Source organism: Lactuca serriola, chromosome 1, assembly GCF_051521515.1.
Source record: "Lactuca serriola cultivar US96UC23 chromosome 1, Lser_US96UC23_V15, whole genome shotgun sequence".
In the NCBI taxonomy this organism is placed as follows: Eukaryota; Viridiplantae; Streptophyta; class Magnoliopsida; order Asterales; family Asteraceae; genus Lactuca; species Lactuca serriola.
This window is the reverse complement of record NC_136408.1, coordinates 150,421,613-150,493,701: the sequence shown is the minus strand read 5'-3', so window position 1 is coordinate 150,493,701 and position 72,089 is coordinate 150,421,613. Positions and strand designations below refer to the sequence as shown.

General features: G+C 36.6%; 1 protein-coding gene across 1 annotated transcript; it reads left to right on the top strand.

The window, feature by feature from the left end:
• The first annotated feature begins 37,946 nt into the window (after positions 1 to 37,946).
• On the top strand, positions 37,947 to 40,595 carry EMB3131 (Pentatricopeptide repeat (PPR-like) superfamily protein). Its single transcript, XM_079037386.1, has one exon. It carries the CDS (start codon positions 38,041 to 38,043, stop codon positions 40,201 to 40,203), a length of 2,163 nt encoding a protein of 720 aa, XP_078893512.1. The 5' UTR covers positions 37,947 to 38,040; the 3' UTR covers positions 40,204 to 40,595.
• Positions 40,596 to 72,089: the final 31,494 nt, after the last annotated feature.

The window sequence follows — 72,089 nt, the reverse complement described above, 5'->3', positions numbered from 1 at the left end:
AGGGGTCGAAAACGACTTTTCGACAAAAAGATTATTTAGAGTAAATAGTCTTAACCAAGTTGTATAATATGTCACAAGGTTTCCGTACATATAAAGAACGCCGGAATCCGAGTTATAACGAAGAAGTTATGACCCGTCGAAGTTTCGCGTCGGAACCGGCACGGCACCGGGAAGCGTAAATAGTAAATTTATGATAGAGCGAGATTTAGCCTTAGCGCTCTAAAGGAAAGTCGTAGAATATGTTAAACTAAGAACATCGATAAAAAGAACGCCCAAATCTGACTTCGTATGAAGAAGTTATGATTTTTTGAAGTTTCGGATTAGCGGTGTACAGCCCGAAATTCGAATTTTAGATCGATTGATTTTTAACCCACACAACCTAAACGAGAATCGAAGATCTCGTTATTAGTAGCGTAACGATAAAAAGACAGACGAAAATGGACATCGGATAAAGAAGTTATGAGATTTTAACGGACCAATCTTGTCCCGGCCTGTTAAAAATATAACTTTAAAAATAAAGTCAAAATTAGCCGACGGAGTCTAAACGAAAGTTGTAGAGTACGTCTGCACTTACGCGTGGATATAAATAACGTCAAAAACGGAGTTCGTATGAACGAGTTACAAATTATAATAGCATATTTACATATTAAAATAAAGTATAAATCATATATACATACACAAATATATATACATATGTATATATCATTAGAAAGGTATCGACGAGGCGGTCATTATAAGACTAATGTTGAGTTCTTTCGATATTAGTTTAGTGCAAATATCGTTAAATCTATTTAAAATAGTATTATAAAGGGGTGTTTAGTTGTTTATATAACTATAAAGTCATTAAGTAATTATGGAGGGTAGTTTTTGTAAATTCAATTACTATAAATAAGAGGCTTGGGCTCTCATATTTCTTGCACCATTCTCTTGATTCAAGAGTCTTTCTCTCCTTATCCCCCGAGCATTTCGGTCCCTCGTGATTCGACTTATCTTTTTGTATTTTTAGTATAGTAAGGTGAGCGCTGAAGCGCTGCACGAATCTTTCTTAGAAAGATTCAGCGAAGAAGTTCTGCCCCTGCAGAGCCCGACTCCTAGCTAAAATCCCCTTGAAAGTAAGTTATGTTTACCCTATTTTAAATATAGTTTATATTTAAAATTAGTATTGTTATTATAAATTTATAATAAATATTTGAGCTATTATTATGACTTATATAAGTGGCGTTATAATATCTTTTTAACTACTCGCGGTACGGGAAATCTGGTTTAAAGGGCCGCATAGGGTTGCTGGATTTCAGAAGTGCTATACGCCAAAATGGACCTGCCCTCCGGTGTTTTATGTCTGGCCCCTGTCTGTACATAGTAGTTGGAAAGTATTGTTTAAATGCTTATATAATAATAATAATAATAATAATAATAATAATAATAATAATAATAATAATAATAATAAGACTAATAATTAGTTACGGTAATATTAGACTAAAATCTAGTGGTGATAATACTAGGTTTCGTCAAAGGAAATTATTTTAAAATAAACGAAGCGTTGTCCGAGTACTGAGTCACCACCTTCTCAGGTGAGTGCATAGTTACTTTCAGCTTACACATAGATATGAGGTATTTTATATAAATTACGTGTTATGTGTGCATATTATCTAAATACTTGCTATCTATGCTGGATGAACGTTTTATACATGTTTTCAATGATTTAAACTGTATATGTATTTTATATCTACAAAATGTGTTGGGTAAAACATGGGTAGATGTAATAGTTGCTGTGTGACAAAATAAAATAATGAGAGGCCTCGTTATAGTTGTTCTTGATGATCTAGTCATCTAGCGGAGTATAGATGACGACCACGGACTATTCTAGACAGTCCAGTGGAACACTAGCAGGCTCGCAACCTGTAGGTGTTTATTCGAACTGTGTGTTCATTCGAACTGTGTGAACTGTGTGCTCACCAGTTACACTCCATCCCAATGATAGTCCTTTGACTAAGTCCCTTGTGTTAGATGTTTTAGGGACGTAATGTGAGGATAACGGGAATGGCTAATTGGGTTGATTGTTGATGTTTAAAAATAATAACTATATTATTGTGGGTTGAAAACCCTATGTGCTCACCAGGTTTCCCAACCTGACCCACTCAGTTTATTTATATCATAGGTGTTGATATGAAATGACATTACAATGAGAGATTTAAAGAGATGTAGATCACTAGTGTAAATAATTGTAAGTTCTGTTTATGCTTATGTTTCTGTATTAACGATGACATCCCAAACGTTTTAAAATGAAATAAATACGTTTCTTCGAAAATGTTTTAATAACGTATTTACCATGTTTTTCTGGGAACAAATTCCGCAACATTTTTATAAAATGAAGTACTCTGATTTTTATAAAGCATAAACAAAATAGGTCTTTTCTGGCCGTGAAAATGGGGATGTCACAACCTTCATAACAGATTTTCATAAGCAAGACAACGACACTTAATTTCTTATGAATTCACCAGCTTAAAAGCTGATACTCGCTTTCAAAATAACTTGTATTCTCAGGTCAGCAGTAGACAGGTACGATGGCCAGGTTTTGAGAAGACGTAGCAGACAAGTCTCGTCTTTTATTTTGATTGTATATTTTTGGTGTCTTATTACAATGAAAGAACACACATGTATTAAAACTTTACTTATAATGCAATGGATGATGTTGTTGCTTGTTTATTATATTACACTGTTGTGATACTGTACATGACGTCCTCCACCCCTGAACGTTTCCGCCGTTCGTGGTTTTGGGGTGTGACATTAAGTCTAGAAATAAATCCATATTCTTAGTTCGCTTAAACTAATGCTCTGATACCAACTGTGACATCCCCATTTTCACGGCCAGGAAAGACCGATTTTTGTTTATGCTTTATAAAAATAAGAGTTCTTCTTTTAATAAAAATGTTGCGGAATTTGTTCCCAGAAAAACACGATAAATACGTTATTAAAACATTTTCGAAGAAAACGAATTTTATTCATTTTAAAACGTTTGGGATGTAATCGTTAATACAGAAACATAAGCATAAGCAGAACTTACATTTATTTACACTAGTGATCTACATCTCTTTAAATCTCTCACTGTAATGTGACTTCATATCAACACCTGTGATATAAATAAACTGAGTGGGTCAGGTTGGGAAACCTGGTGAGTACATAGGGTTTTCAACCCACAATAATATAATTATTATGTTAAACAATCAAACAATCAACCCAATTACCCATCCCCATTATCTTCTTTACTCTTAAGGATTTATCCTAAGAGTCATCTATCCTGCATTCGTTTATTCCGAAGTCCCTTACTTCCAGGGTTATAGGACTGGCACTAAATCCATAGCTGCCAATGTTCGTTCATAAAGCACTAATTCCATAGTTGCTATAGTCTATACATCGGGTACTAAATCCATAGCTACCAGTGTTTATCTACTAGGTACTAAGTCCATAGCTACCAATTCCTAATAGGTACTAAGTCTATAGCTACCAGTTCCTAACAGGTACTAAGTCCATAGCTACCAGTGTTTGTCCAATAGGCACTAAGTCATTAGCTGCCGATGTTTATTAGGCACTAAGTCTATAGCTGCCAATGTTTACTCACATCATCTTTTATCTCTCGTCATTCATCTACCCATGTCATACCCAACATATTCGTATATATAAAATACGTATACAGTTTAAATCATTTAAAACATGTATAAAACGTTCATCCAGTATAGACAGCAAGTACTCAGATAATATATACACATAGCACGTAATTTATATAAAATACTTCATATCTATGTGTAAGATGAAAGTAACTATGCACTCACCTGAAAGGTGGTGACTTAGCACTCGGACAGCGCTTCGATACTCTCAAAACAATTTCCTTTGATAAAACCTAGTATCAACACCACTAGGGTTTAGTCTAACGATAACCGCGACTAATTAATAGTCTAGCTATTATTATTATTATTATATAAGCGTTAAATAACACTCAATATAACTCATAATAATAGTCCAAATAATTATCTTAAAGACCTAATAACATTACTATATCGGTTTGCTGAGCTTTGGCTCTTTCAAAAAAAAAAACATTACTATATCGAAACATATGCTACGCTAAAGATAGGGTAGGCGTAGCTTCCTTACATCGAGTTTTCTCGAAAACCGAGCTTCACTGGAGCAGCGTTTCTGAACCAAAAGACCCTTTTTCTCGGGACTCCGGGAGCCTCGGGATTTCCTTCGGGTGCTAGGGGGTTTACCTAGAGTTTAGGGGGGGGGGGATTTGGGAGGCTAGAGAAAAAACTAGAGAGAGAAAGAAGGTTTGGGAGGTGTGAAGAGAAGTGAATGCCCGGCACCTCTATTTATAGGGGTGCTGACTGACCTAATCGCCGAGTAGGAGGACCTACTCGCCGAGTTGGTGCATGTGGCAACCTTCTGGTGGTGCCACGTGTCCAATTCTGGAGGTGCCACGTCACCCCCTATCGCGTATCAGCCTTCAAACTTAGAAAAATTATAACTCTCGCATACGAGCTCCATTTTCGATGTTCTTTATATCTATGCGTAGGTAAAATCAAGATCTACAACTTTCGTTTAGACTCCGTTGGGTAATTTTCGACCGATCTCAACTTTAACAGTAGGAGGCGTTTAGACTGTTAAATGACCGCGAAGAATTCGTAACTCCTTCATACGGACTCCGTTTTCGTCCATCTTTTTACCGTTGAGTTCCTATTATTGAGATCTTCAACTCTCATTTAGGTCGTGTAAGCCAGAAACCGCTCGAACTAAGATTCGAGTTTCGGGCTGTACACTGCTAAGCCGAATCTTAGAAAAATCATAACTTCTTCATACGAAGTCATATTTGGGCTTTCTTTTATGGATTTTCTCGGTTTAACATATTTTACGACTTTCGTTTAGATCACTAAGGCTAAATCTCCCTCTATCGTACATTCACTTTTTACGCTTCCCGGTGCCGTGCCGGTTCCGTCGCGAAACTTCGACGGGTCATAACTTCTTCGTTATAACTCGGATTCGGCGTTCTTTATATGTATGGAAACCTTGTGACATATACTAAAACTTGGTTCAAATTATTTATTCTAAATGATCTTTTGTTAAAAATTCGTTTTTGACCCCTATTATCTCTAAATTGACTAGCTCGGATCAACGGGCATTACAATTATCTCCCCCCTTAGGATGATTACGTCCCGGAATCATCAACGAAACAGGGCAGTATAATGACTCCATACATTATCTCTTCATCCTAGGCAATAACTGTAACTTTTATGTTGCTTCGAACGGGTATCTAACTCTTGGAGTCCTTGATTGCAGACGGTGCTTGGTCTTGCACCTGCTCGTTAGACTTTCAATCATGACCTTCGTGTCACAAGCTCGTTCTTTATCAGAGACACCTTCTTCTTCTTAGGATAAGTTAATTTGATTGCTACAATTGACCGATGTGTCATATTCTAATGACCTATTATCGTATGTAACAATGCTAATACTCAGGACTCTTATAGTCAAATTCCGGAATGGAATATGCCTTCCTTCATGGTCTAATGTGATATAATCACATTTTAACATGTAGCATTTCTAGCTACCAACTTCTTTAACAACGATCGTGATACTTCTATTGATCGATTTGATTTCAATCGTTTGGTTTAAGTCGGACGCTACATCAAACTTGGTTCTCTGAACCACGTAACCTACTCATCATAGTCGGACTCAATGTGATATAACCACTAGGGTCGGGATAACAACAATTTTCTTACTCATTACTGAAACCATGGTAACGACATACTTGAATAAAACGAAATCAATTATTAGCTTCTTGGTAACCTTGTGACTTCCCTGATCCAAGCGTGAGTCCTGTACTTCCAGTAGTATATGCATCTACTACCTTTCACACCTACTCATACTCGTCCCAAGTATTGTGTCGTAGTTTTCCAAGTCACCATTCAAGAAAATCACATAACAGTTTAACACACCAGATAACAAAACGAAGATTTTATTATTTCTTGAAACTATTACATAGGTGTTCAAGTTCACCCTAGACTATGCCTCTAAGAGGCTACATCATGTGGTTTTATCTATTAGGCTACCTCGTAACTCGATCTTCGGGTATAGATTCCATATCCTTGGTTTCTCGTGTTGTTTTCCGCTTCGTCGAGGATCATGTGGAATGCCCTGGGCCTTGGTGGCGTTTCTGGTCTTGCTGCTTTATTTTTCCTCGGGCAGTCTCTGGAAATGTGCCCCTTGCCTCCACATCCGTAGCATACTTTATCATTATGTGTGCAATCCTTGGAATAGTGACCAGTCCTTCCACACTTGTAACAAGTCACTTCGTCGTTGCACTTCCTACAATGCTTCTTCTTGCATTTATCACACCATCTTGCTTCACCTCCATCTCCTCCTCCAAGCTTTGAGAATTTTCTTTCCTTGTTGGACCTTGAATATCCTTCAAACTTCCGCTTCTCTCCTGCCTTATCTTTTTCTAGACCCTTTTCTCTTATCTGGGCCTCTACGTTCTTAGCTGCCCTAACAGTTGTTTTCAAGGTAGTTGCCATTTTGACCATTGGGCCAAAGTCAGTGGATAATCCGTTAGAAAACCTATCAATCTTGGAGAGTTCAGTAGGCACAAAGTAGGGGAATAGCTTCACCCTCTCGGTGAATGCGGTGGCATACTCATCAACACTCATCTTCCCTTTCTTTAGGTTCTGAAACTCGTTGTTTAGGTCTATCAGATCTATCTTCGAGCAGTACTGCATTTTCAACTGTTCCAAGAACTCTTCCCATGACATCCTTAAGGCTTCTCCTCGTGGGATCGTATCTGCCAATTGTTTCCACCAGCTCAAAACTCCAGTTTTCAGTTGTCTTACAGCAAAGACGGTCTTCTGTTTCTCGCTACAGTCGCAGCTCTCAAACACCATTTCCATCTCGGAGATCCAATCCATAATCTCAACAGGCTTTGGGCTTCCTGAGAGGCTTGGTGTTTTCGCACCCAAGAAATTCTTGTACATTCGCCCATCCTTGTCGTTTCTCCTCTCCGGGCCATCCCTTTGATCACCTTGAGTCCCCACTTGACTCACTTGGCGGCTGTAGTTCCCTTCCTCCGATTTCTGGGGAATCAGCTCGGGTTGCTCAGTGGGTATAGTAGGTTCGTCCCTATTTGACATCCGCCTCATTTCTTCCCTTTGTTCAGCTAGCATAGCCCGAATCATGGCTTGAACTCCAGCCATGGTGACTGGCTCAGGTGCAACTTCTTCTACAACAGGTATTTGCTGAACCACGAGGGGTTGGTTCCTATTCTCATTTGCATTCACGTTTCCACTACAGGTCCTTGCCATCTTGGTCTATACACCGAATAAGGTGAATCTAGACCTTTACTTAGGATTGACGTTTAAATCATCCTTGTCACTCCGAAATGTTTACATGTTAGTTCTAATATCGTAGTCGTACGTTTAGAATCCTAAACATGTAAGGTTTCCAGATCCGGTCGGCAACAGACCATAGATCCGAATAAATAACAACATATAAGGCATAAAGCATTTAGCACATAAAAGCATTTTAGGCATAATTCCTAAAATAAGCTGGTGCTCACACCTCACAATCATCGCTTAGCATTCTAAGTTTAAGTCTAGATATAAATCCATATTCTTAGTTCGCTTAATCTAATGCTCTGATACCAACTATGACATCCCCATTTTCACGGCCAGAAAAGAACGATTTTTGTTTATGCTTTATAAAAGTCAGAGTTCTTCTTTTAATAAAAATGTTGCGGAATTTGTTCCCAGAAAAACACGATAAATACGTTATTAAAACATTTTCGAAGAAACGTATTTTATTCATTTTAAAACGTTTGGGATGTCATCGTTAATACATAAACATAAGCATAAACAGAACTTACATTTATTTACACTAGTGATCTACATCTCTTTCAATCTCTCAGTGTAATGTGACTTCATATCAACACCTGTGATATAAATAAACTGAGTGGGTCAGGTTGGGAAACCTGGTGAGTACATAGGGTTTTCAACCCATAATAATATAATTATTATGTTTAAACAATCAAACAATCAACCCAATTGCCCATCCCCATTATCTTCTTTACTCTTAAGGATTGATCCTAAGAGTCATCTATCCTGCATTCGTTTATTCTGAAGTCCCTTACTTCCAGGGTTATAGGACTGGCACTAAATCCATAGCTGCCAATGTTCATTCATAAAGCACTAATTCCATAGCTGCTATCGTCTATCCATCGGCTACTAAATCCATAGCTACCAGTGTTTATCTACTAGGTACTAACTCCATAGCTACCAACTCCTAATAGGTACTAAGTCCATAGCTACCAGTTCCTAACAGGTACTAAGTCCATAGCTACCAGTGTTTGTCCAATAGGCACTAAGTCCATAGCTGCCGATGTTTATTAGGCACTAAGTCTATAGCTGCCAATGGTTACTCACATCATCTTTTATCTCTCGTCATTCATCTACCCATGTCATACCCAACATATTCGTATATATAAAATACGTATACAGTTTAAATCATTTAAAACATGTATAAAACGTTCATCCAGCATAGACAACAAGTACTCAGATAATATATACACATAGCACGTAATTTATATAAAATACTTCATATCTATGTGTAAGATGAAAGTAACTATGCACTCACCTGAAAGGTGGTGACTTAGCACTCGGACAGCGCTTCGATACTCTCAAAACAATTTCCTTCGATAAAACCTAGTATCAACACCACTAGGGTTTAGTCTAACGAAAACCGCGATTAATTAACAGTCTAGCTATTATTATTATTATTATTATATAAGTGTTAAATAACACTCAATATAACTCATAATAATAGTCCAAATAATTATTATTTTAAAGACCTAATAACATTACTATATCGGTTTGCATAGCTTTGGCTCTTTCAAAAAAAAACATTACTATATAGAAACATAAGCTACGCTAAAGATAGGGTAGGCGTAGCTTACTTACAGCGACTTTTTTCGAAAACCGGGCTTCGCTGGAGCAGCGTTTCCGAGCCGAAAGACCCTTTTTCTCGGGACTCTAGGAGCCTCGGGGCTTCCTTCGGGTGCTAGGGGGTTTACCTAGGCTTTAGGGAGGGTTTGGGAGGCTAGAGAGAGAAACTAGAGAGAGAAAGAAGGTTTGGGAGGTGTGAAGAGAAGTGAATGCCCGACACCTCTATTTATAGGGGTGTGACTGACCTACTCGCCGAGTAGGAGGACCTACTCGCCGAGTTGGTGCATGTGGCAACCTTCTGGTGGTGCCACGTGTCCAATTCTGGTGGTGCCACGTCACCCCTATCGCGTATCAGCCTTCAAACTTAGAAAAATCATAACTCTCGTATACGAGCTCCGTTTTCGACATTCTTTATATCCACGCGTAGGTAAAATCAAGATCTACAACTTTTGTTTAGACTCCGTCCGCTAATTCTCGACCGATCTCAAATTTAACAGTAGGAGGCGTTTAGACTGTTAAATGACCGCGAAGAATTCGTTACTCCTTCATACGGACTCCGTTTTCGTCCACCTTTTTACTGTTGAGTTCCTATTATTGAGATCTTCAACTCTCATTTAGGTCGTGTAAGCCAAAAACCGCTCGAACTAAAATTCGAGTTTCGGGCTGTACACTGCTAAGCCGAATCTTAGAAAAATGATAACTTCTTCATACGAAGTCAGATTTGGGCTTTCTTTTATGGATTTTCACGGTTTAACATATTCTACGAATTTCATTTAGATCACTAAGGCTAAATCTCGCTCTATCGTAAATTCACTTTTTACGCTTCCCGATGCCGTGCCGGTTCCGTCGCGAAACTTCGACGGGTCATAACTTCTTCGTTATAACTCGGATTTCGGCGTTCTTTATATGTATGGAAACCTTGTGACATATACTACAACTTGGTTCAAATTATTCATTCTAAATAATATTTTGTCAAAAAGTCGTTTTCGACCCCTATTATCTCTAAATTGACTAGCCTGGATCTATGGGCATTACAATTATCACCCCCTTAGGATGATTACGTCCCGAAATCATCAACTAAACGGGGCAGTATAATGACTCCATACGTTATCACTTCATCCTAGGTAATAATTGTAACTTTTATGTTGTTTCGAACGGGTATCTAACTCTTAGACTCCTTGATTGCAGACGGTGCTTGGTCTTGCACCTGCTCGTTAGACTTTCAATCATGACCTTCGTGTCACAAGCTCATACTTTATCAGAGACACCTTTTTCTTCTTAGGATAAGTTAATTTGGTTGCTACAATTGACCGATGTGTCATATTCTAATGACCTATTATCGTATGTAACAACGCTTAGACTCAGGTCTCTTAGAGTCAAATTCCGGAATGGAATATGCCTTCCTTCATGGTCTAATGTGATATAATCACATTTTAACATGTAGCATTTCTAGCTACCAACTTCTTTAACAACGAGCGCGATACTTCTATTGATCGCTTTGATTTCAATCGTTTGGTTTACGTCGGACGCTACATCAAACTTGGTTCTCTGAACCACGTAACCTACTCATCGTAGTCGGACTCAATGTGATATGACCACTAGGGTCGGGATAACAACAATTTTATTAGTCATTACCGAAACAATGGTAACGACATACTTGAATAAAACGAAATCAATTATTAGCTTCTTGGTAACCTTGTGACTTTCCCTGATCCAAGCGTGAGTCATGTATTTCCGGTAGTATATGCATCTACTACCTTTCACACCTACTCATACTCGTCCCAAGTATTGTGTCACAGTTTTCCAAGTCACCATTCAAGAAAATCACATAACAGTTTAACACACCAGATAACAAAACGAAGATTTTATTATTTCTTGAAACTATTACATAGGTGTTCAAGTTCACCCTAGACTATGCCTCTAAGAGGCTACATCATGTGGTTTTATCTATTAGGCTACCTCGTAACTCGATCTTCGGGTATAAATTCCTTATCCTTGGTTTCTCGCGTTGTTTTCCGCTTCGTCGAGGATCATGTGGAATGCCCTGGGCCTTGGTGGCGTTTCTGGTCTTGCTGCTTTATTTTTCCTCGGGCAGTCTCTGGAAATGTGCCCCTTGCCTCCACATCCGTAGCATACTTTATCATTATGTGTGAAATCCTTGGAATAGTGACCAGTCCTTTCACACTTGTAACAAGTCACTTCTTCGTTGCACTTCCCACAATGCTTCTTCTTGCATTTATCACACCATCTCGCTTCACCTCCATCTCCTCTTCCAAGCTTTGAGAATTTTCTTTCCTTGTTGGACCTTGAATATCCTTCAAACTTCCGCTTCTCTCCTGCCTTATCTTTTTCTAGACCCTTTGCTCTTATCTGGGCCTCTACGTTATTAGCTGCCCTAACAGCTATTTTCAAGGTAGTTGCCATTTTGACCATTGGGCCAAAGTCAGTGGATAATCCATTAGCAAACCTATCAATCTTGGAGAGTTCAGTAGGCACCAAGTAGGGGAATAGCTTCATCCTCTCGGTGCATGCGGTGGCATACTCATCAACACTCATCTTCCCTTTCTTCAGGTTCTGAAACTCGTTGTTTCGGTCTGTCAGATCTATCTCCGAGCAGTACTGCATTTTCAACTGTTCCAAGAACTCTTCCCATGACATCCTTAAGGCTTCTCCTCGTGGGATCGTATCTGCCAATAGCTTCCACCAGCTCAAAACTCCAGTTTTCAGTTGTCTTACAGCAAAGACGGTCTTCTGTTTCTCGCTACAGTCACAGCTCTCAAACACCATTTCCATCTCGGAGATCCAATCCATAATCTCAACAGGCTTTGGGCTTCCTGAGAGGCTTGGTGGTTTCGCACCCAAGAAATTCTTGTACATTCGCCCATCCTTTTCGTTTCTCCTCTCCGGGCCATCCCTTTGATCACCTTGAGTCCCCACTTGACTCACTTGGCGGCTGTAGTTCCCTTCCTCCGATTTCTGGGGAAGCAGCTTGGGTTGCTCAGTAGGTATAGTAGGTTCGTCCCTATTCGACATCCGCCTCATTTCTTCCCTTTGTTCAGCTAGCATAGCCCGAATCATGGCTTGAACTCCAGCCATGGTGACTGGCTCAGGTGCAACTTCTTCTACAACAGGTATTTGCTGAACCACGAGGGGTTGGTTCCTATTCTCATTTGCATTCACGTTTCCACTACAGGTCCTTGCCATCTTGGTCTATACACCGAATAAGGTGAATCTAGACCTTTACTTAGGATTGACGTTTAAATCATCCTTGTCACTCCAAAACGTTTACATGCTAGTTCTAATATCGTAGTCGTACGCTGTCACACCCCAAAACCAAGAACGGCGGAAACGTTCTGGGGCGGAGGACGTCATGTACAGTATCACAACAATGAAAAGTAGTAAACAAGCAACAACATCATCCATTGCATTAATAATATAATTATTATACATGTGTTCTGTCAAATTTTGATAAACACTAAAGCATAAATCAAAAGGAAAGATGAGTCTTGAAAAGCTCCATCTTCCTTTCTCCTTGCATCTATACCTGTCTATGATGACCTGAGGATACAAGTAATTTTGAAAGTGAGTATCAGCTTTGAAGCTGGTGAGATCATAAGTATTTTAGTGTCTTAATTTGTATGTAAGAATTTGTATATGAACTGTAAGTATGAAGATGTTTGTAAAACAACTGTAACGTTTGAAAAACCCTAGAAATCCCTATGATTCCTACTATTGTATTAAGTGCGTCTTCTACCAAGACCTAACTGTTCTCAATGTTCGTTTCTTGTAAAAGTGTGTAATTTTCCCAAGTGTAACTATTATTAACAAAATATAGTTTTTACATTTTTAGTTTAAGTGAAAAGATCACTAAATATATGTACAGGGAAAATTAATGTAGTACTAAAACGTAGCTCTATAAGAACTACTGTTGTACTAACTACCTTAAACCGGATTTATATTAAGGCATCATGTGATTAATTGCACCATACTATCGACTGGTAACAACGACATACGAATGGTCGTAATAACGGAATGACGTTTGGCACCCGCAGACCTGCAGGTCCGGCTGTAGCTAGCAGCAAGGTGTAGGATAGTCAATCCAGTATAGATCTATACGCAAACTCACGGTCTCCCTCCAAGAGAATTCTGGCTACAACTCGGGCCATGACATTTAAGGCATGCTCCGATACAGTGGATCACAATTGTTATCGTATTCTTGTATATGTAATGTAATGTTACTTGTTCTAGTTGTAATGTACGTGCTCTCTACCTAGCAAGTATAGTAATGTAATCGTTCTAGTATCGTTGTATATGTTCTCTTTCTAGTATAGTTGTATATGTTCTTCTAGTAGTAAGTATTGACTCATGAATGAACTGACTCATAGTATGATATCGCGTTCTAGTAATAGTTCTAGTATCTTCCTAAACTACCCATATGGTAGTTTACTAGTAGTCTAACTGGTACGTATGGACATGGATGTATACCCTTGCTACCCAAGGGCATGGGATGAACTGGAAGGACCTTTTATGACTATATATGTACACATGATATATAACTAATATTTAAACGACTTTCGGACGAGTACCCGATATCCCACCAGACCACATCTCAAGTGCGAAAAGGAAATAGGGTGGATAGCCTTCCTAGGTCTTTTAAACATTTCTTATATAACTATACATATAGAGGCATGCAATTTATAATATAAAAGCATAAATAAGTTTTGTAAAACATTTGAACATAATTACTATCTTAAGAAAAGATCGACTTGATGTCAATCTATAAAACAGTTTGAAGGCATGGGTTTGATAAAACAGTTTAGTATAAAGAAACATTTGTTTGAAACACAATTGTAAATAAGTTTGAAATGTAATATACAGAGCAAAATGTACAGTGTAATAAGGAGTTTAAAACATATAAAATGTTTATAAAAATCATTTGATGAAAACTGTTTGGTAAAATGGCTAATGAGTAGCCAAATCATTTGAATGCTGTATATTAATCACATGTGATTGATGTAATAACTAGCATAATTCTACTTATTAATCACATGTGATTGATATAATAACTAGCATGATTCTACTTGTATCCCCCCCCCATAAAACATTTAAAAATAGTTTAAAACATTAGTTAAGGGGTATGAACTCACCTGTAGTAGGTGACTGGAATTGAACGGACTGTTATCGTAAGGAAGGATCGGACAAGTGCTTGGTGTCAAGTGAAGACTTTAGACACACACAATGATCCTAATTACATATGAAGACATATGTATATAAATAATTAGTGATTAAAACACTAATTATACAAGTATAAACATTTAAACGCGAGGAAAACACTTTTGGTCAAGTGCTAGGAGGCTAATGGGTTGCAACAAAGGAGTGCAATGCCCCTAATGGGAGTTTGTGGTCTAATGGCCATATGCTTTGGATTTTACGGCCCAGGGGAGTAAACTCCTGGCCGTAAACTCTCAACCAAGTCCCTAAATGAAGTCTAACAATTATACAACTCATGTGGTGAATGGCTTCAAGGCTTAAACAAGTGTTTGGGCTTCCTAATAACTCCTTTGATGAGTTTACGGCCTTGGGACCATATTCCCTTGGAGTTTACGGCCGTAAACTCCCTTGGGAGGGTGGTTATGGTGTTTTCAAGTCTCAAACATTTCAAGGTGATGATCTATGTTGGGTTCTAGGCATAAGGAAGGAGTTAGGGTGTCATTAGACCCCTTTATAGGTGTTTACGGCCCAAGAGCTCGTCTTGGCCGTAAACTCCTTAACACATGTGATTCCTTATGTTTTCTAGGCTTTAAACACTTTAGGGTACTTGTCCTAATTTAAGCCTAATCCTTAGGAAGTGTTTGTGGCATCAAAACACCCCTATTTAGAGTTTTCGGCCCATGAACCAATTGGCCATGTGTTTGTGGCCGTGAACACCCCTAGGTGTTGGTATTTTGATTGTTTCGGGTATTAGACACATCAATGTAATGTGCTAGGCTAGTCTCTTGGCTAAATGAAGGCATTTAGGGCATTTTGGGCACTTAAACATGGAGTTCACGGCCCAAGAACACCCTTGGCCGTGAACTCACTTTTCATCATTGTTTCTAATTGATTTTGGTGTCCTAAATATGAAATGAAGGCTTCTAGTTCAAGTTCTAAAGCTTTGAGGGTCATTGGAACCCTTTAGGACCTTAAAATGGAGTTTACTCCCCAAGTGTTCTTGGGCGGTAAACTCCCAAATCTTGGGTTATTAATCCGATTTTGATGTTTTCTAGTCATATACACACTAGCATACAGGTCTAAGGTAGTTACAAATCACGGGGAAAGGACTAGGTAGCATTTAAGCCACTTATTGGAGTTTACTCCCCAAGAACGTTCGTGGGCGGTAAACTCCCGAATCTCACAGATTTGATATGCAATTGGTGTTTCTAAACACAATCTAAGCTATATAACATAACTAGATCGAAGTACTCACAATTTGGGATAAAAACCCGAAGATCCGTGAGAGAATTTTGACTTTTCTCTAAATGGAATTCAACAAAAACCAATTTGGTTCAGAATTCTATTTATAGTCATGAGATATTTTTGGCAGCAAATATTTTTATTCCTGGAACGAACTCTAATGTCCTAGAGTATTGGATTAACAGTGTTGCACAAAATCCTAGTGCATCCACTCTCCTAATATCTCCTTAAGTGTAAAATCCTGAAAACTGCCAAACTTATACTCGAAATCTGAGTTTTCACTGTAACTGTTCTACTTCTATTGGCTTCAAATGGTTTGTTCAGAATGGAAATTTCGGGTTGTCACATACGCTTAGAATTCTAAACACGTAATGTTTCCAGATCCGGTCGGCAACATACCATAGATCCGAATAAATAACAGCATATAAGGCATAAAGCATTTAGCGCATAAAAGCATTTTAGGCATAATTCCTAAAATAAGCTAGTGCTCACACCTCACAATCATCGCTTAACATTCTAAGTTTAAGTCTAGATATAAATCCATAATCTTAGTTCGCGTAAACTAATGCTCTGATACCAACTGTGACATCCCCATTTTCACGGCCAAAAAAGACCGATTTTTGTTTATGCTTTATAAAAATCAGAGTTCTTCTTTTAATAAAAATGTTGCGGAATTTGTTCCCAGAAAAACACGATAAATACGTTATTAAAACATTTTCGAAGAAACGTATTTTATTCATTTTAAAACGTTTGGGATGTCATCGTTAATACATAAACATAAGCATAAACAGAACTTACATTTATTTACACTAGTGATCTACATCTCTTTAAATCTCTCAGTGTAATGTGACTTCATATCAACACCTGTGATATAAATAAACTGAGTGGGTCAGGTTGGGAAACCTGGTGAGTACATAGGGTTTTCAACCCACAATAATATAATTATTATGTTTAAACAATCAAACAATCAACCCAATTACCCATCCCCATTATCTTCTTTACTCTTAAGGATTTATCCTAAGAGTCATCTATCCTGCGTTCATTTATTCCGAAGTCCCTTACTTCCAGGGTTATAGGACTGACACTAAATCCATAGCTGCCAATGTTCGTTCATAAAGCACTAATTCCATAGCTGCTATAGTCTATACATCGGCTACTAAATCCATAGCTACCAATGTTTATCTACTAGGTACTAAGTCCATAGCTAGCAACTCCTAACAGGTACTAAGTCCATAGCTACCAGTTCCTAACAGGTACTAAGTCCATAGCTACCAGTGTTTGTCCAATAGGCACTAAGTCCATAGCTGCCGATGTTTATTAGGCACTAAGTCTATAGCTGCCAATGGTTACTCACATCATCTTTTATCTCTCGTCATTCATCTACCCATGTCATACCCAACATATTCGTATATATAAAATACGTATACAGTTTAAATCATTTAAAACATGTATAAAACGTTCATCCAGCATAGACAACAAGTACTCAGATAATATATACACATAGCACGTAATTTATATAAAATACTTCACATCTATGTGTAAGATGAAAGTAACTATGCACTCACCTGAAAGGTGGTGACTTAGCACTCGGACAGCGCTTCGATACTCTCAAAACAATTTCCTTTGATAAAACCTAGTATCAACACCACTAGGGTTTAGTCTAACGATAACCGCGACTAATTAACAGTCTAGCTATTATTATTATTATATAAGCGTTAAATAACACTCAATATAACTCATAATAATAGTCCAAATAATTATTATTTTAAAGACCTAATAACATTACTATATCGGTTTGCTGAGCTTTGGCTCTTTAAAAAAAACTTTACTATATCGAAACATAAGCTACGCTAAAGATAGGGTAGGCGTAGCTTACTTACAGCGAGTTTTCTCGAAAACCGGGCTTCGCTGGAGCAGCGTTTCCAAGCCGAAAGACCCTTTTTCTCGGGACTCCGGGAGCCTCGGGGCTTCCATCGGGTGCTAGGGGGTTTACCTAGGCTTTAGGGAGGGTTTGGGAGGCTAGAGAGAGAAACTAGAGAGAGAAAGAAGGTTTGGGAGGTGTGAAAAGAAGTTAATGCCCGACACCTCTATTTATAGGGGTGCTGACTGACCTACTCGCCGAGTAGGAGGACCTACTCGCCGATTTGGTGCATGTGGCAACCTTCTGGTGGTGCCACGTGTCCAATTATGGTGGTGCCACGTCACCCCCTATCGCGTATCAGCCTTCAAACTTAGAAAAATCATAACGCTTGCATACAAGCTCCGTTTTCGACGTTCTTTATATCCACGCATAGGTAAAATCAAGATCTACAACTTTTGTTTAGACTCTGTCGGCTAATTCTGGACCGATCTCAAATTTAACAGTAGGAGGCGTTTAGATTGTTAAATGACCGCGAAGAATTCGTAACTCCTTCATACGGACTCCATTTTCATCCATCTTTTTACATTTGAGTTCCTATTATTGAGATCTTCAACTCTCATTTAGGTCGTATAAGCCAAAAACTGCTCGAACTAAAATTCGAGTTTCAGGTTGTACACAGTTAAGCCGAATCTTAGAAAAATCATAACTTCTTCATACGAAGTCAGATTTGGGCTTTCTTTTATGGATTTTCTCAGTTTAACATATTCTACGACTTTCGTTTAGATCACTAAGGCTAAATCTCGCTCTAACATAAATTCACTTTTTACGTTTCCCGGTGCCGTGCCGGTTCCATCGCGAAACTTCGACGGGTCATAACTTCTTCGTTATAACTCGGATTTCGGCGTTCTTTATATGTATGGAAACCTTGTGACATATACTAAAACTTGGTTCAAATTATTCATTCTAAACAATATTTTGTTGAAAAGTCGTTTTCGACCCCTATTATCTCTAAATTGACTAGCCTGGATCTACGGGCATTACAATTATCTCCCCCTTAGGATGATTACGTCCCAGAATCATCAACGAAACAAGGCAGTATAATGACTCCATACGTTATCACTTCATCCTAGGTAATAACTGTAACTTTTATGTTGCTTCGAACGGGTATCTAACTCTTGGACTCCTTGATTGCAGACGGTGCTTGGTCTTGCATCTGCTTGTTAGACTTTCAATCATGACCTTCGTGTCACAAGCTCATACTTTATCAGAGACACCTTTTTCTTCTTAGGATAAGTTAATTTGGTTGCTACAATTGACCGATGTGTCATATTCTAATGACCTATTATCGTATGTAACAACGCTTAGACTCAGGTCTCTTAGAGTCAAATTCCGGAATGGAATATGCCTTCCTTCATGGTCTAATGTGATATAATCACATTTTAACATGTAGCATTTCTAGCTACCAACTTCTTTAACAACGAGCGCGATACTTCTATTGATCGCTTTGATTTCAATCGTTTGGTTTAAGTCGGACGCTACATCAAACTTGGTTCTCTGAACCACGTAACCTATTCATCGTAGTCGGACTCAATGTGATATGACCACTAGGGTCGGGATAACAACAATTTTATTAGTCATTACCGAAACAATGGTAACGACATACTTGAATAAAAGGAAATCAATTATTAGCTTCTTGGTAACCTTGTGACTTTCCCTGATCCAAGCGTGAGTCATGTATTTATGGTAGTATATGCATCTACTACCTTTCACACCTACTCATACTCGTCCCAAGTATTGTGTCACAGTTTTCCAAGTCACCATTCAAGAAAATCACATAACAGTTTAACACACCAGATAACAAAACGAAGATTTTATTATTTCTTGAAACTATTACATAGGTGTTCAAGTTCACCCTAGACTATGCCTCTAAGAGGCTACATCATGTGGTTTTATCTATTAGGCTACCTCGTAACTCGATCTTCGGGTATAAATTCCTTATCCTTGGTTTCTCGCGTTGTTTTCCGCTTCGTCGAGGATCATGTGGAATGCCCTGGGCCTTGGTGGCGTTTCTGGTCTTGCTGCTTTATTTTTCCTCGGGCAGTCTCTGGAAATGTGCCCCTTGCCTCCACATCCGTAGCATACTTTATCATTATGTGTGAAATCCTTGGAATAGTGACCAGTCCTTTCACACTTGTAACAAGTCACTTCTTCGTTGCACTTCCCACAATGCTTCTTCTTGCATTTATCACACCATCTCGCTTCACCTCCATCTCCTCCTCCAAGCTTTGAGAATTTTCTTTCCTTGTTGGACCTTGAATATCCTTCAAACTTCCGCTTCACTCCTGTCTTATCTTTTTCTAGACCCTTTTCTCTTATCTGGGCCTCTACGTTCTTAGCTGCCCTAACAGCTGTTTTCAAGGTAGTTGCCATTTTGACCATTGGGCCAAAGTCAGTGGATAATCCATTAGCAAACCTATCAATCTTGGAGAGTTCAGTAGGCACCTAGTAGGGGAATAGCTTCATCCTCTCGGTGAATGCGGTGGCATACTCATCAACACTCATCTTCCCTTTCTTCAGGTTCTGAAACTCGTTGTTTAGGTCTATCAGATCTATCTCCGAGCAGTACTGCATTTTCAACTGTTCCAAGAACTCTTCCCATGACATCCTTAAGGCTTCTCGTCGTGGGATCGTATCTGCCAATAGCTTCCACCAGCTCAAAACTCCAGTTTTCAGTTGTCTTACAGCAAAGACGGTCTTCTGTTTCTCTCTACAGTCGCAGCTTTCAAACACCATTTCCATCTCGGAGATCTAATCCATAATCTCAACAGGCTTTGGGCTTCCTGAGAGGCTTGGTGGTTTCGCACCCAATAAATTTTTGTACATTCGCCCATCCTTGTCATTTCTCCTCTCCGGGCCATCCCTTTGATCACCTTGAGTCCCCACTTGACTCACTTGGCGGCTGTAGTTCCCTTCCTTCGATTTCTGGGGAATCAGCTCGGGTTGCTCAGTGGGTATAGTAGGTTCGTCCCTATTCGACATCCGCCTTATTTCTTCCCTTTGTTCAGCTAGCATAGCCCGAATCATGGCTTGAACTCCAGCGATGGTGACTGGCTCAGGTGCAACTTCTTCTACAACAGGTATTTGCTGAACCACTAGGGGTTGGTTCCAATTCTCATTTGCATTCATGTTTCCGCTACGGGTCCTTGCCATCTTGATCTATACACCGAATAAGGTGAATCTAGACCTTTACTTAGGATTGACGTTTAAATCATCCTTGTCACTCCGAAACGTTTACATGCTAGTTCTAATATCGTAGTCGTACGTTTAGAATCCTAAACACATAAGGTTTCCAGATCCGGTCGGTAACAGACCATAGATCCCAATAAATAACAACATATAAGGCATAAAGCATTTAGCACATAAAAGCATTTTAGGCATAATTCCTAAAATAAGCTAGTGCTCACACCTCACAATCATCGCTTAGCATTCTAAGTTTAAGTCTAGATATAAATCCATTTTCTTAGTTCGCTTAAACTAATGCTCTGATACCAACTGTGACATCCCCATTTTCACGGCCAGAAAAGACCGATTTTTGTTTATGCTTTATAAAAATCAGAGTTCTTCTTTTAATAAAAATGTTGCGGAATTTGTTCCCAGAAAAACACGATAAATACGTTATTAAAACATTTTCGAAGAAACGTATTTTATTCATTTTAAAACGTTTGGGAGGTCATCGTTAATACAGAAACATAAGCATAAACAGAACTTACATTTATTTACACTAGTGATCTACATCTCTTTAAATCTCTTAGTGTAATGTGACTTGATATCAACACATGTGATATAAATAAACTGAGTGGGTCAGGTTGAGAAACCTGGTGAGTACATAGGGTCATCAACCCACAATAATATAATTATTATGTTTAAACAATCAAACAATCAACCCAATTACCCATCCCCATTATCTTCTTTACTCTTAAGGATTTATCCTAAGAGTCATCTATCCTGCGTTCATTTATTCCGAAGTCCCTTACTTCCAGGGTTATAGGACTGGCACTTAATCCATAGCTGCCAATGTTCGTTCATAAAGCACTAATTCCATAGTTGCTATAGTCTATACATCGGGTACAAAATCCATAGCTACCAGTGTTTATCTATTAGGTACTAAGTCCATAGCTACCAATTCCTAACAGGTACTAAGTCCATAGCTACCAGTTCTTAACGGGTACTAAGTCCATAGCTACCAGTGTTTGTCCAATAGGCACTAAGTCCATAGCTGCCGATGTTTATTAGGCACTAAGTCTATAGCTGCCAATGGTTACTCACATCATCTTTTATCTCTCGTCATTCATCTACCCATGTCATACCCAACATATTCGTATATATAAAATACGTATACAGTTTAAATCATTTAAAACATGTATAAAACGTTCATCCAGCATAGACAACAAGTACTCAGATAATATATACACATAGCACATAATTTATATAAAATACTTCATATCTATGTGTAAGATGAAAGTAACTATACACTCACCTGAAAGGTGGTGACTTAGCACTCGGACAGCGCTTCGATACTCTCAAAACAATTTCCTTCGATAAAACCTAGTATCAACACCACTAGGGTTTAGTCTAACGATAACCGCGACTAATTAACAGTCTAGCTATTATTATTATTATTATTATTATTATTATTATTATTATTATTATTATTATATAAGCGTTAAATAACACTCAATATAACTCATAATAATAGTCCAAATAATTAGTTTAAAGACCTAATAACATTACTATATCGGTTTGCTGAGCTTTGGCTCTTTCAAAAAAAAACATTACTATATCGAAACATAAGCTACGCTAAAGATAGGGTAGGCGTAGCTTCCTTACAGCGAGTTTTCTCGAAAACCGGGCTTCGCTAGAGCAGAGTTTCCGAGCCGAAAGACCCTTTTTCTCGGGACCCTTTTTCGCTGGAGCAGAGTTCGCATACGAGCTCTGTTTTCGACATTCTTTATATCCAAATGTAGGTAAAATCAAGATCTACAACTTTCGTTTAGACTTCGTCGGCTAATTCTCGACCTATCTCAAATTTAACAGTAGGAGGCGTTTAGACTGTTAAATGACTGCGAAGAATTCGTAACTCCTTCATACGGACTTCGTTTTCGTCCATCTTTTTGCCGTTGAGTTCCTATTAATGAGATCTTCAACTCTCATTTAGGTTGCGTAAGCCAAAAACCACTCGAACTAAAATTCGAGTTTCGGGCTGTACACTGCTAAGCCGAATCTTAGAAAAATCATAACTTGTTCATACGAAGTCAGATTTGGGCTTTCTTTTTATGGATTTTCTCGGTTTAACATATTCTACGACTTTCGTTCAGATCACTAAGGCTAAATCTCGCTCTATCGTAAATTCACTTTTTACGCTTCCTGGTGTCGTGCCGGTTCCATCGCGAAACTTCGACGGGTCATAACTTCTTTGTTATAACTTGGATTTTGGCGTTCTTTATATGTATGGAAACCTTGTGACATATACTACAACTTGGTTCAAATTATTTATTCTAAATAATCTTTTGTCGAAAAGTCGTTTTCGACCCCTATTATCGTTAGGCTGCATGTTTTTCGATTCAATAATAACCTGTAAGAATCAGATGTGTAAACTGAAATCGAGTTTAGGTTAGAGTATAGATCAAGATTAAGCGTCTACAATAGATAACAATGATGAAGACGACTTAGAACATATCTAATAAAAGCGGAAACCTTAATGAAACTCGACAGAAGATTTGCATAGATTTACACAAGCTCCTGCTCTGATACCAATTGTTAAGAATAAATTTATATGATCGATTAGATTCAAACAGGTAAAAGAATCAAAACACAAAAAGAAGATCAAAGTTATGGTAAATGATTAATAAGCACATCCTTAGAAGATCTCGATGAAGAACTGCTATTATAAAGGCTATGTAGGGTTTACCACTCGGACGACTACAAGATACGGTGCATGCATGCACTTTAAATAGTAAAACCCTAATAATAAATAAATAGGTGGACAGGCCCAACCCTCTATAAAAATGGACTAAACATTAAATACACAATAACACAACCCATATAACCCAACACTCCGCTAGCACGATCTGTCTAACCCCACCCGACATCAGGATCCATACCCGATTGTAACGGGTCTACAACCCACGACTGTCCTGGACAAATCTGGTGATATTGCCCCTGATCCTCTCGATCTTCCAATTTTCCACTCGCACTCCCTTGGCCTGATCCTCTCTAATCAATTACACAAGTGGAGAGTCCACGGAAATCCTCATACATGATGTTAGAATAGAAGATCCAGCCGACTTGCGGCTCAAAGTATCCGCCACCATGTTTGCTTTACCCGGATGGTAAAGGATCTCGCAGTCATAATCCTTGACTACGTCCATCCACCTGTTTTGCCTCATGTTAAGGTTCGGCTAATACATGATATGTCTCAAGCTCTTGTGATCCGTGTAGATGGTACAGCAGACCCCGTAGAGGTAATGCCTCCAGATCTTGAGAGTGAACACCACCGCTCCTAACTCAAGATCATGCATGGGATATCTTGTCTCATGCGGCTTTAACTTCCGTGACACATAGGCTATAACCCGCCCTCTCTGCATGAGGATTGCTCCCTATCCAGTAATGAATGCATCACAAAAAACCATAGAGTCCTCCACTCCCTCCGGAAGGGTCAAGACTGGAGCCTTGCATAGTCGCTGCCATAGGGTCTCAAATGATCTTTGCTGCTCATGGCCCCACCAGAAATCTACCCCTTCCTCATTAGACGAGTGAGGGGTATTGAAATTTTGTAGAAATCCTGAATAAATCTCTGTTAGTACCCTGCAAAACCTAGAAAACTCCGGATATCTAAGGGAGATTTCGGAACCTCCCACCGCATCACCGCCTTGATTTTGGCCGGGTCGACCAAAATGCCCTCATGGTTAACAAGATATCCAAGGAACTGAACCTATCACAACCAAAACTCACATTTTAAGAACTTGGCGTAAAGTTGTTCTCGCTTCAAAACTCCCAGAAGCTCACAGAGATGCTCCTCATGTTGCTCTATGGTCTTGGAATACACCAACATATCATCAATGAATATAATAATTAAGCGATCGAGCATCAACTTGCATACTCGATTTATGAGGTTTATGAATATTGTCAGCGTGTAGGTGAGCCCAAACGACATCACCAAGAACTCATAATATCTGTAACGAGTCCAGAACGTGGTCTTCTCCACGTCCTCATCCTCACCTTGACCTGATGGTACCCGGACCTCATATCTATCTTGGAGAACCAAGATTCTCTCTGTAACTGATCGATGAGGTCATCTATCCATGGGAGGGGATAACAGTTCTTCACTGTCAACTTGTTCAGCTCTCAGCAATCAACGCACATCCGGTGTTAACCATCCTTCTTTTTGAAGAAAAGGATCGATGCTCCCCACGAAGAACTGCTCGGACGGATGAACTGATTGCCTAGTAACTCCTGTAGCTGAGATGACAGCTCATGCATCTTAGGCAGTTCCACTCGGTAAGGTGCCTTGGTGATAGGGGTCGCACCTGGCACAAAGTCGATCCTGAAATCGACACACCTCTCAGGAGGAACTCCAGGTAACTCTTCCGGAAATAAATCGTTGAACTCTCTAACAACTGGAACATATAAAACCGAGTCCTGATCCCTGACCTGCATATCCACCACATATTCCAAATAACCCGCACATTTGTTCTGAATATAATGTCAAGCCCTAGCTGCTGAGCAAAATCCTAAACCCATCCTAGTGCCCTCTCCATAGATAACCAGTTCGCCTCACTTGGGGTTCGAACCACCACACACTGACCTTCGTAGTCGATCATGGCACCGAAACGATTCAGCCAGTCCATTCCCATTATCATGCAATCATCTCCCATGGGAACCAAAATCAATCCAATCGGAAAAGACACCCCAAATATCTCTAGAACGTAACCCTGATAGACTGAGGAAGCTGAAACCCCGCGTTTGTTGGCGATGAAAACTCACAACAGACACTCTATCTCTCCTAGGGGCAACCCAAACTCCCTACTAAAAGATCAAGAGAAAAAAGACCGACTTGCTCCCAAGTCAAACAATACCAGAGTAGGCAAAGAGTTCACTAAGAACGTACCTAATAGAGGTTCAAACATATGAGCATAAATAAAAGCATAATCAATGAGATAAGGGGCAGAAACATACCAGCCACCACATCTGGTGCTCTCCTGGCCTCCTCGGTAGTGAGCTAGAAAGCACGACCTCGAGCCCTCGGCGGCTCCGCCCTGCCCTGACCCACATTAGTGATCCTCAATGCAACTGGCGTGGGGGCCTGCATTGGCTTAGCAACGAGCAATAGATAATTGGTCTTCACATGAACAATCTTATCACAATGGTAACAAATCATCATATCCTGAACCGAGGATAACTAGCGGCAATCCCTCACAAAGTTCCCCCCCCCCCTGCCACACTTGTGGCACACACCACTGGATCGACAAGCTCCGACATGAACCTTCCTGCACTTTCCACAAGTGTGGCCACGCTGACCTCCAAACCTAGAATCACTGGCCTTTAACCACTTCAACACAGGTTGTGCCTATGTCGGGGCCTACCGTTGCTCCCTCAATTAAAGCTTTATCTCAAGCTCACGTCGCCAGGCGGCTTCCTACAGCTCCAAAAAGGTATCATACCTCTGAGTAGAAATAAATTGTCTGATATCTGTCTTGAGCATGCTCAGATAATGAGTCATCTGAGCCTGCTCAGAAGGAAACTCAGGGCAAAACATCGCCCGCTCGATAAACATCTGGGTGATCTGGTGATCTCATTCACCGACTCTAATCCATGTCTCAAATCCAAAAACTCCTGAGCCAACCTCTCACACTCAACCCGAGGAATGTAGCGACTGCGGAACATCTCTCTGAACTGATCCCATGATACTGTAACTCTCTGCTCATCAGAATACTGTAACTCTCTGAACTGATCCCATGATACTGTAAATTCAGAGCGCACATGACCCTCTAGTCAGCAGGTCATGAACATGTGCAAAAGCATCCCTCAACGTTAGATAGCTACCTCATGGCTATGATTGGGTCTTGTACTCCATCAAAAGTCAGGGGCTTTGTGTTATCGAAGTCCCGATACTGAAAAGCCCGACCAGCCCTACCACCTGTAGCTAATACGGGTGCAGCGACAGCCGTCTCAGCAATGGCCGCATAAATCTCATCAAAGAAATCCACCATAGCGGTCTTAATAGACCCAAAAATCTCCGGTAACTGAGCCTGGAATAATGCAGCAACCTCATCGTGCAGGATCTCTCGAATCCTGGCATCAAACTCATCCGGTCTCATCTGACCAATGGTCCCCGACAATACTGGCCCACCCTAACCGCTAGCTCCTGATCTCGACCCGGATCCGGTATCAAATCACCTCGTAACCACCATATTAAAAATACACCAAGGAGATATCAAATAATTCACGTAAATAACGGGGAACTAACTCCCAACGAGACCCTAGGGGTTTTGACTTCCTTGTTACGCGTACGAGTCCTGTGATTTCAGTAGTACGGACCCATACTACCTTCCACACCTACCCGTATTTGTCTCAAGGATTATCACAACGCCCTAAAAATACTCATAAACATAGGCGAGTGCTTAATCCTCACTCCTAGAGGAAGGCTAAATATTTCATAACTGGCCGACTGACCTCACATAATTCATCCTACCACCAACTGCCACACGACCCTCTATTGGTTCCGGATAGCTATTGCATGAACACCATCACATACCGCATGACTTAAACAACCCTAGAGTAAAAGATTCAATCCCACAACGGTTGGATTCAAACGAGAGCTGCGCAGCAAGACCAAATCCCCTAACCTAAGACCGTTTAACCCATGCAGTTTGTGACTTAACGCATTCATTCAATAACTAATTCACACACGAAAGAGTCACACAACAGTCAATGAGGTACTCTACACAAGATAAGGCATCAAAGATTAGACAATTCTATCATATGATTCATGAGGATCCCTATCTTATCACTAGCATACTGCTCTAACATATCACAATATAAAATAATAACATGATATTTTGGGGTCTACTTAATGGCTCTGGTTGATCGTACATTTCGCATCCTCCTTTAGTATTTTGAAAATCATTTTGAAAATCTTTTCCTTAGTTTGAAACTGGATTCACACGAGTGTTCCTCCAATTCACTCAAATCAAGGTTTAGATACCAACTTGTAACATCCGTAAAATTCATGAAAAATTTAAACTTTTTAAATATCCCAAAACATTCATTGTTTACAAATTGTTTTCAAAATAGTATAACATCAGGGAATCCCATAAATCATGATATAAAATGTGAGGAGGTGCACGATTAAGTCTTCGCCTTCCCGCGGTCATCCGAAGTACCTGAAAACAAAATCCACTACTGTAAGCCCGAAGCTTAGTGAGTTCCCCCAAAATACCAACGGCATACAACAGAACAATATCATAAACAAATAGTATTCATATAGAGTCTTCAGCATGACTGGACCGCCTCACCGGGCCTTCAGTCTATCTGGCCCACTCTCAGAACCTTCAGCATATATAAACCGCCTCACCGGGCCTTCAGCCTGTCTGGACCGTTGGGCCTTCAGTCTATCCAGGCCGCCCTAGGTCTAATTGCCTAGAGCACAAAGCAGGACCACCTCAACCCACCCACAATCACACAATCATCACATAGATATCATACGTTAGCTAGCACATACAATAATCATACAGGCCTAACATATACTCAGTCATAGCATTATCCTATACACTAGGAGACAGATCTAACATATCACTACACATAACATCATACGATAACCACGATAACAATCCAAAGGTCCGACCTTGGTACCTCTGACCATGTTAGTATAATGAGGAAAACTCACCTCACAAGTAGCACTGACTGACAAGATTCAAATCTGGAATCACGACTCCGAACTCAACCGCCTACAACCACCATGTGACTAACTCCATCAAAATCCTGAATTCCTAAAAATACCCTTAAAGTCAAACATGGTCAACCATGGTCAAGGTCAAAGTCAACAGTCAAGGTCAACAGTCCATATAGACCTAACTCGTCGAGTGCATCTACTAACTCGTCGAGTTCCTTTAGAACTTAGAAAACCGTGAAAACTCGAGTCAACTCACCGAGTCATCAAGACAACGCATCGAGTTCGTATAGTGTCTTGAAGATTGAGGAAACCCCGGGCCAACTCGCCAAGCAAAGAAACTCGTCGATTTTTCCTTGTCTTAACTCATTCAGCCATCTCCCAAGCGATTACAATGCTCCAAACTATAGATCTAGTCCCTTAGGATTGAGATACCACATAAAGTTGCTAACTTTACATCCATGCATGGCATCAAAGGGGCTAAAACACTCAAACATAGCTTAATAAGAGGTTTAAGGCATGGAGGAGGGCCAAGACTTGATAAAGATGGCAACTTTATGTCAAAAAAGGCCATCGAATGTCTAGATCTAAAGTCATAGCTACATGACATGCTCAATTCCAAGAATGACTCCAATATAAGCTAATAATAACCATAAACTCTCAAATGAAGAGATCAAGTAAATAAATGACCAAGGTATCAACTTTATACCTCAAAATGTTTGCCACAACAGAGTAAACACCGGATCCATAGCCTCTCCCATCAGCCAATTTCTTCAAGCTTCTTGTTCCTTCCAAAAGAGCACCAAAAATCACTCTCCAAGCTCACACACACACACACACACACAATGAGGGCAAAAGCACGAACTAGGGTTTTCTCTGGACAAGGAGGCAATGAGGGAGGCCAACAATGAGAGTTAAGGCCTTTAAATAGGGTGCAAACCCTATAAAATTAGGGTTTTCATATTTAGCCTTCAACTCGTCGAGTTGGGGACTTCCATCTCATCGAGTAGACATTGAATATACGCGGGTATTAGATACCTTACACGACGAGTTGGAGCCTTCCAACTCGTTGAGTTGCCCTGCAAATATAATTATTTAAAGCTTTAAATTCATACCTGTAGATTTGGATGCTACAACTTTTCATTTTAAAACAAAAATCCATAAGCCTAAAAGTTACCTAAACATTGTTTACAAGTTATATTAAGTCAAAACATCGATTCAAAGTATCAATCAACATAAATTGCGGGATGATGTGTACAACCACGCCTTCACCTTTCCCTTCTCATTAAAAGTACCTAAAAGATTGAGATCCAAATTGTAAGCCAAAGCTTAGTAAGCTTCCCAAAAGACCCCATATTACAACAGGTACATATATAATACAAGCATACGTACAAGGTTTGTTGGTCCTTGACCTCATCTCAACCATACAAGGTTTGTTGGTTTCTAGCATAGAGCAGTAACACCTCAACCCAACCATCCAGGTTTGTTGGCATGTGGCCTCATCCCAACCATATCGGGTATGTTGACTTCCCGTCTCAAGCCAACCATATCGGGTTTGTTGGTGTGTAGGCTCAAAACAACCACCTATATGTCAACATATACACAACAATTACACATATAACTATCATAACAATCCTACATCCTAGGATATATAAATAAAATAAATGGGTCGGCGTTGGTGCCTTGGACCTATTGGCATAGTGAAAGAACTCACCTCTTAGTCTAAACAAAATCCAAAATAAGTCTCGACTTTGAATATCGACTCTACCCATCACCTATTATGAAAAACATTACCTAACCTTAATTAATACCAAATTACCAAAAATACCATTGGGCCAGTATTGGTCAAACTCAATAAATCAGTCGACTCAACCCAGCCGAGTCAACCCAGCCGAGTTGACCCATCCTCATACGGGAGGCGTACTCGGACGTACACGAGGCATACTCAGTCGCGAACAAAAACGGGGGACTAACCATGTATGGATGGCGTACCATCTATTACGCCCAGCGTACACAGCTGAATGCTTCTCAACCCATGAAGTGAATAGTACTTAAGCTTTTTCATCCAAAATACAAATCTAAGTCCCAAATGTTATCCTTGGCCATAAAGTATCCAACTTTATCGTCTTTCATGGCCCTAATGAGCTTAACACTAAATACCTTAACATCATAAGCTATTAACACAACCAAACTCATGCATGGGGAAGAACTAAGGGTCAAGAACACATTTTTATCACTCTAAGCCTAGAAAAACGTCCAAAAGGATAACCCATTTTCCCTATAGCATGCCATGCACACGAAGGCCATATTTGGGGACAAAAATTCATAATATCACCATATACACAAGATCTAAGAAGCTAATCACCAAGGTATGAACTTTATACCTTCTGGAGGTTTTGGATGATGCAAGACTATAATATCCAAGCTTGCTTCTAGCTTCCAAGCTTCACCACCAACTTCTTTTTCCTTTGAAACACACAAAAACACACTCTCAAGCCTCAAAATGTAAAAATGGGGCTAGGGTTTTCAAGGGGCAATGTTTCAATTGATGGAGGCTCGAAATGGAACGAGGAAAGGAGACTTAAGGTTCAACATATAAGGTCCAAACCCTAAATATTAGGGTATATGTCCAGGCAGAGTATGCCCAATGTACTTCCCAAAATGATGTCATTCGGCTAAAACCCACTTACACCTAATGTACCATCTGTTGGATTAATGTCTAAGTCCATAACTATAATTGGTAAGACTTGACCCGACCCGGCATGGTCCATTTGGGTTGCATGGCATCATGCACTTGGATAGACTATAATGAGAGATATAAGACACTTATGGTTATTAATATATTATAAGTTCTAGTATATTAATAATAAGAATAATAAGATTATTTAATTAGTATTGATCAAGAATTAATCTAGGATTAATTAAGTGATCAAAAGAAGACTAATTAAATATATGGGTTGATTGTGTAAATCATCCATACTTGTATAGTGGGCTAATGCTCCATGGATAATCAAGTTGGGCTAAAACCCATAGGATGGTCCATGGATGCTCCATGGTGTATTTGTACCCATGGATCATGGAAATGAAAGGCCATGTCAATTAGGGTTTACATGGTGTAACCCTAACTATATAAGCATCTTATTCTTGACCAAAATCGGCCACTAGTGAGAGTAAGAAAGGGCTAGCCAATTTTCATAGAGTGTAGATTTCTCTCAAGTTATTCCAAGTGTATTTGGTGTTGTGTGAACCATTTGAGGTGTCACACTTGGGGCACTAGGCACTCAAGCTTCATGAAGACATTCTACATCAAAGAGGTATGTATTCTATCTTGTTATATTGATAGTTTTGTATGCTAGATTAGGATAATACCTTGGATGTTCATATTTGCATGTATAATAGAGAAAACATAGATCCAAGGTATTTAGGGTTGCATATACACTTAGGAGTGTTAGAATGCTCAAAACCCAACACCATCCAGGTATGCCCCACGTAAGGGCCAAGGTTTCCAAAATCCCAAATTAAAGGATTAGAAGGGAAACTTACCAGGGTTCGAGTGTAACAACTAAGTTGCTTCCTTTGATGCTTCACTTGCCGCTATGTACTCTGATTCACATGTAGAATCAGCCGACGTCCATTTCGAATCCAATTATTCCTCCTTATATATCCCTTATTCTCCACCCTTCTATGCTATCTTCAAAACCATCAACTTACACCGTCCCTTATATGGCAGCGCTTGCCCTATCCCAAAATATGTTCAACTGATTTCTTATTTGGGTTTTTTATTTAGGATTAGGATTTGAATTATGCTTTAATTATACTTCATGTTTTATGTTGTTTTTATTCTACTTTGGTGTTAGGGTTAGTATCACATCTAGATTTTGGTTTAGACTAAGGTTAACATGTTATATGGATTTATAAAAAGAACGAAAATATTGTTAACATGGGATATGGATATTTTAAAATGAACTAAAATAATATATTAACATCATATCTTGATTTTGATTTCAGAGATTGATTTTTGTTTTGATTTTTAAGCTATAAAATTCTATTTGGTTTTTTATTTTAAGTTAGATATTTGAATGTGATGGTGGTGTACGAACCCTTTTGAATAGTGTTTGTGTGAGAAATAATAAAAACAACTAAAAAAGCAAAAAAGACAAAGACAAAGACAAAGTGAGTGTAAAATGGTCGACTTATCTATATTTTCTAACCAAGTTGATGTTAAGGACTAAAGCTGCTGATGTTAAGGACAAAAGTTGACGGAAACGGAAACCATGAGAGTTGCATTTGCTAAAGTTTTGAAAGTTGGATTGAAACTGTAACAATATACTAACCATACGACCAAATCTATAATTTACTCTGTATTTTAGACTTTTATCTTAGGCTCAGTTACTAATCTAGCCTGATTAAGAAAGTAATTAATTATTTTTAGCCAAAAATTAAGAATTATTCCAAAATAGCCCATGAAACCATAGGTAATTATAGTAGAGTATTGTTTCGTAATAAGTATTAAAAAATATATTCATTTTGAACTTCTAAAATCATAAGTTTTTTGGAAACTTATGGTTTCCTCTCAAGAACCTATGGTTTCGTAATTTTTTTTTAAAAGTTTTTTGGAAAAAAAATCATGAAATCATAACTTACATATGATTGCTTATGAGGTTATAACAATTTAAAAAAAACAAAAAAAAAATCTTAGGCTTCATATGAAACTATCACAACTAGTATTTTCAGCTAGGAAATTTTGTTCTCATGTGAACACCAACTTTTGTAAGACTTGTACTAACACGTTAAGGATTACACTATGTTTCTTAATGAACCATGTATTGTTATAATACAAAACATTTATATCTCTCTATCTCTCCCAAATCTCTCCATGTATCTCAAATCTCTCTCAAATCTCTCTATGTATCTCAAATCTCTCTATGTATCTCAAACCTCTCTCAAATCTCTCTATGTATGTCAAATCTCTCCCAAATCTCTCCATGTATCTCAAATCTCTGTCAAATCTCTCCATGTATCTCCCTTAGCCGAAAACAACTCAAAATGAAAGGAGAAACTTTAAGGAGCAAGCCCAGTTTGGACCCTCTTAAGTGACTTCAAATCTTCTAAAAGAAACAGACATTTTTGCACCTAGGAGCCCCCTAACTCTGGAATACCCTCTCATTCGGACAAATTTGCATCCGGAAATTTTGAATTGCTCCGGACTATCTCGCTTTGGAAGTCCTCGCAGCCTTGGAATGTCTTGCATGCTTCAGAAGATTTCACCCCGGAAGATCTCGCATGCTACGGATCGAACCCTCTCGGAAGACCAGTCACTTCGGAAGCTGTTGTGCGACTCCGAGATTTGTGAATTGACTCTGGAACCTGAGAAGGACTTCGGAACTCATAGTGTGACTCTAGAACTCACCATTTGACTCCGAATTTTCGTCTATTTCGGACCTTTTCTTCATTTTAAGGTATTTTGACGTTGGGAATTCCACAAAACTCGTATTTTTCATAACTTAGACCCCTTAAACCCCTATTTGATGCCAAATTTGATTATTTTAAACATATTTACATAAAATAATATCCAAGATTTATAAAGGAATCCTAAAGTAGATAAGAGGGTTTGACTTTATGATGTGATGTAAATTCCCATTTTCCATGCAATTCACAGTAACCCATGAATTACCCACCAGATATCAATGTTTTAACTTCTAGATTACCAAGCACACACCAACTCATTTCACCTTCCCATCTTAAACACGTCCACCTTAAAACACCCCACCATCTTTTCATTTTCTACATATAACTTTTCTTTCTCTCTCTCTCAAAAACTCTCTCTCCTAACTTTCAAAGAAGGTTAAGCCCAAGTTCATCCTTAGAATTTTTGGTAAGTATTTTCATAATCCCCTAGTATTTATATATGATTATATGATAGTTCCCCCATTTTTACACACATATTTATGTGTTGATATTGTTAGGATAATAATCATCCTTAGAAGTTCCTCAACTCATCTAAAAGTTTAGACTTGAGATCTTCACTCCATCACTCCATCACTCCAATCATCCCAGAAACCAACCCAAGGTGAGCTTCATACCCCCTACTTTTTCGACTTTTTATTGTTTTTTGGGGGAGAATACAAGTCAAAACCTTGATTTATTTGCTTGTATTGCTTGTATGCTAAGTTATATGTGCTAAAGTTATGAAAACTCCAAGAACTCGAAATCTTGGGTAAGTCTCAAGAGTTTGAATCATATTTCACAAATTATGTAAAGAAACAAGAACTAGTATGTTACAAAATATGAGTTACAAATTGTTATGACAAAAATCATAAGTAATTACGTCAAAAATTGCTTAAACAAGTATTTTGGAGGAAATAGACCACTTTCAACAATCCACATAGCTTTGAGCCACCTTTTGACAAATATGAGTCATATTTGATAAATTATAAAATGAAGGACCATTTTGCCAACATCAAGTTTATTGGGTCATTTTGACAAGCCTGATTTAAAAAGGAATATTTTCTATAAACGAAAACAAAATATCTACTCAACGAGTACACCATCGTTATTTTTGAAATAAATAATGGATTACAAAGATTTTTGCACAAACACCTGTTAGTATTCTAGTCAGACGAATCTTCACAGTACTTATATATATGCATAATAGTGTACGCTTAAAATCCTGTAAGAGTTATAACCAGAGTCTCTTGAAGGGGGTGCGAGAATTTGTGTATAGATCTATAAGGGGATGACACCCCGCACCTTCGCTGTTCACTACAGCTAGACCGGCCAGTCTAGGGTGACGAATGTCTTAAACAAAACTGATGCCTGAAGAACGTCAGGACAAACACTCCGTCATATTAGTATGGTTATAACGACTCACTAAGAATATAACAGTTATTATTTAGAACTTTACACAAGTTACACCTTTTGAGTTTAAACAACTAATGTTTGGATACATTGAACGAAGCTCTTACCATACAAGTCTTAGGGTTTTAGTTCTACCATTTTATACACCAGAAAATATAAGATTTTATGGGAAACAATTTTATACGATTTCGAAAAACGATAAACTAAAACACACATGCAATTATATTCGATGGGAAACAAGACTTACAACCATTTCATAAGAAAATATGGGATTTTCTGGTTTTCCAACTATCACAGATTCTTTATACAAAATGCTTATGAACTCAGCAACACATTTTATGTTGACGCTTTTCAAACGACTTGTATTCTCAGGAAATCAATAAGCATGTTAATGGAATGCAAATTCACGATTATTTTGATGTAGTTTGGAATTTACTCAATATTATCTCTTTTGTGTATTTCAAGAATATGAACAAGATGTACAACAATGTAAGTTTGATATATTGATGTATGATGTTTGGATTCGCTATGTTTCATTTATATGCAATTGTTATGATACTGTATAATGACGTCACCCGCCTCCGGACGTTTCCGCCATTCTGGTCCAGGGGTGTGACAGAAACCTACGGTGTACAAGTTTACACTGCACAATCTGTTCATTATGCACTTGTATATCGTAGATTTCGTATGAAACCTACGATTTTAGTATTTTTTTTTCATGTTTTTTTAAAAAATAGTTATCTCCATATACAAAAACTACTCATAATTAACAATACAGTAAATTTTTGATAAAAAATAGACGTACTTCGTTGTTCTTCGGGTGCTCTATTGGACTATACAAAAATCGAAAATTGAGCACCTGAAGAACGTCTTCGTCGCTGCTGCCTGCATCCATTGGACTATACAAAAATCGAAAATTGAAAATCAAAAGGTACAATAAAAGGTTAAATGAAAATGTATGGAAATGAGCTAATCTACCCTAAAAACACTTATTATCTATCTAAAAATAGCAAATAGCCCATGAAATAATAGATCTGTCAGGGTTGACTACAGTCAACAGTAGAAGACTACTCTTTCGTGGTAATGGGCTACTATTTTTTGGTCGTCTACTCTTTCGCGGTCCATCGACTAATAGCATATAGTATATAATTTTTCAGATTAAGTTATTTTGATTATTATTTGAGTAAATTACTGAAATCGTCCCTATGGTTTGGCGAAAATTGCATGTTTGGTCCCTAATTTTTTTTTGCATTCGGATTGTCCTGTGGTTTGATTTTGTTGCGTTTTTCGTCTCTTACATACATAAAGTTAGGGACCAAATGTGCAATTTTGACCAAACCATAGGGACGAAATTTGCAACAAAATTAAACCATAGGGACGATCCGAGTACAAAAAAGAAAGTTAGAGACCAAACGTGCAATTTTGACCAAACTATAGGAACGATTTCAGTAATTTACTCAAATAATAATCAAAATAATTTAATCTGAAAAATTATATATCATTATCATTATATACTTATAAAAGAAGCATTTTTCCTTTCATCACATTCATTTGAAACTCCCATGACTTTTCAATTTCTTTCTAATAATGATTATAAGTTGGTTAGTAAGGTTAAATAAATATAAAACCTAAAAATATAATCTTTTATAAACTAAATTTCAATATTAAAAGAATATATTTTCTTCTACTTATAAAGTTATGTTTTTAACTTTTAACATATTATACTTAGTTTATTAGGTCTAACATGATGTTGTATGTAAACCATTATCATTTTAAAGTTACAACTTTTGAACAATTTTTATAAAATACTTAAATTGTTAATTTAAATATAACTTTACAGGATCAACTTAAATATAAATTGTAGTTCAACTTAAACAACCTAAAGAATTTTTGTAAATAGCTAAAAGTGATAAATTATAGTGTATTTTCAATAATGATTATAAATTGGTTAATAAGGTTAAATAAGTATGAAACCTAAAGTGTAATCATAAATAAACTAAATTTCAATATTAAAATAATATTTTTACTTCTACTTATAAAGTTATGTCTTTAATTTTTAACATATTAAACTTAATTTATTAGATTTAATATGTTGTTGTATGTAAACCATTATCAGTTTAAAGCTACAACTTTTGAATACTTAGGACAAAATACTTAAATTGTTGATTTAAATATAACATTATAATCGTTAAAAGTTTTCAAATAAGTAGTTTAAAATAACTTACAATAACAATAGTTAAAAATAACTCTATATAAATTATTATATTGTTACCTTTAAAATAAAAAAAATATTTGATATTTTAAATAATTACAATGATAGAAATTAAAACATGAAACAAATAAATTTAAAAAAATTAATTAACAATAACAAAAATTATAAATAACATTAAACCATATATTATATTTAATTTTATTCATGAGTAACTCGCGGGTAGAGGTCATTCAAAAGATTAAGATTATGCCGTTTTAATAGATTTATATATTATCATATAATTCAAAATAATCAATATAGTATATCAACTTAGTATACAAATTAGTATATCAAATTTAATAACAACATTATTGTTATATTAAAAAAAAACATATATTTGTAAAGGTTTCAGCTATATAGATGGTTCTGCGCAACGCGCGGGCATTCGTCTGGTTATATATACTATGAGCTAATGAGCTGCGAAAGAGTAGACGATCGAAAAACAATAGCCCATTACCACGAAAGAGTAGACGATCGAAAAACAATAGCCCATTACCACGAAAGAGTAATTTTCTACTGTGCTTTATAGGCTGTTTTTGGCTATTTTTAGATAGATAATAGCTGATTTCCATACATTTATCATTTAACCTTTTATTGTACCATTTGATTTTCAATTTTCGATTTTTGTATAGTCCAATGGATGCAGGCAGCAGCGACGAAGACGTTCATTTAGCAATATCAGTACACAACAATGCCTCCCCAACCTCCGCCGCCAACCACCATTCCCAAAAACTTCAACATCTTCTACGGCCACCGCAAGACCACCCAAAATCGCCCAACTGTCCGCAGCGGCTCTTTCTCCAATCGCCAAACCCTCTACCCCAATCAAAATCACCAACGCGCCACCACCAATTTTGATCTCGAAAAATGGAACCCAGAACAATCTGTCTCCACTCCATCACCACGACCCTCTCCATCGGAACATTACTTCTCCGTCGCCCAAACGCTCTCTCCCATCGCCCGTTACATCGTCGACTCCTTCCGAAAACACAAGCGCTGGGGCCCGCCGGTCGTCGCCGATCTCAATAAGCTCCGCCGCGTAACCCCGAAGCTCGTTGCAGAGGTACTTAAAGTTCAGTCAGATCCAGTTATCTCCTCCAAGTTCTTCCATTGGGCTGGAAAGCAAAAAGGGTATAAACATGATTTCGCTAGCTATAACGCCTTTTCTTATTGCTTAAACAGAAACAACCAATTCCGGGCAGCTGACCAGGTCCCGGAGCTGATGAACATGCAAGGTAAGCCTCCAACCGAGAAGCAATTCGAAATCTTAATTAGAATGCACTCTGATGCTAACAGGGGTCTTAGGGTATTCTACGTATATGAAAAAATGAAGAAATTCGGAGTAAAACCTAGGGTTTTCTTGTACAATAGAATCATGGACACTCTTGTGAAAACCAACCACTTCGATTTATCCATGTCTGTATATAACGATTTTAAAAACGATGGATTAATGGAAGAGGGAATTACTTTCATGATCTTGATAAAAGGATTATGTAAAGAAGGTCGAATTGAAGAGGCCCTCAAGCTTCTGAACCAAATGAGGAAATTATGTAAACCTGATGTGTTTGCTTATACTGCGATGATCAGAATCTTGATTTCAGAACAAAATCTTGACGGGTGTTTGAGGATTTGGGGAGAAATGGAGAGTGATAATGTCCAGCCTGATGCTATGGCTTACACAACCTTAATTATGGGATTGTGTAAAGGAAATCGAGTCCAAAAGGGTTATGGATTCTTTAAAGATATGAAACAAAAACAGTATTTGATCGATAGAGCTATTTACAGATCTTTGATAGAAGGATTTGTGAATGAAGGGAAAGTTGGAATGGCTTGTGATTTGTTAAAAGATTTAATTGATTCGGGTTATAGAGCCGATTTGATGATATATAATCATCTTATAAAAGGATTATGCAACATGAAACATGTTAATAAAGCTCTTAAACTTTTCCGTGTTACAATCGAAGAAGATCTACAACCCAATTTCGATACTATTAATCCAATATTACTTTCATATGTTGAATTGAACAAATTCGATGAATTTTGCAAGTTTCTTGAACAGATTCAGGGTTTAGGGTTTAGGGTTATGGATGATCTTGTGAAATTCTTCTCATTATTGGTAGAAAAGAAAGATAAAGTCTTAATGGCTTTAGAAGTTTTTGATAACTTAAAACAAAAAGGTTATTTCAATGTTCCAATTTACAATATTCTCATTCATGCACTTTATGAGATTAAAGAGGTTAAAAAGGCGTTAACTTTATTTCAAGAATTAATGGAATCGAATATGGAGCCGGATTCTTTCACTTATAGCAATGTAGTTTCGTGCTTTATTGAAATCGGTGATATTCATCAAGCGTGTACGTGTTACAATAAAATAAAGGAAATGTCTTTATTACCCTCGGTTGATGCCTACGTGTCATTGGTTAAAGGGCTTTGTAAAATTGGTGAAATCGACGCAGCGTTTGTACTTATTCGTGAATGTTTAGGTAATGTCGAAAATGCCCCTCGAAAGTTTATGTATACTTTAAGAATTATTGATATGTGTAGATCAAATGATGCTAAAAAGGTGATGGATGTTATTAGTGAGATGGTGGAAGATGGTTGTAGGGTTGATGATGTGATATGTTGTGCGGTGATTTCGGGTATGTGTAGATATGGAACAATTGAGGAGGGTAGAAAAGTCTTTTTGCTTATGAGAGAGAGTAAGATGGTTACCGAGTCGGATTTGGTTGTGTATGATGACTTGCTTGTTGACCATACGAAAAAGAAGACAGCTGATTTAGTGCTTTCTGGTTTGAAGTTTTTTGGGCTTGAATCAAAGTTGAAAGCCAAGGGGTCTAAACTTTTGCCAAGTTAACGAAATTAGTATGTGCAAAAGACATAAATGCCCTTCTCATATTGTAATTTAACAACTCTTCTAGCTAAATGAGCAAAAGTCTATGGATCTTATGCATCCATCGGTTTCAAAAGTAGACTAAGATAATAAATGTTTTTATGTTTTAATCTTTAATAGGGTCACTTCAGCTTTGTAAGTTCCTTCATATGTGACACATAGATTACAAAGGAAATGACCATTTTGTTTGTGGACAAGTTATGAGTAGATAGACAACAGCTAGGTATCTTTTATTTTGTTTGTATAAAATAAAGGGCTAATCACTTGTCTATAGAATAAGGTTACGCCTTTTTACAATGTAAGGAAGTGTCGTTTTAACCATTAATGTAAGCCATGCTTTGATTTTTTATCATCAATTTTGACCAATTTATAGGAACTTGTTGCACTAGTGTATAGATTATTAAGAGATCCATTTGGTTGTATAAGTTGATTAAAATTTGTCCTAAAATAAAACAATTGTGAAATCGTTTTTAAGCATCAAGGAGACTTTAATGAAATTGAATAGGGAGAATCCATTATAGGACTCGTTGATCCCTTCCTTTGTCAAGTCCTAGGTTTTAGTTTTTTACTAGGACTTAACTATGCGTGAGCATAGAGACCTAGGAACCAGTTTCGGGGAGCTAGTTTGAAACTCGTAATTCGGGTCTTGTTCGTGGCTATGGAATCAATATGACTGTAGGTTTATAAAGTTTAGAACGTTTGGAATAAGACTAACCTTTTGGAACTGGTACCTACTAGGTATCTGTTGAGACCGGTCTCATCCGATATCTGAACCAATTTGATACATACCAATAACTTTTTCCAATAGAAACTCCGTAATATTTTTTTATGAAATAAAATTATTTTTTAAAAAATTATTTTAACTAATAGTCTATGAAGGTAATACTATATATATATATATATATATATATATATATATATATATATATATATATATATATATATATATATATATATATATGTTTTTTTAGCTACAACCCAAACCAAATCTAAAATTTGGGTTTTAGAGAAAAAACTGTTGAAGTTATATATTTTAGGTTTTTTTCTTGTGATTTTTCCTTTTTATTTGTAGTTCTATTTTTAATTTTAGCACTCCCGTACAAGTTGAAAAAGCTAATAATATATTTTCAAGTTAATTATTTTTACACCGACGAAAGGGCTTCTATATATATATATATATATATATATATATATATATATATATATATATATATATATATATATATATATATATATATATATATATATATATATATATATATATATATGTTTTTTTAGCTACAACCCAAACCAAATCTAAAATTTGGGTTTTAGAGAAAAAACTGTTGAAGTTATATATTTTAGGTTTTTTTCTTGTGATTTTTCCTTTTTATTTGTAGTTCTATTTTTAATTTTAGCACTCCCGTACAAGTTGAAAAAGCTAATAATATATTTTCAAGTTAATTATTTTTACACCGACGAAAGGGCTTCTATTCTAACCGTATTAGTTTTAAAGTATTCTTAAATTTTACCTATGTCTATATAGTATTTGGACTCTCAATTTTAAGGAGGAAGAGCATTTTATCATACCACTAAATAACCACTAAGATCCAATTTATTTAGCGTTGTTCAACTAGAAGAAATATTAATAAAATGAAAAAAAGTGTTACAAACAATTCCTCGAAATAGAACTATGAAATATTACGCAGATTATGAAAGCCAAAAACACTTCTAAAGTAGAACCCATTTCCTTAAGATGCTGTTTTGATACTTTGTTAATCAATCACATATTTTCGTTTTTAGAACTAGAAATACCAAACCGAAACTAATATAGTTGTAGCTATACTACCTTGTTTTAAAGGAATTTCATAGACTATGCGGCGTATTCCTTGGTTGCCCACGAGGTAATGAGGTAAGCTATGTGACACCAACAGTAGCTATGCCTCATAGTCAGCCCACGATTACCATGTGACAACCCTGCAACGTTGTCCCCTCTTTCTCTTCGTTTCTTTCTCTTTTTCTTTGTATATTGTGCATTAGGAATTATGCGTTGTTTTTGAAAGATGGAAGATGAGTATAACATGGTTTGAAAGATGAAAGGAATATAAAGAGATTAATGTGATGCTAACATAACACAAAATGATGTAGTGTTGATGTTATAGAGTGATAGAAAATTAAAGATAACTACACATAATAACCTTATCCATGGCCATAAGGGTCACAAGTTATATATATATATATATATATATATATATATATATATATATATATATATATATATATATATATATATATATATATATATATATATATATATATATACACTAGCAATTGGCCCGCGCAAAGCGGCGGCAAAAGATTAGTTTGTTCTTAGAAAACATATTCCAAAAAAACAGTTACCACATTGGTCAATCGAATATGGAAAATTTTGAACTTTCGCGTTTTATTGGACGTGTGTTCTAAGTCTATTGATTGTCTTTGTGTTTGTTCGGTATGTATTTTCTTACATTGGATTCGTTATACCAAAAACAGATAATATACAACTACATTTTCATCTGGTATGATACCAGGAAAAGTGTCATCGGTGAATAGTTTTTTTTTCCGGAGACATTTCACATTTCCAAAAAACATGTGGTGAATATTTTTAATAAAATATGTTGAATATTAATTGGGTAGGTTGGTTTTAACATGCTATTCTATCTCTTTGTTGATTTTGTAGCTTTTGAGTAAATTCTTTCTACAATTGTTCTAACAATAATCTCTTTTGTCTTTCTAGAAAAAACATGTGGTGAACAAAAAAAAATTAGTGGTCACTTTGCTTTTCGATTAATATATTTATCGATTTTGCATTTGTTGTATGTGTTTTTATATATTAATCGGTTTTGCATTTGTTGTATGTGTTTGGTTTGCTTTTGGATTGATTTAGAAATTATCAAAGATCACCTATAGTCGTTTACCCGCACAAAGTAGCGGTGACAAATAGTTTTCTAGCAATGATTAATTCATTTCGTTGAATAGTTTCATAGCAGCTATAAGATCAAACCATTACGTGTTAACCAAATTACAACATATTGATAATTCTTTAGTTCTTACAATCTTCAAACAGTGATAAATCCATTTATATGTTACTTCCTTGCAAGTTTCAATTAATCACTCATAAGACAAACTCCAAATAACTATAACATCTTAAGTTGTTCCGAAACTTTGGCCGGTTTGGTGGGTGGTACGCTGGTGGTGACCACCGTCGAAGGTGTGCGCTGGTGGTGGTGACCTTCGATGGTGGTGAGAAGTCACCACCATCGATCATGGAGCAAAGAAGAATTGTTAATATTGTACATGGAACAGAGATGATGGTGGATCAAGGGTTAATTTGAGAATGGTGGCTGAGAGGAAGAGCAGTGGCAGTTTGGCATGGTGGCGTTAATGAGTAAAGGGTGCAAGTCGCCTTCATTTTTCTTGTAGAGAAAGAAAAATTGTTAGTTCGAGACTTTTGGTTTCTGAAGGAGTCTCCCACTTCAAATGAACTGGGAATTGCTCACGTTAACTAAAAAAAGGGATTTGCCAAGATACGTGGAGAATTAATAAGCCAGGTCAATAGGATGATAATGTGAGATGAGCTACGTCAAAGGTGGATAAGAGGGTGTTGTTAAACACATTCGATTTTAAAGATAAAAACCACTTTAAAAAGTCAATACCATCGTTACATGGGTTAAATAACCCTAATTGATATGATTTGAGGTAATAATTACATATTAGCATAAATTATTACATTTTTATTTTTATTTACCGATGTAAACAATATTTTATCAAAATATTAAATAACTTTTACATTTTTATCCCTTTCAATTAAAACATATTTTCAATTTATATCATTTTCTATTTTGAAAAATTACTTTCAACCTTTATTACTTCACTTTAATATATATATATATATATATATATATATATATATATATATATATATATATATATATATATATATATATATAATACTTCTTTATTGTGTCGGTATTCAGAGGGTTTTGCGGAAAATAATTTACAAGTCGATCACTGTACCAAATAAGAAACTAAATAAAAATAATTTTTATACAAGTCCGTCAGTGTACCAAATAATAAAAATAATTGTTATTATCACTTATATTATTTTTTGGTTAATATAATTTTTATACAAGACGCTTTTAAATAAGAAACTAAATAAAAATAAAGTATAAAACAACCAATATATTCTTGCTTTTAATCTTAAACAATAATAATAATAATAATAATAATAATAATAATAATAATAATAATAATAATAAATTGTTAAAAGAAAATGAAAAAAAAAGAAAGATTAAGTTAGTCTTTTTATCCCAAAGGACCAAAACTGCTATATATATAAACCACAAGGATACAACCTATTAACTTTTTAACTTAGGGACCAAAACTTTAATCAGACCAAAGCTCAAGAGTCATTTCTATAATTTACTCTATTTGAATGAGTGGTTTTGACTTTTTATTGGGTGTCTTTAAAATCTCCATGGATAAGATTTCAAAATATAGTTAGTTTAACTTTTAATTATTATTTTAAAAAGAGATAATTGTACTTTAAACTTATATATTTGTACAACTTAAAAATATTATTATTTTATTAATGGTTACTTATACTATTAGCTTAATGACTTGAACGTCTTAAAAAAAATATTATTATTATATTGAATCTATTTTTAGAAATAGTAAGATTTACTTTATAATGTAGTATATATATATATATATATATATATATATATATATATATATATATATATATATATATATATATATATATATATATATATATAGGTTCAAATATTGATGACTAATTATTGTGTGGATGTAGGACACCAATCATATTTAAGAATAATTAATTAATTTATAAAATTATATAAGTTTAAATTTGTAACATTATGTGTAATCCCTTTTAAACAAAAAATAAGTTAGAATGTATATGGAAAATCACCTAAATAATGGGCCAGTTACCATTAAATCCCTGCTATATCTCAAGAACCCTACGCCACCTAATTTCACTTGCGTCGATTCACACTTACCCTCGTTTTTTCCGGTGCTGGTGGCCTTCACCAAAAATGATAATGGTGTAGCCTAGGAGCGAAACTCCACCTCTTTTGTGTTTGTGTGATTCATAAAAAGAAAGACACCAGGTCATACAGAGGATAAATCACCACACGATTCTAGAGGGAGACAAGATATTTTTACTTATCCACCTACAAATAGAAGAGGCAGAGAGGGGATCTTCATCTCTGGTGCGTGCCTCTCCATCTTCGTCGCCCAACCTCAATGCCAAATTGAAAACACCACCGGTTATCATCATTGTTGGATTCGACATCTTATCCCCAAATCGATGTATGAATTGACCCTCCAGGGCTCATTTGATAAATATGATTCTAGTGTTTTTTTAATAATCGTGAAGCGGTGTCTAGACCAGTCAATCGATTCAGGTTAGTAAAATTCCATTTGATCAAATTATGTTTATTATTGTTGTGCTTACTTTATTTATTTTGTGTTTTATGTTTTATGTTTCATTTTTATTTTTTGTTTGAATTGAAGCGTATATACATATTCAGAATGAAATCATTACATTCTATCAGCATTACATGCTTCTAGGTGCTGCATAAGAAAGAAAAAAAAACAAATAAGGACATTTTGATACTAAAAAAGAAAAAAAAAAGATAAAGAAGAAGGATATTTTGATACTCTTGATGAATAAGGAAGATAAACAACAAAAGATTATTGTTTTTGGAGTTACTCTTGCAACAAAAAAAATGTATTATCATTACATCCCAAAGAATTACTGAATAATGCTTTTTAGGATTTTCTTTTTGATGCAATACTTTTTACATGATTTCATGATTATTCTTAGAAGAATAATATATATATATATATATATATATATATATATATATATATATATATATATATATATATATATATATATATATTGTGATTGTATTCTGTTAGAATATTCAAATTGCATTATGTTAGAATAGTTATTCTTATGCTATGTTAATACATGTATGTTCATTCTTTAATGTTGGTTCTTAAAGTTATGTATGTTCATTATTGTAAGAATGTATAATCAAAAAAAGTTATGTATACTCATTTATGAGTAAAGCCAGGTTATTTTATATTTATTCTGTCAGAATATGGATTCTTATTGTATGTTCATTCTTTAAGTTATGTAAGTTTATTCTTGTAAGAATGCATAATCAGAGAAAGTTCTGTATGGTTTTTTTTTATCAGCTCTTAACTCCATAATCTGGAGAATCAAATTTAAATCCTGAATTTATTGAAATCGGGTTTGATTGTTTGGTTAGTAGTAAGAAAATCTCACATGCCTAATTTGATTGTAAATCAAATTGACATAATTACCCTTAAAACCCTTTTAAGGTTATTAATTACATAGGCTGAACATTTTTTAAATTACCAAAAATGATTTGGACTACAAATGATCCCTACATCCACACAATAGTTACAATTCATTTATCATCTAACTATATATATATATATATATATATATATATATATATATATATATATATATATATATATATATATATATATATATATAATATAACTGAGATTTTGAAAAAAATTAAAGATCCTCATATTTAACCTCAGCCATATATTTCTCTTTTGTCGCTCTAGCACTCCAACGTACTGGTGCAACGGATAACAGGTTTGGCCAGTTTCACGGTTTCAAACCGTAAAACCAAACCGATAACAGGTTTGGCCGGTTTCACGGTTTCAAACCGAACCGCGAACACCCCTACATGAACCATATTTTATTCCCTCTTTTCCGAGAACCACCCCATATCCACCCTTTTCCGACAATAAGATAATATTACAAATAATTACATACTTTGTTCACAATTTTCCGATAACAACCCCCTTATTCATTCCTTTCTGGAAATAAGATAACATTACATATAATAGTATTACAAGCAAAGTCAACATAATAAATCAGTTAATGAAACTACCCTGAATAAGAAATCAATTGAATAACAATACTGATGTGGGCTAAGATGAATTCTCCCTTCTTTAAACACCTATATGTTGGATTAATGCGTCTAATCTAATAACTAAATTGATATATTCTTGAATCAGAAGCAAAATCTTTTTTAGGTTCCCTTCATAACTGGTAACTTAATAGAATGACATTTGTAGATGGAGAGGGAGAGAGAGAGACAGAGAGAGAGAGAGAAAGAGAGAGAGAAGTTCATTTGTTAATTTATTATATGATTATTAAACTTTAACAAATGATTTATTAATATATTATATGATTAATATATTAGTTAGAAACAATAATAATTAACTAAGAATTAATCAGAAATTAATTGGAATTAATTTAAAGTTAATTAGAATTAATTGGAAGTGCAGAGACAAAATTATAGTTGATCAACAGTTGAGCAGGATAGGTTTTCTGGAACCTTCTATGCATGGCCAATTTTGGCTATGTGTTTTAGGATTTAGATTAATCTTTTTAGATGATTAAGGAGTTGGATAATTACCTAATTTAAGATATTATTATTATATTCTAATTAGGGTTATCCACGGCTTCCTCATTAGCTATAAATAAGACTCCTAGGGTCTCATATTTCATCCACTCCATTCAACTCTCAAGAGCCAAAAATTTGCTCTAAGACTCCCATCTCCTCAAGTCTTCTAGTTGCTAGGGTTTTGGGTACTAGCCGTTATATGCTTCCAAGCTTTTGGTGCTTGCTTTCGAAGGAACTAAGAGAAAGTTTTGTTGATTAATTGCTATATTAATCAAAAGGTATGTAACTCTAATCCTTCTTGTAAATTTTTATTAAAGTAGGGTTTCCTAGGGTTTGTTGATATTTATAGTTTATTGTTATCAATAAAAAAAACCTAGATCCAAAATAGGTAGCATGTAAACTTAAGGGTTAAGTGTTTTTTCGCTCATATGTAATTTCTAAAACCTAGAAAACACATCAGTGGTACCAGATCAAGATTTTATGTTGATTGTGCATAATTTTGAATTGATCAAATCTAGGGTTTATCGAAAATAAATCCTAAAGGCTTGAGTTTTCGACTTGGATAGGGTATTTTGAAGCCCTAGTCCCCACCCCCTTGTTTTCGAAAATTTGATAGGTATCCATAGGGTTTCTAGTTTCCTTAATTATTATTTTAGTAGGATTTAAAATATATAAAATTAAAACTTAATAACCCTATGCCTTTTTCGAAAATTGGAGGTTAAGGGATTATGAATAAATTTAAATTATTTAATTAATTGTTTAATCGGTAAATAATTATTTAATCCATGTGATTTAAATTTAATTAATTAATTGGTTAATTAAGATAAAAGATTAAATCATTATTTATTTTAAACTAATTAATTATTAATTATTTAATTTGAAAATTAATTTTAAACCCTAGTATTTTGAAAAGTTTTAAAATACACCTTCTACTATATATATGATTAAATGATTAATATATTATATGTATAAGACAAACCAGTCAAATAAATAGTAGACCTCATTAACAAAGCCATACTCTAAGGGGGGGGGGGGTATATAAGGAAACGACCTATAAAATGATCGTTGAATGAGTATCCACACTCACCCACCACTCCCTTGTATGGTGGAGGGTCATTAGTCGAACCGGTTTGATAGGACGTAACCTCTAAAAGTAAGATACTATAACGTAACATAACCTTTTTTTATAAATCTGAACTCTAATTACTTTAGAACAAAATGTCAAGTGTATGCTAATCCATGAAAATGCACATCACTCTTTATATGTTATTAGTGGAGTGTGCATGGTTAACTAGCACACTAATTTGGGACTATAAAATTGAGTGACGGAAAGATCGAAAATTATCATTGATGATGGAGCATGTGTGGTTTATCGACACATCAAATTGAGATGATAAATGACCTCGAGGTTGTCAAGCGGGTTTACATGGTTATTCACATCTTATTCGTGATCGTCAACATCCCAATACAAATTGAAGAGCATAATCTAAGATTAAACATGTCATTGATAAGACTCAATGAATCTTAAACTATCTAGGAATTTCATGTTAGATTGAAATTGCTAAATTGTATTACCCACCTTAATAATTTCGTAATTAGATTACGACATCCCTCTTCTTTGTTGTGAATTGTAATTTGGATCCTAGTCTTGAATATTTATTTTAGGTTAAAATATTAAGGATTTATATAACTAACTAAAACTATGTCTCTTTATATAGATGTCTGGAACCAGTGATCTCGCTACTACTCAATCTGCCCCCTCCAACTCAAGCTTGTCCGTACTCTCGATTGTTTCAAAAGAGAAGCTTATTGGTCCTAACTACATGGGCTAGATGAGAAAGTTGAAGATGACTCTTCGATACGAGGGCAAAGAATATATCCCCGAGAAGCCTCTCATTGAAATCGACCAGTCCATTGCTACTCTTGATGAAATTTCTTCCTACAACAAACATTCTGATGATTCCACTAAGGTTGCTTGCATCATGGTGGCCACTATGGCACTTGAGCTGGAAAGTTATATGAGGATTGAAGGGTTTTGAGCACTCTAACAACCTTATGGTGCACATGCAACCCTAGATGCTTTGGATCTAAGTTTTCTCTAATTATACATGCAATTTGATTTTCCAAAGCATACATCGTAACTAGCATACAATTTGACAAATGAACAATACAACTAGTTAGATGACTTACCTCTTATTGTATCTTGTTGTTGTTGGCCTTCAAAAAGTTTATCACCAATGTGATGCCTTTAATTTGTCACAAACACCAAATGCAAGAGGAGGCTTGAGAGAAATGACTAGCTATCACAAAAATTGGTTATGACTCTTCTAAAGCACACATAGGCCGATTTTAGAGGCTAAGTGAATCCTTTTATAGTGTGGCAAAGACCAGGGTTACATCCATACAAAACTTAATGTACCATGACCTTTCATATTACTTAGGCTCCATGGGTTAAACCTCCATAGACTATCCATGGACTATCATATTGGTTTAGCCCATCCTAAATAACCATAGATCATTGGCCCACACTATAAGAATCATGGATTTACTTAACCAGTCCCCGTATATTTAGTTAGTCTCTTTTGATCAATAAATTAATTCCAAATTAATTATTGATCGATACTAATTAAATAATATGATTTCATATTAATATATTATATTTGTTATATATTAATAAATCAAAAATAACCTCTTCTCAAAAGTCCATCCCATCAAATTGCACTGGTGAAGGCAACCCAAAATGACCATGCTACTCTCGGGTCAAGTACATACCAATTATAGCTATGAGCTTAGACACCTAATCCAACAAGGACTACTAGCCATATGAGACGAGTCTAGAACTTTATGACAACTGGCAAAGGTTGGAGTCGAGCAAAGTGTAAAGGTGTATTATGTATTATGAAAACCACATCTTAACCTTGTTGCAAAGAATCATGTATAGCCAAAAGGGCATCATTTGTATAAGTAAATAAAAATACTTTGAAAACCATGTTCGTATTGAACCATTCAAAGTCAACAAGTTAAACACAAGTCAACATAAGACAAACAAGACATTTCAATTCAACAAAAGTCAAAAGATTAAAGTCTAAAACCCTTGGGATTTCGGTTGACACTAGTACTGAAATCACATGTGATTTTGGTTAAGCCATGACCGAAATCACCAAGGTGATCTCGGTTTGAGCTAAGAGCGAAATCACATGTAATTTCGGTTGGTGCTTGGCCGAAATCACTTTTTTTGTGGTTGATACTTGGCCGAAATCCCTAAATATCTAGATATTTTACGCCACTTGATTGATATATTATCTTCCCAATGTGATAATTGCATTTACCAATGCACTAGTCACCTCAACCTCACCCCTTTCCAATTAAGTAGGCCGAAATCACTCTCATGATCTTCATTTTCCATCATCAAACTCTTCCTAAATTCTCTCAAAGAAACATTCTCAAACCTTCATATATTTCTCCAATAAACACTTTCAAACATTCTCCAGGGAAGCATACCTCAAGATAGTTCTTAGAATTTTGGGTAAGTTCCTCATTTATCTATTATTTTTACAAACACTTTCATGATAGATCATATATTCACACACATTATTATGTGTTATAAACTATTAGGATTACAACTATATTCAATCGTTCTAACTTAAAGATCATCACCATCACTTCGTTATCCAACCGTAAACACACATAAGGTGCGTTCATACCCCTACAATTTTCAAGATTTTTATATGTTTTAGGGGGGAATACATGTAAAACACAAGAAAACTTGGCTTAATATACAAACCGCTACTTATGTTTCTCTTACATTTTATGTACATTTTACGAGAAAATGCTAAATACGTGAAATAACGTGACTACCAAGCTTATAAACTTTTACATGCAAAGTTGTCAAAATAAAAATGTTTTCATTTCAACGGAACATACATTTATAAACTATAATAGGTATATTTTGTGGAACATTCATGCTATTTTACTATTTCGGGGCAAAGAAATGATTATATAAAAATATAGTTATGTTTATACTATGTAAACATTATGAAAGGGTAATATATACATTTATAAGAAAAAGGGTTTTCATTATACGTAAACCAGTTGATACAAATTTTGTGAGACATTTGGCTCCACCATACTTTTAAGTACCTAACTTAAGTCCTGGTCTCTTGTAGGGAGAGCGTGATATTTGTGTATAGATCTATACGGGACTGACAATCCCGCACCTAAACTGTTAGATATAATTAGACCGGTATGTTTGGGGTGACAAATGCATAACATTCCGATGCCCGAAGAACGTCGTAACAGGTCGACTAGGTCATTAGCATGGTTATAATAACTCACATGAGGTATTAACAATACATTTGGTTTACAGGGCAAACAAACATTTAAGTGGTTTTATATAGATAAACCTACATTACACTATTTTCAAAACAGTAAAACGGGCATTTCGGTAAACTTACATGGTTTCACATCGGTTACAATTACATTTTACCATTTTTAGTATAACGAAACTTATCTATATCGACCTTAGGGTTCTAATATTTCAACTCATTTTAAAAGGAAGATATTCTATTTTTTGAAAGTACACTCTATCATTTTACAAAGAAAAATGACATATTTTCTCATAGAAAGCTCATACGAAATCACCAACTTAATTGTTGACACTCTTTCAAAACTACTTTTATTCTCAGGAAATCACTAAAACAGGTAACTACCAGCTTTTGAGAACAGGACGCTAAGACGTCAGTTTAAAATTCATTTTACCATCATCTTGTAATTTATTTTGAAACATGTAACTCAAATTACAATGTAACGTTTTAAATTATATCAATGATGGTTGTATTTACTTTGGTCACTTTTATACTCGTTGTTATGATACTGTACACGAAGTCATCCGCCCTCGGACGTTTCCGCCGTTCCGGTTCGGGGTGTGACAGATTGGTATCCGAGGATTGTTTATAGTGAAATAAGTATATCGAACCATGTAAGATATACAACTATAAATACAATGAGACTACAACTCTCTGATTAAACATTTTTACACAACAATACTTTTAAAATAAAATAAAATAAAATAAAATGATACTTTTTATGAAAAGTATAAGTGCATGTATACATACTAGTATAGTGTTATAACTAGGATGATACAAAAGTAAAAAGGTGAGTTGAACACTGCGAGTATGCCTTGGGATATGTATTCAGATCTAGGATAAGTATAGCGTGATCAACTATATTTATCCAAGATGTGACTATCATATGCCTAGGAATAGTTGTAGTCGACAACAAGTCAAAAACTTACCAACATCCCATACAAAGAAACACTAAGAACCAAAAAGAATATTTAAAATACTATATGAGTATTTTAGGACACTATATCACACTACCTCTAGATCTATTTTGTGCCACTTACACCCTATTCTAGCATAGACATCATGGCAAGATTTCATTTATCAGGAAACCCCTACTTCCCCAACCATGGAAACGGAGGATGGATAGAGGAGGAACCAAAAGAATACCCCAAAGTCCCAATGGAAGAAGATCCCGAAGATCAGGAAGAGGATGATGAATTAGACGAGGAGGAGGATTCTGACATGGAGTCCGGAATCCACAATACGCCATATGCCGCTTGTGTCCCCACTCGTAGACGGAACTTCCAAGGCTCGATGCCCTGATGGGCAGTAGATTTGAGAAGATGCAGTGAGGAACAGGGCCAACGCCCTCCCAATGGTATGGAGCGAGATTTCTACAACCTCAATGGAGGGGGTTCAGCAGACACGGATCTTCCTGTCGTAGTATGTCGCATCCCTCGCCATGGTGAGAAAGCAAGGGCATTCATCAACCATCTCATGGAAGTTGGCGCCACCATCGATGTCACAACAGTTCGTCTTCATCACCTGGATGAAGACCATGATCGGACTCTGGATCACACAAAGGTCCTTTGGGAGGAGATGACCGCGACCCGATCCGAGGTTAAGGAAATTCGGGAGCATCAAGCCATATTAGAGAGACGTGTGATAGAAGCAGAGCGCCAAGTGGCAGAATCCAAAGCAAAGACTAGGGCGATGCAAAATTTCATGGCTTCATTTCATGGTCCACAGAACAACACACAACGTGAGTAGTGCTTACACTACTCACATTTTGATATAGATTAGGTTTATGAGTAGGCGTTTGTGCTACTCTTTCCTACATATAGGCTCGACCTTGCGATTAAGTGACTACACTATTCGGAGGGTCTGTATGCTGTAAAACTTTTTCCTTACATTGATGTATTGTAGACCTGCTTCTGATGGGTTTTAGCCATAAGAACATCCTATGTGCTCATGCAAACCCTAATGCTTGGATCTAGGTTTCTCTATTGTACATGCAATTCATCCAAGACTTTAAACCCTAGTTCTAGCATACAATTAATCATATTAACATGTGAAAGGGTTTTTAGATCTTACCTTGGTTGTTATGTAGTAATAACAATCTCAAATCTTCCTTGTAATGACTTTAGAAAGCTTAGAGTCACAAGTGTCACTCCTCTAATGGCTTACAAACACCAAGAGCAAGAGGATGAAGAATAAGGAGAGTGGAGGCTGCCCAAAACGTGTGGAAACCCTAATCAACAAGTTCACCATGTTTTTTGAGCCTTAAGGGTCCTTTAAATAGTGAGGCTATTAGGGTTATCTAACAAGGAAACCCTAATTTGGATGCTTAAGCCCTAAGAAACCCATGGACTCCTTCCTTAAAGGCCTAGGACGATTTCTAATGGGTTTCCCCATAGAATTCATCCACCCCTTTAATATGAAGTCCATTAGCTCAATATTCAACTATCATACAATTGACAGTTCTAGTCCCTTAAGTTAAATTAATGTCTTTTAGCCACAAACGTAATTCTTATTAATTCTTGACTAATATTAATTAAACAATATGATTTATCCTTTAATATATTATTCTCATAATGTATTAATAAATCATAATTAATCCTTTCTCTCCATAATTCATCCTATCAAGTTGCTTTGGTGAAGGCAACCCAAAAGGACCATGCACCATCGGGTCAAGTACATACCAAAATAGTTATGGACTTAGACACTAATCCAACAGCTTCAAGGTCAAATTTTCCAATATGTACTATAATATATCAATGAAATTGGCATGGATTTTTATTTCATTAGGAGTGTTACCATTAAATTCATAACCTTGTTTTTACAAATTTTGTACTCATGGTCAATCTATGATTGCTTAGTGTATACATTAGAGTTATATATAATTAAGATCCTATAGACTTAGGATTTGTGGTTCTACTTTAGCTCATGTTCCTTGTTTAGTTATGGGCTTGGGGTAGAACCACTTATTCGTCAGTCTATTCAATCTTAATTATATACAACTTGTGTACACCAAGTGATTTTAGAAAGACATGGTATGGATCAAGTCACATAATTTTTGAGGCGTTACTATTAGAATTCATAAGTCTATATTACATAGACTTCTATTGTGAATTGTTTAGTAAATACTTTAAAATTCGGCACCTGATGCGCATAGAACTAAGATAATCTAGTTCAAGGACACCCGACTTATAACCACTACTGAAGACTTACCACCATTTTCTCTTTACACTCTATGGTAGAAGGATTCGACCGCGTATATAAAACAGGCGTATCAACAAATCCACCACCGCCACCACCTCCACAATTCGACCCTGCTGTTTTCCAGGTTGCTGTAACAGCCGTAGTGGCAGGTGCCTTGACACAAATCAGTACAAATGGTACCAGTGGGCCGGGAAATGGTACTACTAATTCTAACCAGGGAGATAGTTAGGGACACTCAAAGGAATATTCCTACAAAGACCTTACTAATGGCAAACCCAAATCTTTCAATGGAAGCAGGGGTGTCATCACTCTAATGCAATGTTCGAGAAAACTGAATCAGTCTTTGAAATTTGTGCATGCCTAGAAGCAAGAAAAGTCAAATTTGCGGCTTGCACTTTCTCTGTCAGGGCCCTTACCTGGTGGAACAGCCATGTCAAGTCATTGACCCTCCCGGTGGCTAATTCGATGAGCAGGGAGGACTTGAAGATTTTAATGCTGGAAGATTATTGCCCAAGGGGCGAAGTGCAAAACCTAGAACATGAGCTTTGGAACCTCAAAATGGTAGGATCTGACATGACAACCTATACTACCAGATTTAGTTATCTAGCAGTACTATGTCCCAGGATGGTCACCCCGGAAGGCAAAAAGGTGGAGATATACATCTGGGGACTATCTCCCTAAATTCAAGGGAACGTTCTAGCTTCAAACCCGATTACTTTTGACAGTTCCAAATGCTTAGCCCAGAGACTCATTGATCATGGAATCCACCAAGGCATAATGGCCCCTGTCCCTGAACAAACAAAAAGGAGCGACGATAAGAGAAAATTTTGGAATAAGAGAAAAGGTCAGCCGACACAGGAACCCGCCAAGAAACAACAAATTGTTGCCATCCACGCTACCATTACCCCTGCAACCCAAGTGAGGCAATATATTGGGAACCTACCCAAATGTGGCAAGTGCAACTTTCACCACACTGGCGTCTGTCGGGAAATGCACTGCAACAACTACAACAAAAAGGGGCATACAACCCGTTTCTGTAAAGCGCCAGCGCAACAAATCACTCAAGCCACTAATACCGGGGCAATCCAAGCTTGCTACGGTTGTAGGGAGACCGGAAACCTGAAAAGGGAGTGCCGAAAGGCAAGGAACACCAATACTGGTGGTGTGGGAAGAGTTTTGTCCATAGGGCACAAGGAAGCAATGGAGGACCCCACGGTTGTTACCGGTACGTTTCTCCTCAATAACTCATATGCATGCATACAATTTGATACTGGAGCGGATAGGAGTTCTTTTAGCCGCAAATTTAAACACACACTCAATCAAAAACCACATTCACTTAAAGAAATGTTCACAATAGAAATGGAAAATGTTAAAACTAAGAGCACTAAAGATATGTACATATGATGCACTCTAACTCTAAACAAACACTCCTTCTAAATCGATATAATGTCGATCAAAATTAGAAGCTTTGATGTCATCATTGACATTGATTGGTTACGAAAAGGCCGTTCGCCTTAATCTGCCAAGTGGCGAAACCCTTTTCATTTATGGCGATAAACCCGATGCGAATCTGCAAATCATCTCTTGCATCAAGGCTCAAAGTTATCTACGCAAGGAATATCACGCCTTTCTTGCTCATGTAGTGGATAAGAAACAAGAGGTAAATGACATCAAGGACATTCCGGAGGTCTGTAATTTCCCCGATGTATTCCCAGAAGACCTTCCAGGTATACCACTGACACATCAAGTTGAATTCAAAATCGACCTGATTCCTGGAGCCAACCCTGTACCCAAATCCCCGTACCATTTAGCACTAGCAGAAATGCAGGAATTGCCTAGCCAAATAAACGAACTATTAAGCAAAGGATTCATTAGACCAAACTTATCACCTTGGGGAGGACCAGTCCTATTTGTCAAAAAGAAAGACAAATCTTTTCGTATGTGCATTGACTATAGAGAGTTAAACAAGCTCACCATCAAGAACCAATATCCTTTACCCCGAATTAATGACTTTTTCGACCAACTACAAAGATCCAGTTACTTATCAAAGATAGACATGGGATCCAGATACCATCAACTATGAGTCCATGAGGAAGATATTCCCAAGTCCGCATTCAGCACTCGCTACGATCACTATGAATTTGTAGTCATGCCCTTCGGATTGACCAATGCACCCAAGTATTCATGGATCTAATGAACTGTGTATGTCAACCTTATTTAGATAAATTTGTGATTGTATTCATCGACGACATATTGGTCTATTCATGAAGTAAGGAAGAGCATAGTCAGCACCTACGACAAGTTTTTGAGACGTTAAGGACGGAGAAATTGTATGAGAAGTTCTCGAAATGCAAATTATGGATTCGAAGAGTGGAATTCTTGGGACACATGGGTAGAAAGGAAGGGATTCATGTGGATCCCTCAAAAATCAAAGTAATTGAAAACTGGAAAGCACCAAGGACACTGATGAAAATCCATCAATTCTTATGCCTTTCTGGCTACTACAGGAGATTCATACAAAATTTTTCCATGATTGCAAAGCCACTCATTACCTTGAATTAGAAAGGTGTAATCTTCAACTAGGAGGAGAAACAGGAAGCTATTTTCCAAACGTTAAAACAAGCCCTATCCACTGCCCCGATCTTGTCCCTTCCAGAGGTGATGGAAGATTTTGTGGTCTACTATGATGCGTCCATGCAAGGACTAGGCTATGTACTCATGCAATGAGGAAAGTTCATTACATACGCCTCAAGACAACTTAAGACTCACGAGGTCAACTACACCACACATGACCTCGAACTGGGAGCAATAGTATTTGCCCTGAAGATCTGGAGACACCACCTTTACAACACAAAATGCACTATCTTCACTGATCATAAGAGTCTCCAGCACATTCTTAGCCAAAAAGAACTCAACATGAGGCAACGATGATGGGTAGATCTACTAAATGACTATGAATGCGGGATTCACTATCATCCAGGAAAAACCAATCTAGTAGAAGATGCCCTAAGTCAAAAAGAATACTCGGGCCACCGAGTAAAATCATTGACCATGACCATCCATTCGCACCTGTCCATGCAGACCAAAGAGGCTCAGTTGGAATCCTTGAAACCCGAATATGTCATAGGTGAATCCTTGAGAGGAATGGATAACAACCTAGAAGTCAAGGGTGACGGATTTTGTTATCTCGTAAATTTGATCTAGACGCCAAAGTTCGGTGGGTACAAAGACATTTTCATGAACGAGGCCACAAGACCCGATACTCCATTTATCCCAGTTCAGACAAGATGTACTTGGACCTCAAGAGACTTTATTGGTGGCCGAACATGAAAGCCGAAATCGCTACCTATGTGGGTATGTTCCTGAGTTGCGCCAAGGTAAAGTTAGAATACTAGAAGCCCTCTAGTTTACTACAACAATTATAGATACCCAAGTGGAAGTGGGAGTGGATAACCATGGATTTCACAACCAAGTTTCCTAAGACAACGAGTGGTCTTGACACCATTTGGGTGATCGTTGACAAGTTGACGAAATCCGCATACTTCCAACCAATAAAGGAGACCAACAAGATGGAGAAGCTAAAAAAAATCTACATTAAAGAGATCATACGACTACATGGGGTGCCAATATCCATTATCTTCAACAAAGATAGTAAATTTACCTCACAGTTATGGGAATCACTAAAAAAGTCCTTGGGAACCAGACTGGACATGAGTACAACATACCATCCCTAAACTGACAGGCAAAACGAGAGAACCATTCAGACACTGGAAGACATGTTGAGAGCTTGTGTGATGGACTTTGGTAAAACTTGGGATACCCATTTACTAATCGCTGAATTCTCTTACAATAATAGTTATCCCACTAGCATCAAAGTTGCTCCGTTCGAAGCTCGCTATGGCCGCAAGTGCAGATCACCTCTACGCTGGGCTGAAGTTGGTGACACGCAACTAGCAAAGGGGCAAGTTCCTAATAGCACTCTCACCGGCCCTGAGATCATAAGAGAGACAATAGAAAAGACCATCCAAATTCGAGAGCTACCAAAAGCATCTAGGAATCGGAAAAAGAGCTATGTAGATAAGTGACACAAACGCTTGCAATTCCAGGTTGGTGACCGCGTTTTGTTAAAGGTCTCACCTTGGAAGGGAATGATACGTTTTGGAAAACGTGGAAAACTAAATCCAAGGTACATTGGACCTTTCGAAATCCTTGCTAGAATCGGCCTGGTAGCTTACAAACTTCAACTACTCCAAGAACTTAGTAACGTACACCCAACCTTCCACTTGTCAAATATGAAAATGTGCTTATCTGATGAGACTCTTGTAATCCCACTCGATGAAATCGAGTTAACGAGAGTCAACACTTCGTAGAAGAACCTGTGGAAATCATGGATAAGGAGGTCAAAAGGACGAAACAAATCCGCATACCCATTGTGAAGGTCTGTTGGAATGCCAAAAGAGGACCTGAATTCACATGGGAACGAGAAGATCAAATGAAATAAAAGTTTCCACATCTTTTTCCCAACCCTTGAGGTCCCAATCAAAATGCTAATTTCATGACGAAATTCCCTTTAACGGGGGGATGATGTGACAACTAGAAAGGTTGGAGTCGAGCAAAGTCTAATGGTGTATTATGTATTATGAAAAACCACATCTTAACCTTGTTGCAATGAATCAACTATAAAGGGCATCATTTGTATAAGTAAATAAAAATACTTTGAAAACCATGTTCGTATTGAACCTTTCAAAGTCAACAAGTTAAACACAAGTCAATATAAGACAAACATGACATTTCAAGTCAACAAAAGTCAAAATTAAAGTCCAAAACCCTTGGGATTTCGGTTGGCACTTGGACTGAAATCACATGTGATTTCGGTTAAGCCGTGACCGAAATCACCAAGGTGATCTCGGTTTGAGCTAAGACCGAAATCACATGTGATTTCGGTTGGTGCTTGGCCGAAATCACAAGTGATTTCGGTTGGTGCTTGGCCGAAATGACGTTTGTTTGTGGTTGATACTTTGCTAAAATCCCCTAAATATCTAGATATTTTATGCCACTTGATTGGTAGATTATCTTCCCATTGTGATAATTGCACTTACCAATGCATAAGTCACATCAGCCTCACCCTCTTGCCATTTAAATAAGCAGGAATCACTCTTACGATCTTCATTTTCCGTCTTCAAACTCTTCCTAAATTCTCTCAAGGAAACATTCTCAAACCTTCATATATTTCTCTAGTAAACACTTTCAAACATTTTCCAGGGAAGGATACCTCAAGATAGTTCTTTGAATTTTGGGTAAGTTCATCATTTATCTATTATTTTTACAAACACTTTCATGATAGATCGTATATTCCTACACATTATTATGTGTTATAAACAACTAGGATTACAACTACATTCAATCATTTTAACTTAAAGATCATCACCTTCACTTCGTTATCCAACAGTAAACACACATAAGCTGAGTTCATACCCCTACAGTTTTCAAGATTTTTCTATGTTTTAGAGGGGGGGGGGTGATAGAAAGTAAAACACAAGAAAACTTGTGTGAATATACAAACTACTACTTATGTATTTCTTACATTTTATGTACATATTACGTGAAAATGCTAAATACGTGAAATAACATTACTACCAAGCTTATAAACTTTTGCATGCAAAGTTGTCAAAATACAAAGGTTTTCCTTTTAAAGGAATATACATTTATAAACTATAATAGGTATAGTTTGCGGAACATTCACGCTATTTTACTCTTTCGGGACAAAGAAATGATTATATAAAAATATAATTATTTTTATACTATGTAAACACTATGAAAGGGTAATACATACATTTATAAGAAAAAGGGTTTTCATTCTACATAAACCAGTTGATACAAATTTTGTGAGACATTTGGATTCACCGTACTTTTAAGTACATAACTTAAGTCCTGTATTATAACCAGAGTCTCTTGTAGGGAGAGCATGATATCTGTTTATAGATCTATACGAGACTGACAATGCTGCACCCAAACTGTTAGCTACAGTTAGACCGGTAGGTTTGGGGTAACAAATGTCATAACATTCTAACGCCCAAAGAATGTCATAACAGGCTGAATTGGTGATTGGCATGGTTATAATAACTCACATGGGGTATTAACAATACATTTGGTTTACAGGGTTAACAAACATTTCAATGGTTTTATATAGATAAACCTACATTACACTATTTTCAAAACAGTACAACACGCATTTCTGTAAAATTACATGGTTTCACATCGGTTACAATTACGTATCAACCTTAGGGTTCTAAGATTTCAACTCATTTTAAAAGGAAAATATTGGATTTTTTTGAATGTACACTCTAATATTTTACAAAGAAAAACGACATATTTTTTCATACTAAGCTCTTATGAACTCACCAACATAATTGTTGACACTCTTTCAAAACTACTTGTATTCTCAGGAAATCACTAAAACATGTAACTACCAGCTTTTGAGGACAGGACACTAAGGCGTCAGTTTAAAATTCATTTTACCATCACGCTGTAATTTATTTTGAAACACGTAGCTCGTATAACAATGTATCTTTTTAAAATTATATCAATGATGGTTGTATTTACTTAGGTCACTATTATACTCGTTATGATACTGTACACGAAGTCATCCGCGCCCGGACGTTCCCGCCGTTCCGGTTTGGGGGTGTGACAAAATTGCAGGAAAGTTCCACAAGAAGGCTATGCCATACACGATTAAGGAATGAGAATCTGTTTGTGCTCACATACAAAAGATTCAAAGATACATGGAGCAACTACAAAGTCCCAATGTGTCAGTTGACGAGGTGTTGGCCATTAACATGGTCGTCAATGTTTTGCCTCTAAGTTATGATCATTTTATTCTAACTTATCATTTGAAAAAAATAGAGACAACATTGACCCAAGTTCTTAACTTGTTGCAAACTGTTGAGTCGGGGATGATGAAAAATCATGTTCCTTCTACAACAAGTGCTCCCGTCCTAGCCATTGGATCTGGATAAGGGAAAAGAGGAAGGCTCCTTCCCAATCCAATAGGAAAGGGAAGGCCCATGCTGGTGGGTTTAGTAGTGGGTTGAAGACAAAGCCCAAATTTGATGTCCATGTGACCAGTGATCCAAAAGAAGCTACTTGCTTCTATTGTGGCGAAAAGAGTCATATATTCACACACAACTTTCTCATTCTTCGGTCCTTGACACAGGATGTGGTTTCCATCTTTGTGCTAATTTGCAAGGTCTAAGCGAAAATGAGGAAGTGGAGCATGGGAAGCTCAATACAATCACGGGGAAGAAGCGTTCTTCACATGTGACCAAGATTGGGACATATGGGCTTATGCTTAGTGGTGATGTTAGGATTGATTTGTTAAATTGTTGTTATTCGTTAGAAATGACGTGAAACATTATTTCATTTCATGCATTGTTCAAACAAAGTTTTAAATATACTCTTAATAATGATATTGGTTCAATTTCTGCTTTAAAAAATGGTGTTTTCATGTTTGAAGCTTTACATTATAATGGAGTGTATGAAATTGTGACTTGTGTTGATAACTTATGCACTAGTGTATTTTATATTGATTCGTCCAATGGTGTGGAAAAGGCATGTTTGTAGCATTGTCGTCTTAGGCATATAAACAGGAAATGCTTTGCCTAATCCAAAAGGATGGAGTGTTAGCATCATTTAATCTTAAGATAGATGATGAATGCGAATCTCGTCTCTTGGGCAAGATGACAAAATAACCTTTCATTGAAACATGTGAAAGATGTGAAGGATTGTTGGGCCTATGTCACACCGTTGACTGGCGGCGGAAACGCCGAGATGTGCAACGTAGGGATAGTTGAATCAAGGCCAAAAGATATATTGAACAATACACAAAATATAACAAAAAGGATACTTTTATTAAATTTATTCAGTGGTTTCATTTATGGTAGATCAAGCACACAACCTAAACATAACTAGAAAATAAATGGACATAAATAAACTCCAACAAGCTTCCTTGATGACATCCTCCTCATCCTAGCTATCCTCTACACTCATCTCCCTAAGAATACATGTATTTTGAAAACGTCAACATAATGTTGGTGAGTTCACAAGAGTTTATAGTTTTCTTGTTTATTCGATTGTTTTAATTGAGAATCCTTTTTCTTTTTAGAAAAACATTTCTTTCCTTGTTAATATATTTTACCAATATTAACATAGAACATTTTCTAGGATATTTTACCAATCCTAATTTATTATGATATATTTTAAGATATTATATCAATCTTAATATGTTATAATTTATTTTCGGTCCTTGACACAGGATGTGGTTTCCATCTTTGTGCTAATTTGCAAGGTCTAAGCGAAAGTGAGGAAGTGGAGCATGGGAAGCTCAGTACAATCACGGGGAAGAAGCGTTCTTCACATGTGACCAAGATTGGGACATATGGGCTTATGCTTAGTGGTGATGTTAGGATTGATTTGTTAAATTGTTGTTATTCGTCAGAAATGACGTGAAACATTATTTCATTTCATGCATTATTCAAACAAAGTTTTAAATATACTCTTAATAATGATATTGGTTCAATTTCTGCTTTAAAAAAATGGTGTTTTCATGTTTGAAGCTTTACATTGTAATGGAGTGTATGAAATTGTGACTTGTGTTGATAACTTATGCACTAGTGTATTTTATATTGATTCGTCCAATGGTGTGGAAAAGGCATGTTTGTAGCATTGTCGTCTTAGGCATATAAACAGGAAATGCTTTGCCTAATCCAAAAGGATGGAGTGTTAGCATCATTTAATCTTAAGACAGATGATGAATGCGAATCTCGTCTCTTGGGCAAGATGACAAAATAACCTTTCATTGAAACATGTGAAAGATGTGAAGGATTGTTGGGCCTATGTCACACCGTTGACTGGCGGCGGAAACGCCGAGATGTGCAACGTAGGGATAGTTGAATCAAGGCCAAAAGATATATTGAACAATACAAAAAATATAACAAAAAGGATACTTTTATTAAATTTATTCAGTGGTTTCATTTTTTGGTAGATCAAGCACATAACCTAAACATAACTAGAAAATAAATGGACATAAATAAACTCCAACAAGCTTCCTTGATGACATCCTCCTCATCCTGGCTATCCTCTACACTCATCTCCCTGAGAATACATGTCTTTTGAAAACGTCAACATAATGTTGGTGAGTTCACAAGTGTTTATAGTTTTCTTGTTTATTCGATTGTTTTAATTGAGAATCCTTTTTCTTTTTAGAAAAACATTTCTTTCCTTGTTAATATATTTTACCGATATTAACATAAAACATTTTCTAGGATATTTTACCAATCCTAATTTATTATGATATATTTTATGATATTATATCAATCTTAATATGTTATAATTTATTTTAGGAATTTTTTAACGATCCTAATCTATTATAATATTAACTACTCAAAGGTGTCCCTCTAGGTAGTTTGGTTCTCCAAGGTTTTCAGTTTGCATTAACATAAGCCCACACCATCGACACTGTAGACTACTAGTTCCCCTCACGATGCTTCATCGGATATGGAATATTTCTTGAATATAATAAAGAAAGTTATCATTCCAGGATTGTAGCTAGCAATCACAAGTGGGGGTGTCAATCCATGTATAAATCGCAAGATTAACGATTATAGGTTTGGGGTAGCCGAATTCAATCAAGGCTATTCGATGAATAATAAACGGTCACTAATACATTAAACCCTAGGTGTTTTATCTTTTTTTTTTTTTAAATTCTTTTACTTAATAATTCTTATAATTATCACTATAAAATTTATTTACTTTGTATTTGAAAATTGTAATCTATAATCTCATAAGAGCATCTCTAATGGGGGCTTTTTTTTATAACTTATTACTATTAACTTTTTATAAATCAACACTTATTTCCATTGGAGCATAATTTTTGTTTTCTTATTTTTATTGACCATATTGAGTGGTCAATATAGTTTAACCTTTTTTATATTTTACTCCCTCATCTTCTAATTATATTTTAATTTACCCCTTTATTGTATTTTAGTTTTCAATTTATTTATTTATTTAGTAGTTAATTTGATTTGTCATTTTATTTAATTTATCTATCAAATATTTTGGAACATCTTACGAACTTTTAGAGGTATTATAAAAATGCGTTTAATACAATGTGTGCTTAAAAATGACTAAGTAAATGGAGAGGGTTATATAGAACATTTTATAGATAAGGATAGATTAGTTAAATTTAAAGAAAAAACTAGTGGAAGAGGTTAACCATTGGAGAGACAATTTATTTAGTGGTTAAAGTTAATGGAATGATGAGGTGGCACTAATTTTAAGCTATAACATAGCTTAACCATTGGAAATGCTCTAATGATATTTGTGTGTGTGTCTATATATATATATATATATATATATATATATATATATATATATATATATACACATATATATGTATGTATACACCCTAATTATGGTTGAAAACTAGATATTTGGGTAGAGTAACGACTAAGTACACTGCACATCCCTATAATTGACTAGCATTACTTCTGGGTATCATGTTATCCTAAAAAATTGACAAGTACAACCTCTAGGTAAGATATTTTCCTACACTATCGAGCATGATAGCTCCTAGGCATAATATCATAGCTTACAACTAGGTAGAGTATCTATGGGTATATTCTACTAAGGGTTCGTCCTTTATATAACTATTAATATAAAATACATTTTGGTAAAGCAGTTTGATAGGAATGTATTCCCCTCTTAAGACCTTTAGCATAGTAAAATGGGGTCATGAACTCACGCTTGACATGTGAGACCGCTGATGTAGGGTTGAATCGGGCCCAATACCCCAAGATTGCTCCAAGAATGAAACAACTTTGATGATTGAGAGAGAGACATTGAGAGAGGTGTGCAACAGAGTGTCTGCACTGCCTTCTATTTATAGGCATGTATTTGGGGTGAGCGCGATGGAAAGATCTTGGGTGTCGCGTGTGATCATCGTGGCTCCATCTAGAGACTGCCACCTGTTACTTCCCCAATTGGCCACGTCACTCGTAATATACTCAAATCCAGTGTTTGGTGCACGGTGGGCATAGGCGCGAACCTCACGCACACGAATTATTTTGTAAAAATCATAACTCTTTCATGCGAGCTACGATCTAATCCCTCTTTATATCTTTGTGTTGATTTCAAAGAGTACTACAACTCTTTTTTAGGTAGTTTTAGCTAGTTTTGACTTTCATTTTCATGAGCAACGGGGTTAAAAATAAATGATTTTACAAAATCATATATCTCTCTCATACGGACCTCGTTTTCAACATTCTTTGTCCTAATGTTTATATCTCAAGGAGTACTATGAATTTCCTTTTTGCAATTTTAGTTAAAACTCAACCAATCTTTAAGTACTATTTTGACGCAATTAACTTTAATTACGTAATTGATTTTTACTTTTTACTAAATCCATAAATCCTACAATCGGAGTCGGATTTTTATGGATTGTATATCATTGGAACCACGTCAACAAGTACTTTCTAAATACGTTAACCGTTTTAAAGGACATCACAACTTTTTGGACGCTTATTTTTGAGCCTAACAGTCGATTTAATCATAAGTGTAATGACATATTTGATTTTATTATCTCGTAAATGAAATATTACAAGACTAATCTATTACATTTATTTTTCTACTCTCTCCTGACGGTGGTTGGCGACGTAGTTTTTCCCGGCTATCACAGTCCCCCGCTCCGTTTAGGAAATTTCGTCCCAAAATTCTATCTTATCGTCAGGATTCCTTCGAACAAGTAAGGGTACTTGTTCTTCATTTGGTCTTCTCATTCCTATGTATACTGAGGTCCTCGCTTAGAGTACCATCATACCTTGACTATGGGAATCTTACTCTGCTTGATTCGTTTGACCTCTCTGTCCATGATTTTGACTAGCACTTTGATGAAGTTCAGCTTAGGTTAATTTGAATTTCACCAAGTGGAATGACAAGTATATCATAATAGGGACACTTTTTAAGATTAGACACATGGAAGACATCATGCACGCTATTTATCTCTTGAGGTAGTCTATGTCGATAGGTAATTGGACTAATCCGGTCAAGGATTTCGAGTGACCCTATGTATCTAGGATTTAGCTTTCCTCGCCTCCTGAATCTTATAAATCATTTCCAATGAGATACCATGGATATCACCCTATCTCCGACTTGGAACTCTAGGGGTTTGCGCCTTATATCAACATTGCTCTTTTGATGTTTACGTGATGCCTTCATGCACACTCGATTTTGCACAATCTTCTAAGTCGTCTTGTGAATAATATTTGGCCCTGTTCATATGGTATCACCTGAAAATTTATTGGGTAGTTGGGTATCGCCAAATTCTTCCCAACAAATAGGAGATCGAGATTTCTTACCATAAAAAGCTTCGAATGGTGCAACCTTAATGATCATGTGATAGCTATTATTGTATGAGAATTCAATAAATGGAAGATGAGTGTCCCATGCATTTCCAAAATCTATCATGCATGCTCTGAGCATGTCCTCAAGCTTCTGGATTGTTCTTTCGCTTTGACTATTGGTTTGAGGATGGTAGGATGTACTAATATTCAGGCGGGTACCAAGGGATTTTTGCAAACTTTTCCTGAATTGGGAGGTAAATCTGCTATCTCTGTTAGATATAGTAGATAAAGGTACCCTATGCAATCTTAAAATATCTCTAAAGTACGTCCTGGTTAGCTTTTCCATCTTATCAATCTCTTTTATTTGTATAAAGTGGGAAGACTTGGTTAATCTATCGATAGCTACACATATAGTGTATTACCAGTAGTAGTCATGGGAAATTTGTTCACAAAATCCATTACGATATGCTCCCAGTTCCACTCAGTTATCTCTGGTTGTTGCAATGTTCCCAAGGGTTGTTGATGTTCTGCTTTATCCTTGGAACATGCTAGGTATTTACTTATTTATGTTTCAATCTCAACCTTCATGTTTGGCCACCAATAAACAGCGTTTAAGTCAAAATACATCTTGTCTGCTCCTGGATGGATGGAATGTCTAGTCCTATGGGCCTCATCAAAAACCATTCCCTTGATATCTCCAAACTTCAGAACCTATATTCGATTAATGAAGTATCTCATTCCATTTTCCTTAATCTCTAGCTGCTTTTCCATTACACTGAGGCCTTTTCCCTAATGTTTTCCTCCAATAAAGCCTCGAGTTGAGCACTTAAAATTAGTAAAATTAGACTAGTCTGGATAGTCATCGTAAGTGCCTTGACTCTATGATATTTAATTTGTTCTTTACCGCTTAAGGTGTCAGCGACAACATTAGCCTTGGTTGGATGATAACGAATCTTACAAGCATAGTTGTTCAACAACTCTAACCATCTCCTTTGTCTCATGTTGAGCTCTTTCTGATTGAATATATGTTGTAGACTCGTGTGATCTGTGTAGACTATACACTTTGTTCCGTAAATATTATAATAGAATATGAATCGCACTGTTTACATTTTATAAGGTGCTAAAGTGTACATAGACAAACCCTTGTATCTATATATGATTATGTACAATGAGAAGGATCGGTAATTGTTAGGATAATAATCCTTGAAAGATCGATTCGATTCAAAACAGATTAAGAACAAGAACAAGACAATGATTCTAAATATGCTTAATGATTATAAGCCACAACCTCAGAAGAACTTGATTAAGAATAGCTACTGTAGAGGCGTGTTTAGGATTACAAGAATATTGCCAAAGTTACAAAAACACGGTGTATGCATGCACCTTAAATACTATAACGCTAGTAATAAATAAAATGGTGGACAGACACTACCCGGATACAAAACAGACTAAACTAAACAACCCAATAACTCAACACTATATAGCCAAAAATCTCCCCCTTTGCGTCAATTAAGGCGAGAGACCCTTCACTGATGTGCCTTCTTAGTAGTCTTGAAAATCTTGTGCATAACAACAAAGAGAGTGTTACGAAACGCTATGTACCAGTGAATCATGTCATTGTAGTCCTTCTTCGCAACATCATTATTCAACTTGCACTTGTTTATAATCTCCCAAATGAATTGCAAGCAAGAAGTGGAGAACAAGTGTTTGTCGGGTAAAGCGAAGAGACATTTTTGCAAGTCTCTACGAGCCTCTGAACCGCGATGAAACATCATAGTCTAGTTTTCTGTTTCTATCTGTCCCATCTTCATCTTGTTGATGTCTTTTGCTTTGCCGATAGGAAGTACTGTGGATTTCTTTGAAAAAACAAAAATCTCTACATTCAGTTGCTCAACTTCATGGATATAAGAGAACAACGTTCGCTTTATGTGCCCCACGATTGGCTCGTACTTCTTCTCATCCGTTAAGAGGAAATGCAGCAAAATAATCCAGTTATATGGATTTAAACATGGAAGATCAGCAAGCGAGAATTCATGAACAAAACTTTCAGATCCTCTTACTGTCTTGAATTTGATGTTCGCAAAGCTGTCCATCTCGACTCGACCAATAACCTTCATAAATGTTATCTTTTGAGCACTCCATGTAAGGTACTGTGGCTTGGCATTCTTCCAGTAAAACTCCATTAATTTTTTTCTGCTTTCGCCTCGGATGGAGGAGCATTCATTACAACTTCAAATCTATGAAACAGGAACTCTTTCGCAGTCATTGGCATATCAAACTGTGAATCTACAGTATTCTCTAGCTCAAACGAAACAACTAGTTCAAGCCAATGAATATTCGGACTCTCAAATGTTTTGTTGACAATTCGCTCCAAGGTCCACTATGGAAATAAAGTCTTTAGGCTTTGTAGTGTGACCTGAGCTTCACGTTCTTCCCTTTCTTTTTCCTCAGCCTCTCTCGCTTTGCGAGCGTTTTCATCAAGTTCATTGTCACGAGCCTTTCATTTTAATTTGTCAGCCTCGTTTTCTTCTTCTTCTTCTTCACTTTCTACTAGCTTCCCTTTCCCTTTTGAATCCGAAGCTACATTAACATTCGGCTTGTTTGTAGATTTAGGCTTGCTTTCTCTCTTTGATTCCCCCTTGTTTCGGAAGGATAAGAGACTCTGAAACACCCTCGATTTGATTGAGCATGGAAAGGGTAGGGCGAACCATATCAGCAAGATGGCTACAAATTGTGGTTGTAAGCAAAGGATCACGATCTTCGAGTAAGTTGGAGAGTAAAGCATTGACGTCTCAAACACAATTTTTTTTTCTAAAGCTCTTTCAAACTTGAGCACTTCAATCTCCTTGTTCGCCTGAGTAAGCTTGACAAACTGACCTTTGATTTTCATAGTTTTAGCAACGATCTCGTCCATGATCTTGCTTTCAACTGCTAATTCGCTTTGAAGTTTATCAATGCGTGAAGAGAGAGATGTCTGAAGCTCAGTGTTATTGGTGTGAAGCCCAGTACGAACGTTCTCAAGATTTGCTATTTATGTATGAAGAGACGTGCTCAGTTTCTCAATCACCTCAGTCGCTTTTGATGCATTATTTTCAACAGCTGTCTGAAGGTTCATCATGAAGGTCTGAGATTCAGAAATTAGTTTTTCAACTTTTTCGGTTGCTTCTTTACAAGAAGAAGTAGAATTCATAACTGCCTTATTCGATTTTGCAAAACTCTCAGTGTGCTCCTTAACTAAAGTGTCAAGCATAGCCTTGACAACTAATTTGGAATAGGCATCGCTGGAGGTGGTTGTGGTGGAGTTTATCAAGGATTCCAACTTCTCATGTATAGCTTTTAGATGCCTCTGAGTGACAGGGACATCATCATCACTGTCTGCTTGAACGGAGAAGGGACTGTAGTGAAATGTTTCAAAATCGAAACCATCACCTCCAAAAAATAGTCCCAAAATCTCCCTGTTGGAGAAGAGAGATTGGTGGGATAGAGTAACCAGTTGTGAAACCTGAAGCCCTTTCCCCCGCATCAGATGTGTTGACAGTGACACGAGGTTCCTGGTGGTCGTTGTTGTAGTGAATTCGTTGAATATGGGAGTAGATTGGGAAATGGTGCCTTGCGGATGTGAAACAACAGGACGTAGGCATGGGGATATGGTGATTAGAGTAGTTGTATGATCACGTGATTGAGGAAGGGATTGGAAAAAATCATTGTAAGTAGGTGTGGTAGAAAAGGTGACCTCAGGTTGTGAACTTTGAACCGTGTCATCGTGTTCATTGTGAACATCATCATCTGACTGCAAACATTCGCTTGCGGTTGGAGTTGGAGTAGGAGTTCGCACCTGGCGAGCAGGCTTCTTGAACTTTTGCTTTTTGGAAGGAGATGGAGCTGGTGCAAATGATCCGGCTTTGGCTTTTCTCTTTTTGGGGGTCTGAGCAGGTTCAGATGGACCCTCTTTCGTCCCTTTTTGCATTCATCCATTTTTAGGCTTATCTGTTCTTCAAATGATGTTCGCATCTCAGGCGTAAAGGGGCGAGCACCTGAAGATGGAAGTTTCTTGTATTCCTCAATGATTTTGCTTGCGACTGGCACACAACGGAACATAGCTTCCAGTATCGAGCCAATGAAAGAAAATTTGGAGTTGTCAGCAATGATGATGTTTGTCATGTGAAAGATGGCAATTGCAGACTTCAAGGAATCTTGTATCACAGGAAGCTAGAGTTTGTCAATATCCCTCTGAACAACAATTGTCCAGAAGCGAGCGTAGGAAATTTCACTGTGGCGAGTTGTTGAGTGGGTACTTTGGACCAGATGAGCCCAAAAAATAGTGTCGTAGTCAAGGTTGATGCCATTGTAGAGACCATGGAAGATCGTCATGAACAATTTAT

Excerpts from the sequence above, each read along its gene's own strand:
- EMB3131 (XM_079037386.1), top strand. The coding sequence starts at position 38,041 with ATGCCTCCCCAACCTCCGCCGCCAACCACCATTCCCAAAAACTTCAAC.